We start from the raw sequence: 71,566 nt of genomic DNA, 5'->3' as shown, positions 1-71,566 counted from the left end.
GACGTCAGCACGCTGTCTGAGTACAGTCTCCTCCAGCCGTCAGCGCTCTGTCCCAGTACAGTCTCCTTCTGACATCAGCACGCTGTCCCAGTACCGTCTCATTCTGACATCAGCCCGCTGTCTGAGTACAGTCTCCTCCTGACATCTGCACGCTGTCTGAGTACAGTCTCCTCCTGACATCAGCACGCTGTCTGAGTACAGTCTCCTCCTGACATCAGCGCGCTGTCCCAGTACCGTCTCCTTCTGACATCAGCACGCTGTCTGAGTACAGTCTCCTCCTGACATCAGCGCGCTGTCCCAGTACCGCCTCCTCCTGACATCAGCACGCTGTCTGGGTACAGTCTCCTCCTGACATCAGCACGCTGTCTGAGAGCAGTCTCCACCTGACATCAGCACGCTGTCCCAGTACCGTCTCCTCCTGCCGTCAGCGCGCTGTCTGAGTAGAGTCTCATCCTGATGCCAGCGCCCTGTCCCAGTACCGTCTCCTCCTGACGTCAGCGCGCTGTCCCAGTACCGTCACCTCCTGCATCGCTGTCTGAGTCCAGTCTCCTCCTGACATCAGCGCTCTGTCCCAGTACAGTCTCCTCCTGACATCAGCGCTCTGTCCCAGTACAGTCTCCTCCTGACATCAGCACGCTGTCCCAGTACCGTCTCCTCCTGCATCGCTGTCTGAGTACAGTCTCCTCGTGACGTCAGCGCTCTGTCCAAGTACAGTCTCCTCCTGACATCAGCACGCTGTCCCAGTGCCGTCTCCTCCTGACGTCAGCACGCTGTCCCAGTGCCGTCTCCTTCTGACATCAGCACGCTGTCCCAGTACCGTCTCCTCCTGACGTCAGCATGCTGTCCCAGTACCGTCTTCCCCTGACATCAGCACGCTGTCTGAGTGCAGTCTCCTCCTGACATCGGCGCGCTGTCCCAGTACCGTCTCCTCCTGACATCGGCGCGCTGTCCCAGTACCATCTCCTCCTGCCGTCAGCACGCTGTCTGAGTACCATCTCCTCCTGCCGTCAGCATGCTGTCTGAGTACCGTCTCCTCCTGACACCAGCACGCTGTCCCAGTACCGTCTCCTCCTGCCGTCAGTGCACTGTCTGAGTACCGTCTCCTCCTGCTGTCAGTGCACTGTCTGAGTACCGTCTCCTCCTGACATCAGCGCGCTGTCTGAGTACAGTCTCCTCCTGACATCAGCACGCTGTCCCAGTACAGTCTCCTCCTGACATCAGCACGCTGTCTGAGTACCGTCTCCTCCTGACACCAGCACGCTGTCTGAGTACAGTCTCCTCCTGACATCAGCACGCTGTCTGAGTACAGTCTCCTCCTGACATCAGCACGCTGTCTGAGTACAGTCTCCTCCTGACATCAGCACGCTGTCCCAGTACCGTCTCATTCTGACATCAGCCCGCTGTCTGAGTACAGTCTCCTCCTGACATCAGCACGCTGTCCCAGTACCGTCTCCTCTTGCCGTCAGCACGCTGTCCCAGTACCGTCTCCTCCTGACATCAGCACGCTGTCCCAGTACCGTCTCCTCCTGCCGTCAGCGCGCTGTCTGAGTACAGTCTCCTCCTGACATCAGCACGCTGCCCCAGTACCGTCTCCTCATGCCGTCAGTGCACTGTCTGAGTACCGTCTCCTCCTGCCGTCAGTGCACTGTCTGAGTACCGTCTCCTCCTGACATCAGCGCGCTGTCTGAGTACAGTCTCCTCCTGACATCAGCACGCTGTCCCAGTACATGCTCCTCCTGACATCAGCACGCTGTCTGAGTACCGTCTCCTCCTGACACCAGCACGCTGTCCCAGTACCGTCTCCTCTTGCCGTCAGCGCGCTGTCCCAGTACCGTCTCCTCCTGACATCAGCACGCTGTCCCAGTACCAACTCCTCCTGACATCAGCACGCTGTCCCAGTACCGTCTCCTCCTGCCGTCAGCGCGCTGTCCCAGCACCGTCTCCTCCTGACATCAGCACGCTGTCCCAGTACCGTCTCCTCCTGACATCAGCGCGCTGTCCCAGTACAGTCTCCTCCTGACATCAGCACGCTGTCTGAGTACAGTCTCCTCCTGACGTCAGCATGCTGTCTGAGTACCGTCTCCTCCTGACATCAGCATGCTGTCCCAGTACCGTCTCCTCCTGACATCAGCGCGCTGTCCCAGTACAGTCTCCACCTGACATCAGCACGCTGTCTGAGTACAGTCTCCTCCTGACATCAGCACGCTGTCTCAGTACAGTCTCCTCCTGACGTCAGCGCGCTGTCCCAGTACCGTCTCCTCCTGCCGTCAGTGCGCTGTCCCAGGACCGTCTCCTCCTGACATCAGCACGCTGTCCCAGTACCGTCTCCTCCTGACGTCAGCGCTCTGTCCCAGTACCGTCTCCTCCGGCCGTCAGTGCGCTGTCCCAGGACCGTCTCCTCCTGACATCAGCACGCTGTCCCAGTACAGTCTCCTCCTGACGTCAGCACGCTGTCCCAGTACAGTCTCCTCCTGACATCAGCATGCTGTCCCAGTACCGTCTCCTCCTGACATCAGCGCGCTGTCCCAGTACCGTCTCCTCCTGACGTCAGTGCACTGTCCCTGTACCATCACGTCCTGATGTCAGCGCCCTGTCCCAGTACAGTCTCCTCCTGACGTCAGCGCCCTGTCCCAGTACAGTCTCCTCCTGCCGTCAGCGCGCTGTCCCAGTACCGTCTCCTCCTGACGTCAGCGCGCTGTCCCAGTACCGTCTCCTCCTGACGTCAGCGCGCTATCCCAGTACCGTCTCCTCCTGACGTCAGCGCTCTGTCCCAGGACCGTCTCCTCCTGCCGTCAGTGCGCTGTCCCAGGACCGTCTCCTCCTGACGTCAGGGCGCTGTCCCAGTACCGCCTCCTCCTGACGTCAGCATGCTGTCTGAGTACAGTCTCCTCCTGCCGTCAGCGCTCTGTCCCAGTACAGTCTCCTCCTGACATCAGCACGCTGTCTGAGTACAGTCTCCTTCTGACATCAGCACGCTGTCCCAGTACCGTCTCATTCTGACATCAGCACGCTGTCCGAGTACAGTCTCCTCCCTACATCAGCGCGCTGTCCCAGTACCGTCTCCTCCTGACATCAGCACGCTGTCTGGGTACAGTCTCCTCCTGACATCAGCACGCTGTCTGAGAGCAGTCTCCACCTGACATCAGCACGCTGTCCCAGTACCGTCTCCTCCTGCCGTCAGCGCGCTGTCTGAGTAGAGTCTCCTCCTGACATCAGCGCTCTGTCCCAGTACAGTCTCCTCCTGACATCAGCGCTCTGTCCCAGTACAGTCTCCTCCTGACATCAGCACGCTGTCCCAGTACCGTCTCCTCCTGCATCGCTGTCTGAGTACAGTCTCCTCCTGACGTCAGCGCTCTGTCCCAGTACCGTCTCCTCCTGACATCAGCATGCTGTCCCAGTACCGTCTCCTCCTGACGTCAGCGCGCTGTCCCAGTACCGTCTCCTCCTGACGTCAGCGCGCTGTCCCAGTACCGTCTCCTCCTGACGTCAGCACGCTGTCTGAGTGCAGTCTCCTCCTGACATCGGCGCGCTGTCCCAGTACCGTCTTCCAGTGACATCAGCACGCTGTCCCAGTACCGTCTCCTCCTGACATCAGCGCGCTGTCCCAGTACCATCTCCTCCTGCCGTCAGCACGCTGTCTGAGTACTGTCTCCTCCTGACATCAGCTCGCTGTCTGAGTACAGTCTCCTCCTGACATCAGCTCGCTGTCTGAGTACAGTCTCCTCCTGACATCAGCACGCTGTCTGAGTACAGTCTCCTCCTGACATCAGCACGCTGTCTGAGTACAGTCTCCTCCTGACATCAGCATGCTGTCTGAGTACAGTCTCCTCCTGACATCAGCACGCTGTCCCAGTACCGTCTCCTCCTGACATCAGCACGCTGTCCCAGTACCGTCTCCTCTTGCCGTCAGCGCGCTGTCCCAGTACCGTCTCCTCCTGACATCAGCACGCTGTCCCAGTACCGTCTCCTCCTGACATCAGCACGCTGTCCCAGTACCGTCTCCTCCTGCCGTCAGCGCGCTGTCTGAGTACCGTCTCCTCCTGACATCAGCACGCTGCCCCAGTACCGTCTCCTCCTGCCGTCAGTGCACTGTCTGAGTACCGTCTCCTCCTGCCGTCAGTGCACTGTCTGAGTACCGTCTCCTCCTGACATCAGCGCGCTGTCTGAGTACAGTCTCCTCCTGACATCAGCACGCTGTCCCAGTACAGTCTCCTCCTGACATCAGCACGCTGTCTGAGTACCGTCTCCTCCTGACACCAGCACGCTGTCTGAGTACAGTCTCCTCCTGACATCAGCACGCTGTCTGAGTACAGTCTCCTCCTGACATCAGCACGCTGTCCCAGTACCGTCTCCTCTTGCCGTCAGCGCGCTGTCCCAGTACCGTCTCCTCCTGACATCAGCATGCTGTCTGAGTACAGTCTCCTCCTGACACAGCACGCTGTCTGAGTACAGTCTCCTCCTGACATCAGCACGCTGTCCCAGTACAGTCTCCTCCTGACATCAGCACGCTGTCCCAGTACAGTCTCCTCCTGACATCAGCACGCTGTCTGAGTACAGTCTCCTCCTGACATCAGCACGCTGTCTGAGTACAGTCTCCTCCTGACATCAGCATGCTGTCTGAGTACAGTCTCCTCCTGACATCAGCACGCTGTCCCAGTACCGTCTCCTCCTGACATCAGCACGCTGTCCCAGTACCGTCTCCTCTTGCCGTCAGCGCGCTGTCCCAGTACCGTCTCCTCCTGCCGTCAGCGCGCTGTCTGAGTACCGTCTCCTCCTGACATCAGCACGCTGCCCCAGTACCGTCTCCTCCTGCCGTCAGTGCACTGTCTGAGTACCGTCTCCTCCTGCCGTCAGTGCACTGTCTGAGTACCGTCTCCTCCTGACATCAGCGCGCTGTCTGAGTACAGTCTCCTCCTGACATCAGCACGCTGTCCCAGTACAGTCTCCTCCTGACATCAGCACGCTGTCTGAGTACCGTCTCCTCCTGACACCAGCACGCTGTCTGAGTACAGTCTCCTCCTGACATCAGCACGCTGTCTGAGTACAGTCTCCTCCTGACATCAGCACGCTGTCCCAGTACCGTCTCCTCTTGCCGTCAGCGCGCTGTCCCAGTACCGTCTCCTCCTGACATCAGCACGCTGTCCCAGTACCGTCTCCTCCTGACATCAGCACGCTGTCCCAGTACCAACTCCTCCTGACATCAGCACGCTGTCCCAGTACCGTCTCCTCCTGCCGTCAGCGCGCTGTCCCAGCACCGTCTCCTCCTGACATCAGCACGCTGTCTGAGTACCGTCTCCTCCTGACACCAGCACGCTGTCTGAGTACAGTTTCCTCCTGACACCAGCACGCTGTCTGAGTACAGTCTCCTCCTGACATCAGCACGCTCTCTGAGTACAGTCTCCTCCTGACACCAGCACGCTGTCCCAGTACCGTCTCCTCCTGACGTCAGTGCCCTGTCCCAGTACCGTCTCCTCCTGACAACAGCACGCTGTCCCAGTACAGTCTCCTCCTGACGTCAGCACGCTGTCTGAGTACAGTCTCCTCATGACATCAGCACGCTGTCTGAGTACAGTCTCCTCCTGACGTCAGCATGCTGTCTGAGTACCGTCTCCTCCTGACATCAGCATGCTGTGTCAGTACCGTCTCCTCCTGACATCAGCGCGCTGTCCCAGTACAGTCTCCTCCTGACATCAGCACGCTGTCTGAGTACAGTCTCCTCCTGACATCAGCATGCTGTCCCAGTACCGTCTCCTCCTGACGTCAGCGCGCTGTCCCAGTACCGTCTCCTCCTGACGTCAGTGCGCTGTCCCTGTACCATCACGTCCTGATGTCAGCGCGATGTCCCAGTACAGTCTCCTCCTGACGTCAGCGCCCTGTCCCAGTACAGTCTCCTCCTGCCGTCAGCGCGCTGTCCCAGTACCGTCTCCTCCTGACGTCAGCGCGCTGTCCCAGTACCGTCTCCTCCTGACGTCAGCGCGCTGTCCCAGTACCGTCTCCTCCTGACGTCAGCGCTCTGTCCCAGGACCGTCTCCTCCTGCCGTCAGTGCGCTGTCCCAGGACCGTCTCCTCCTGACGTCAGGGCGCTGTCCCAGTACAGTCTCCTCCTGCCGTCAGCGCTCTGTCCCAGTACAGTCTCCTCCTGACATCAGCACGCTGTCCGAGTACAATCTCCTTCTGACATCAGCACGCTGTCCCAGTACCGTCTCATTCTGACATCAGCCCGCTGTCTGAGTACAGTCTCCTCCTGACATCTGCACGCTGTCTGAGTACAGTCTCCTCCTGACATCAGCACGCTGTCTGAGTACAGTCTCCTCCTGACATCTGCACGCTGTCTGAGTACAGTCTCCTCCTGACATCAGCGCGCTGTCCCAGTACCGTCTCCTTCTGACATCAGCACGCTGTCTGAGTACAGTCTCCTCCTGACATCAGCGCGCTGTCCCAGTACCGTCTCCACCTGACATCAGCACGCTGTCCCAGTACCGTCTCCTCCTGCCGTCAGCGCGCTGTCTGAGTAGAGTCTCATCCTGATGCCAGCACGCTGTCTGAGTACAGTCTCTTCCTGATGTCAGCGCCCTGTCCCAGTACCGTCTCCTCCTGACGTCAGCGCGCTGTCCCAGTACCGTCTCCTCCTGCATCGCTGTCTGAGTCCAGTCTCCTCCTGACATCAGCGCTCTGTCCCAGTACAGTCTCCTCCTGACATCAGCGCTCTGTCCCAGTACAGTCTCCTCCTGACATCAGCACGCTGTCCCAGTACCGTCTCCTCCTGCATCGCTGTCTGAGTACAGTCTCCTCCTGACGTCAGCGCTCTGTCCCAGTACAGTCTCCTCCTGACATCAGCATGCTGTCCCAGTACCGTCTCCTCCTGACGTCAGCACGCTGTCCCAGTGCCGTCTCCTTCTGACATCAGCACGCTGTCCCAGTACCGTCTCCTCCTGACGTCAGCATGCTGTCCCAGTACCGTCTTCCCCTGACATCAGCACGCTGTCTGAGTGCAGTCTCCTCCTGACATCGGCGCGCTGTCCCAGTACCGTCTTCCCCTGACATCAGCACGCTGTCCCAGTACCGTCTCCTCCTGACATCGGCGCGCTGTCCCAGTACCATCTCCTCCTGCCGTCAGCACGCTGTCTGAGTACCATCTCCTCCTGCCGTCAGCATGCTGTCTGAGTACCGTCTCCTCCTGACACCAGCACGCTGTCTGAGTACAGTCTCCTCCTGACATCAGCACGCTGTCTGAGTACAGTCTCCTCCTGACATCAGCACGCTGTCCCAGTACCGTCTCCTCTTGCCGTTAGCGCGCTGTCCCAGTACCGTCTCCTCCTGACATCAGCACGCTGTCCCAGTACCGTCTCCTCCTGCCGTCAGCGCTGTCCCAGTACAGTCTCCTCCTGACATCAGCACGCTGCCCCAGTACCGTCTCCTCCTGCCGTCAGTGCACTGTCTGAGTACCGTCTCCTCCTGCCGTCAGTGCACTGTCTGAGTGCAGTCTCCTCCTGACATCGGCGCGCTGTCCCAGTACCGTCTTCCCCTGACATCAGCACGCTGTCCCAGTACCGTCTCCTCCTGACATCGGCGCGCTGTCCCAGTACCATCTCCTCCTGCCGTCAGCACGCTGTCTGAGTACCATCTCCTCCTGCCGTCAGCATGCTGTCTGAGTACCGTCTCCTCCTGACACCAGCACGCTGTCTGAGTACAGTCTCCTCCTGACACCAGCACGCTGTCTGAGTACAGTCTCCTCCTGACACCAGCACGCTGTCTGAGTACCGTCTCCTCCTGACACCAGCACGCTGTCTGAGTACAGTCTCCTCCTGACATCAGCACGCTGTCTGAGTACAGTCTCCTCCTGACATCAGCACGCTGTCCCAGTGCCGTCTCATTCTGACATCAGCCCGCTGTCTGAGTACAGTCTCCTCCTGACATCAGCGCGCTGTCCCAGTACCGTCTCCTCCTGACATCAGCATGCTGTCTGAGTACAGTCTCCTCCTGACATCAGCACGCTGTCCCAGTACCGTCTCCTCCTGCCGTCAGCGCGCTGTCTGAGTAGAGTCTCCTCCTGACATCAGCGCTCTGTCCCAGTACAGTCTCCTCCTGACATCAGCGCTCTGTCCCAGTACAGTCTCCTCCTGACATCAGCACGCTGTCCCAGTACCGTCTCCTCCTGCATCGCTGTCTGAGTACAGTCTCCTCCTGACGTCAGCGCTCTGTCCCAGTACCGTCTCCTCCTGACATCAGCATGCTGTCCCAGTACCGTCTCCTCCTGACGTCAGCGCGCTGTCCCAGTACCGTCTCCTCCTGACGTCAGCGCGCTGTCCCAGTACCGTCTCCTCCTGACGTCAGCACGCTGTCTGAGTGCAGTCTCCTCCTGACATCGGCGCGCTGTCCCAGTACCGTCTTCCAGTGACATCAGCACGCTGTCCCAGTACCGTCTCCTCCTGACATCAGCGCGCTGTCCCAGTACCATCTCCTCCTGCCGTCAGCACGCTGTCTGAGTACTGTCTCCTCCTGACATCAGCTCGCTGTCTGAGTACAGTCTCCTCCTGACATCAGCTCGCTGTCTGAGTACAGTCTCCTCCTGACATCAGCACGCTGTCTGAGTACAGTCTCCTCCTGACATCAGCACGCTGTCTGAGTACAGTCTCCTCCTGACATCAGCATGCTGTCTGAGTACAGTCTCCTCCTGACATCAGCACGCTGTCCCAGTACCGTCTCCTCCTGACATCAGCACGCTGTCCCAGTACCGTCTCCTCTTGCCGTCAGCGCGCTGTCCCAGTACCGTCTCCTCCTGACATCAGCACGCTGTCCCAGTACCGTCTCCTCCTGACATCAGCACGCTGTCCCAGTACCGTCTCCTCCTGCCGTCAGCGCGCTGTCTGAGTACCGTCTCCTCCTGACATCAGCACGCTGCCCCAGTACCGTCTCCTCCTGCCGTCAGTGCACTGTCTGAGTACCGTCTCCTCCTGCCGTCAGTGCACTGTCTGAGTACCGTCTCCTCCTGACATCAGCGCGCTGTCTGAGTACAGTCTCCTCCTGACATCAGCACGCTGTCCCAGTACAGTCTCCTCCTGACATCAGCACGCTGTCTGAGTACCGTCTCCTCCTGACACCAGCACGCTGTCTGAGTACAGTCTCCTCCTGACATCAGCACGCTGTCTGAGTACAGTCTCCTCCTGACATCAGCACGCTGTCCCAGTACCGTCTCCTCTTGCCGTCAGCGCGCTGTCCCAGTACCGTCTCCTCCTGACATCAGCATGCTGTCTGAGTACAGTCTCCTCCTGACACAGCACGCTGTCTGAGTACAGTCTCCTCCTGACATCAGCACGCTGTCCCAGTACAGTCTCCTCCTGACATCAGCACGCTGTCCCAGTACAGTCTCCTCCTGACATCAGCACGCTGTCTGAGTACAGTCTCCTCCTGACATCAGCACGCTGTCTGAGTACAGTCTCCTCCTGACATCAGCATGCTGTCTGAGTACAGTCTCCTCCTGACATCAGCACGCTGTCCCAGTACCGTCTCCTCCTGACATCAGCACGCTGTCCCAGTACCGTCTCCTCTTGCCGTCAGCGCGCTGTCCCAGTACCGTCTCCTCCTGCCGTCAGCGCGCTGTCTGAGTACCGTCTCCTCCTGACATCAGCACGCTGCCCCAGTACCGTCTCCTCCTGCCGTCAGTGCACTGTCTGAGTACCGTCTCCTCCTGCCGTCAGTGCACTGTCTGAGTACCGTCTCCTCCTGACATCAGCGCGCTGTCTGAGTACAGTCTCCTCCTGACATCAGCACGCTGTCCCAGTACAGTCTCCTCCTGACATCAGCACGCTGTCTGAGTACCGTCTCCTCCTGACACCAGCACGCTGTCTGAGTACAGTCTCCTCCTGACATCAGCACGCTGTCTGAGTACAGTCTCCTCCTGACATCAGCACGCTGTCCCAGTACCGTCTCCTCTTGCCGTCAGCGCGCTGTCCCAGTACCGTCTCCTCCTGACATCAGCACGCTGTCCCAGTACCGTCTCCTCCTGACATCAGCACGCTGTCCCAGTACCAACTCCTCCTGACATCAGCACGCTGTCCCAGTACCGTCTCCTCCTGCCGTCAGCGCGCTGTCCCAGCACCGTCTCCTCCTGACATCAGCACGCTGTCTGAGTACCGTCTCCTCCTGACACCAGCACGCTGTCTGAGTACAGTTTCCTCCTGACACCAGCACGCTGTCTGAGTACAGTCTCCTCCTGACATCAGCACGCTCTCTGAGTACAGTCTCCTCCTGACACCAGCACGCTGTCCCAGTACCGTCTCCTCCTGACGTCAGTGCCCTGTCCCAGTACCGTCTCCTCCTGACAACAGCACGCTGTCCCAGTACAGTCTCCTCCTGACGTCAGCACGCTGTCTGAGTACAGTCTCCTCATGACATCAGCACGCTGTCTGAGTACAGTCTCCTCCTGACGTCAGCATGCTGTCTGAGTACCGTCTCCTCCTGACATCAGCATGCTGTGTCAGTACCGTCTCCTCCTGACATCAGCGCGCTGTCCCAGTACAGTCTCCTCCTGACATCAGCACGCTGTCTGAGTACAGTCTCCTCCTGACATCAGCATGCTGTCCCAGTACCGTCTCCTCCTGACGTCAGCGCGCTGTCCCAGTACCGTCTCCTCCTGACGTCAGTGCGCTGTCCCTGTACCATCACGTCCTGATGTCAGCGCGATGTCCCAGTACAGTCTCCTCCTGACGTCAGCGCCCTGTCCCAGTACAGTCTCCTCCTGCCGTCAGCGCGCTGTCCCAGTACCGTCTCCTCCTGACGTCAGCGCGCTGTCCCAGTACCGTCTCCTCCTGACGTCAGCGCGCTGTCCCAGTACCGTCTCCTCCTGACGTCAGCGCTCTGTCCCAGGACCGTCTCCTCCTGCCGTCAGTGCGCTGTCCCAGGACCGTCTCCTCCTGACGTCAGGGCGCTGTCCCAGTACAGTCTCCTCCTGCCGTCAGCGCTCTGTCCCAGTACAGTCTCCTCCTGACATCAGCACGCTGTCCGAGTACAATCTCCTTCTGACATCAGCACGCTGTCCCAGTACCGTCTCATTCTGACATCAGCCCGCTGTCTGAGTACAGTCTCCTCCTGACATCTGCACGCTGTCTGAGTACAGTCTCCTCCTGACATCAGCACGCTGTCTGAGTACAGTCTCCTCCTGACATCTGCACGCTGTCTGAGTACAGTCTCCTCCTGACATCAGCGCGCTGTCCCAGTACCGTCTCCTTCTGACATCAGCACGCTGTCTGAGTACAGTCTCCTCCTGACATCAGCGCGCTGTCCCAGTACCGTCTCCACCTGACATCAGCACGCTGTCCCAGTACCGTCTCCTCCTGCCGTCAGCGCGCTGTCTGAGTAGAGTCTCATCCTGATGCCAGCACGCTGTCTGAGTACAGTCTCTTCCTGATGTCAGCGCCCTGTCCCAGTACCGTCTCCTCCTGACGTCAGCGCGCTGTCCCAGTACCGTCTCCTCCTGCATCGCTGTCTGAGTCCAGTCTCCTCCTGACATCAGCGCTCTGTCCCAGTACAGTCTCCTCCTGACATCAGCGCTCTGTCCCAGTACAGTCTCCTCCTGACATCAGCACGCTGTCCCAGTACCGTCTCCTCCTGCATCGCTGTCTGAGTACAGTCTCCTCCTGACGTCAGCGCTCTGTCCCAGTACAGTCTCCTCCTGACATCAGCATGCTGTCCCAGTACCGTCTCCTCCTGACGTCAGCACGCTGTCCCAGTGCCGTCTCCTTCTGACATCAGCACGCTGTCCCAGTACCGTCTCCTCCTGACGTCAGCATGCTGTCCCAGTACCGTCTTCCCCTGACATCAGCACGCTGTCTGAGTGCAGTCTCCTCCTGACATCGGCGCGCTGTCCCAGTACCGTCTTCCCCTGACATCAGCACGCTGTCCCAGTACCGTCTCCTCCTGACATCGGCGCGCTGTCCCAGTACCATCTCCTCCTGCCGTCAGCACGCTGTCTGAGTACCATCTCCTCCTGCCGTCAGCATGCTGTCTGAGTACCGTCTCCTCCTGACACCAGCACGCTGTCTGAGTACAGTCTCCTCCTGACATCAGCACGCTGTCTGAGTACAGTCTCCTCCTGACATCAGCACGCTGTCCCAGTACCGTCTCCTCTTGCCGTTAGCGCGCTGTCCCAGTACCGTCTCCTCCTGACATCAGCACGCTGTCCCAGTACCGTCTCCTCCTGCCGTCAGCGCTGTCCCAGTACAGTCTCCTCCTGACATCAGCACGCTGCCCCAGTACCGTCTCCTCCTGCCGTCAGTGCACTGTCTGAGTACCGTCTCCTCCTGCCGTCAGTGCACTGTCTGAGTGCAGTCTCCTCCTGACATCGGCGCGCTGTCCCAGTACCGTCTTCCCCTGACATCAGCACGCTGTCCCAGTACCGTCTCCTCCTGACATCGGCGCGCTGTCCCAGTACCATCTCCTCCTGCCGTCAGCACGCTGTCTGAGTACCATCTCCTCCTGCCGTCAGCATGCTGTCTGAGTACCGTCTCCTCCTGACACCAGCACGCTGTCTGAGTACAGTCTCCTCCTGACACCAGCACGCTGTCTGAGTACAGTCTCCTCCTGACACCAGCACGCTGTCTGAGTACCGTCTCCTCCTGACACCAGCACGCTGTCTGAGTACAGTCTCCTCCTGACATCAGCACGCTGTCTGAGTACAGTCTCCTCCTGACATCAGCACGCTGTCCCAGTACCGTCTCATTCTGACATCAGCCCGCTGTCTGAGTACAGTCTCCTCCTGACATCAGCGCGCTGTCCCAGTACCGTCTCCTCCTGACATCAGCATGCTGTCTGAGTACAGTCTCCTCCTGACATCAGCACGCTGTCTGAGTACAGTCTCCTCCTGACATCAGCACGCTGTCCCAGTACCGTCTCCTCTTGCCGTCAGCGCGCTGTCCCAGTACCGTCTCCTCCTGACATCAGCACGCTGTCCAAGTACCGTCTCCTCCTGCCGTCAGCGCTGTCCCAGTACAGTCTCCTCCTGACATCAGCACGCTGCCCCAGTACCGTCTCCTCCTGCCGTCAGTGCACTGTCTGAGTACCGTCTCCTCCTGACATCAGCGCGCTGTCTGAGTACAGTCTCCTCCTGACACCAGCACGCTGTCTGAGTACAGTCTCCTCCTGACATCAGCACGCTGTCTGAGTACAGTCTCCTCCTGACATCAGCACGCTGTCCCAGTACCGTCTCCTCTTGCCGTCAGCGCGCTGTCCCAGTACCGTCTCCTCCTGACATCAGCACGCTGTCCCAGTACCGTCTCCTCCTGACATCAGCACGCTGTCCCAGCACCGTCTCCTCCTGACATCAGCACGCTGTCCCAGTACCGTCTCCTCCTGACATCAGCACGCTGTCTGAGTACCGTCTCCTCCTGACACCAGCACGCTGTCTGAGTACAGTCTCCTCCTGACACCAGCACGCTGTCTGAGTACAGTCTCCTCCTGACACCAGCACGCTGTCTGAGTACCGTCTCCTCCTGACACCAGCACGCTGTCTGAGTACAGTCTCCTCCTGACATCAGCACGCTGTCTGAGTACAGTCTCCTCCTGACATCAGCACGCTGTCCCAGTACCGTCTCATTCTGACATCAGCCCGCTGTCTGAGTACAGTCTCCTCCTGACATCAGCGCGCTGTCCCAGTACCGTCTCCTCCTGACATCAGCATGCTGTCTGAGTACAGTCTCCTCCTGACATCAGCACGCTGTCCCAGTACCGTCTCCTCTTGCCGTCAGCACGCTGTCCCAGTACCGTCTCCTCCTGACATCAGCACGCTGTCCCAGTACCGTCTCCTCTTGCCGTCAGCGCGCTGTCCCAGTACCGTCTCCTCCTGACATCAGCACGCTGTCCCAGTACCGTCTCCTCCTGACATCAGCACGCTGTCCCAGTACCGTCTCCTCCTGCCGTCAGCGCGCTGTCTGAGTACCGTCTCCTCCTGACATCAGCACGCTGCCCCAGTACCGTCTCCTCCTGCCGTCAGTGCACTGTCTGAGTACCGTCTCCTCCTGCCGTCAGTGCACTGTCTGAGTACCGTCTCCTCCTGACATCAGCGCGCTGTCTGAGTACAGTCTCCTCCTGACATCAGCACGCTGTCCCAGTACAGTCTCCTCCTGACATCAGCACGCTGTCTGAGTACCGTCTCCTCCTGACACCAGCACGCTGTCTGAGTACAGTCTCCTCCTGACATCAGCACGCTGTCTGAGTACAGTCTCCTCCTGACATCAGCACGCTGTCCCAGTACCGTCTCCTCTTGCCGTCAGCGCGCTGTCCCAGTACCGTCTCCTCCTGACATCAGCATGCTGTCTGAGTACAGTCTCCTCCTGACACAGCACGCTGTCTGAGTACAGTCTCCTCCTGACATCAGCACGCTGTCCCAGTACAGTCTCCTCCTGACATCAGCACGCTGTCCCAGTACAGTCTCCTCCTGACATCAGCACGCTGTCTGAGTACAGTCTCCTCCTGACATCAGCACGCTGTCTGAGTACAGTCTCCTCCTGACATCAGCATGCTGTCTGAGTACAGTCTCCTCCTGACATCAGCACGCTGTCCCAGTACCGTCTCCTCCTGACATCAGCACGCTGTCCCAGTACCGTCTCCTCTTGCCGTCAGCGCGCTGTCCCAGTACCGTCTCCTCCTGCCGTCAGCGCGCTGTCTGAGTACCGTCTCCTCCTGACATCAGCACGCTGCCCCAGTACCGTCTCCTCCTGCCGTCAGTGCACTGTCTGAGTACCGTCTCCTCCTGCCGTCAGTGCACTGTCTGAGTACCGTCTCCTCCTGACATCAGCGCGCTGTCTGAGTACAGTCTCCTCCTGACATCAGCACGCTGTCCCAGTACAGTCTCCTCCTGACATCAGCACGCTGTCTGAGTACCGTCTCCTCCTGACACCAGCACGCTGTCTGAGTACAGTCTCCTCCTGACATCAGCACGCTGTCTGAGTACAGTCTCCTCCTGACATCAGCACGCTGTCCCAGTACCGTCTCCTCTTGCCGTCAGCGCGCTGTCCCAGTACCGTCTCCTCCTGACATCAGCACGCTGTCCCAGTACCGTCTCCTCCTGACATCAGCACGCTGTCCCAGTACCAACTCCTCCTGACATCAGCACGCTGTCCCAGTACCGTCTCCTCCTGCCGTCAGCGCGCTGTCCCAGCACCGTCTCCTCCTGACATCAGCACGCTGTCTGAGTACCGTCTCCTCCTGACACCAGCACGCTGTCTGAGTACAGTTTCCTCCTGACACCAGCACGCTGTCTGAGTACAGTCTCCTCCTGACATCAGCACGCTCTCTGAGTACAGTCTCCTCCTGACACCAGCACGCTGTCCCAGTACCGTCTCCTCCTGACGTCAGTGCCCTGTCCCAGTACCGTCTCCTCCTGACAACAGCACGCTGTCCCAGTACAGTCTCCTCCTGACGTCAGCACGCTGTCTGAGTACAGTCTCCTCATGACATCAGCACGCTGTCTGAGTACAGTCTCCTCCTGACGTCAGCATGCTGTCTGAGTACCGTCTCCTCCTGACATCAGCATGCTGTGTCAGTACCGTCTCCTCCTGACATCAGCGCGCTGTCCCAGTACAGTCTCCTCCTGACATCAGCACGCTGTCTGAGTACAGTCTCCTCCTGACATCAGCATGCTGTCCCAGTACCGTCTCCTCCTGACGTCAGCGCGCTGTCCCAGTACCGTCTCCTCCTGACGTCAGTGCGCTGTCCCTGTACCATCACGTCCTGATGTCAGCGCGATGTCCCAGTACAGTCTCCTCCTGACGTCAGCGCCCTGTCCCAGTACAGTCTCCTCCTGCCGTCAGCGCGCTGTCCCAGTACCGTCTCCTCCTGACGTCAGCGCGCTGTCCCAGTACCGTCTCCTCCTGACGTCAGCGCGCTGTCCCAGTACCGTCTCCTCCTGACGTCAGCGCTCTGTCCCAGGACCGTCTCCTCCTGCCGTCAGTGCGCTGTCCCAGGACCGTCTCCTCCTGACGTCAGGGCGCTGTCCCAGTACAGTCTCCTCCTGCCGTCAGCGCTCTGTCCCAGTACAGTCTCCTCCTGACATCAGCACGCTGTCCGAGTACAATCTCCTTCTGACATCAGCACGCTGTCCCAGTACCGTCTCATTCTGACATCAGCCCGCTGTCTGAGTACAGTCTCCTCCTGACATCTGCACGCTGTCTGAGTACAGTCTCCTCCTGACATCAGCACGCTGTCTGAGTACAGTCTCCTCCTGACATCTGCACGCTGTCTGAGTACAGTCTCCTCCTGACATCAGCGCGCTGTCCCAGTACCGTCTCCTTCTGACATCAGCACGCTGTCTGAGTACAGTCTCCTCCTGACATCAGCGCGCTGTCCCAGTACCGTCTCCACCTGACATCAGCACGCTGTCCCAGTACCGTCTCCTCCTGCCGTCAGCGCGCTGTCTGAGTAGAGTCTCATCCTGATGCCAGCACGCTGTCTGAGTACAGTCTCTTCCTGATGTCAGCGCCCTGTCCCAGTACCGTCTCCTCCTGACGTCAGCGCGCTGTCCCAGTACCGTCTCCTCCTGCATCGCTGTCTGAGTCCAGTCTCCTCCTGACATCAGCGCTCTGTCCCAGTACAGTCTCCTCCTGACATCAGCGCTCTGTCCCAGTACAGTCTCCTCCTGACATCAGCACGCTGTCCCAGTACCGTCTCCTCCTGCATCGCTGTCTGAGTACAGTCTCCTCCTGACGTCAGCGCTCTGTCCCAGTACAGTCTCCTCCTGACATCAGCATGCTGTCCCAGTACCGTCTCCTCCTGACGTCAGCACGCTGTCCCAGTGCCGTCTCCTTCTGACATCAGCACGCTGTCCCAGTACCGTCTCCTCCTGACGTCAGCATGCTGTCCCAGTACCGTCTTCCCCTGACATCAGCACGCTGTCTGAGTGCAGTCTCCTCCTGACATCGGCGCGCTGTCCCAGTACCGTCTTCCCCTGACATCAGCACGCTGTCCCAGTACCGTCTCCTCCTGACATCGGCGCGCTGTCCCAGTACCATCTCCTCCTGCCGTCAGCACGCTGTCTGAGTACCATCTCCTCCTGCCGTCAGCATGCTGTCTGAGTACCGTCTCCTCCTGACACCAGCACGCTGTCTGAGTACAGTCTCCTCCTGACATCAGCACGCTGTCTGAGTACAGTCTCCTCCTGACATCAGCACGCTGTCCCAGTACCGTCTCCTCTTGCCGTTAGCGCGCTGTCCCAGTACCGTCTCCTCCTGACATCAGCACGCTGTCCCAGTACCGTCTCCTCCTGCCGTCAGCGCTGTCCCAGTACAGTCTCCTCCTGACATCAGCACGCTGCCCCAGTACCGTCTCCTCCTGCCGTCAGTGCACTGTCTGAGTACCGTCTCCTCCTGCCGTCAGTGCACTGTCTGAGTGCAGTCTCCTCCTGACATCGGCGCGCTGTCCCAGTACCGTCTTCCCCTGACATCAGCACGCTGTCCCAGTACCGTCTCCTCCTGACATCGGCGCGCTGTCCCAGTACCATCTCCTCCTGCCGTCAGCACGCTGTCTGAGTACCATCTCCTCCTGCCGTCAGCATGCTGTCTGAGTACCGTCTCCTCCTGACACCAGCACGCTGTCTGAGTACAGTCTCCTCCTGACACCAGCACGCTGTCTGAGTACAGTCTCCTCCTGACACCAGCACGCTGTCTGAGTACCGTCTCCTCCTGACACCAGCACGCTGTCTGAGTACAGTCTCCTCCTGACATCAGCACGCTGTCTGAGTACAGTCTCCTCCTGACATCAGCACGCTGTCCCAGTACCGTCTCATTCTGACATCAGCCCGCTGTCTGAGTACAGTCTCCTCCTGACATCAGCGCGCTGTCCCAGTACCGTCTCCTCCTGACATCAGCATGCTGTCTGAGTACAGTCTCCTCCTGACATCAGCACGCTGTCTGAGTACAGTCTCCTCCTGACATCAGCACGCTGTCCCAGTACCGTCTCCTCTTGCCGTCAGCGCGCTGTCCCAGTACCGTCTCCTCCTGACATCAGCACGCTGTCCAAGTACCGTCTCCTCCTGCCGTCAGCGCTGTCCCAGTACAGTCTCCTCCTGACATCAGCACGCTGCCCCAGTACCGTCTCCTCCTGCCGTCAGTGCACTGTCTGAGTACCGTCTCCTCCTGACATCAGCGCGCTGTCTGAGTACAGTCTCCTCCTGACACCAGCACGCTGTCTGAGTACAGTCTCCTCCTGACATCAGCACGCTGTCTGAGTACAGTCTCCTCCTGACATCAGCACGCTGTCCCAGTACCGTCTCCTCTTGCCGTCAGCGCGCTGTCCCAGTACCGTCTCCTCCTGACATCAGCACGCTGTCCCAGTACCGTCTCCTCCTGACATCAGCACGCTGTCCCAGCACCGTCTCCTCCTGACATCAGCACGCTGTCCCAGTACCGTCTCCTCCTGACATCAGCACGCTGTCTGAGTACCGTCTCCTCCTGACACCAGCACGCTGTCTGAGTACAGTCTCCTCCTGACACCAGCACGCTGTCTGAGTACAGTCTCCTCCTGACACCAGCACGCTGTCTGAGTACCGTCTCCTCCTGACACCAGCACGCTGTCTGAGTACAGTCTCCTCCTGACATCAGCACGCTGTCTGAGTACAGTCTCCTCCTGACATCAGCACGCTGTCCCAGTACCGTCTCATTCTGACATCAGCCCGCTGTCTGAGTACAGTCTCCTCCTGACATCAGCGCGCTGTCCCAGTACCGTCTCCTCCTGACATCAGCATGCTGTCTGAGTACAGTCTCCTCCTGACATCAGCACGCTGTCCCAGTACCGTCTCCTCTTGCCGTCAGCACGCTGTCCCAGTACCGTCTCCTCCTGACATCAGCACGCTGTCCCAGTACCGTCTCCTCCTGCCGTCAGCGCGCTGTCTGAGTACAGTCTCCTCCTGACATCAGCACGCTGCCCCAGTACCGTCTCCTCCTGCCGTCAGTGCACTGTCTGAGTACCGTCTCCTCCTGCCGTCAGTGCACTGTCTGAGTACCGTCTCCTCCTGACATCAGCGCGCTGTCTGAGTACAGTCTCCTCCTGACATCAGCACGCTGTCCCAGTACAGTCTCCTCCTGACATCAGCACGCTGTCCCAGTACAGTCTCCTCCTGTCATCAGCACGCTGTCTGAGTACCGTCTCCTCCTGACACCAGCACGCTGTCCCAGTACCGTCTCCTCTTGCCGTCAGCGCGCTGTCCCAGTACCGTCTCCTCCTGACATCAGCACGCTGTCCCAGTACCAACTCCTCCTGACATCAGCACGCTGTCCCAGTACCGTCTCCTCCTGCCGTCAGCGCGCTGTCCCAGCACCGTCTCCTCCTGACATCAGCACGCTGTCCCAGTACCGTCTCCTCCTGACATCAGCGCGCTGTCCCAGTACAGTCTCCTCCTGACATCAGCACGCTGTCTGAGTACAGTCTCCTCCTGACATCAGCACGCTGTCTCAGTACCGTCTCCTCCTGACATCAGCACGCTGTCTGAGTACAGTCTCCTCCTGACATCAGCACGCTGTCTGAGTACCGTCTCCTCCTGACACCAGCACGCTGTCTGAGTACAGTCTCCTCCTGACACCAGCACGCTGTCTGAGTACAGTCTCCTCCTGACACCAGCACGCTGTCTGAGTACAGTCTCCTCCTGACATCAGCACGCTGTCTGAGTACAGTCTCCTCCTGACATCAGCACGCTGTCCCAGTACAGTCTCCTCCTGACACCAGCACGCTGTCTGAGTACAGTCTCCTCCTGACATCAGCACGCTGTCCCAGTACCGTCTCCTTCTGACATCAGCACGCTGTCCCAGTACCGTCTCCTCCTGCCGTCAGCGCGCTGTCCCAGCACCGTCTCCTCCTGACATCAGCACGCTGTCCCAGTACCGTCTCCTCCTGACATCAGCGCGCTGTCCCAGTACAGTCTCCTCCTGACATCAGCACGCTGTCTGAGTACCGTCTCCTCCTGACACCAGCACGCTGTCTGAGTACAGTCTCCTCCTGACATCAGCACGCTGTCTGAGTACAGTCTCCTTCTGACATCAGCACGCTGTCCCAGTACCGTCTCCTCCTGACATCAGCACGCTGTCCCAGGACCGTCTCCTCCTGACATCAGCACGCTGTCCCAGTACCGTCTCCTCCTGACGCCAGCACGCTGTCTGAGTACAGTCTCTTCCTGATGTCAGCGCGCGTCTGCCTGCCTGGTTGAGGGTGGCGGCCAGAGCGACGTCTGATGCATCGCTCTCTACTTGAAAGAGGAGGATCTCGACGACCGCGTGCATTGCGGCCTTGGCGATGCCGGCCTTGATACAGTTGAAGGCCTGGTGAGCCTCGGCCGTCTGGGGGAAAACTGTGGAGTGAATGAGTGGGCAGGCCTTGTCCACATAGTTAGGGACCCACTGGGCATAGTATGAGAAGAACCCCAGCCATCGTTTGAGGGCCTTGGGGCAGTGGGGGAGGTGGAGTTCCATGAGGGGGCGCATGCGGTCGGGGTCGGGCCCTAGAACTCCATTTTGCACCACATAACCAAGGATGACTAAGCGGTTGGCGCTGAACACGCACTTCTCCTTGTTATACGTAAGGTTCAGGAGTTTGGCGGTGTGGAGAAATTTGGAAAGGTTAGCATCGTGGTCCTGCTGGTCGTGGCCGCAGATGGTGACGTTATCCAGGTACGGGAAGGTGGCCCGCAGTCCGTACCAGTCAACCATTTGGTCCATGTCCCGTTGGAAGACCGAGACCCCATTGTGACGTCGAGGGGAACTCTAAGGAAGTGGTAAAGGCGGCCGTCTCCTTCTAACGCAGTGTATTGGCGGTCTGCCTTGCGGATGGGGTGCTGTGGTAGGCAGATTTCAGGTCCACTGTAGAGAAGGCCCGGTACTGTGCAATCTGATTGACCATATCAGATATGCGTGGGAGGGGTACGCGTCGAGCTGCGTGTACTGATTGATGATCTGACTGTAGTCAATGACCATCCTGTGTTTCTCCCCAGTCTTTACAACTACCACTTGGGCTCTCCAGGGGCTGTTGCTGGCCTCAATGATGCCTTCCCGCAGCAGCCGCTGGACCTCCGACCTGATGAAGGTCCTGTCCCGGGCACTGTACCATCTGCTCCTGGTGGCGGCGGGTTTGCAAACAGTGGTGAGGTTTGCAAACGAGGAAGGTGGGTCGACCTTAAGGGTCGTGAGACCGCATAGAGTAAGGGGTGGTAGGGGCCCGCCGAATTTCAGAGTTAGACTTTGGAGGTTGCACTGTAAGTCCAGGCCGAGTAGCAAGGCAGCGCAGGTTGCGGAGGACGTAGAGCTGGAAGTTGCTGAACTCTACGCCCTGGACGGTGAGGGTGGCGGCGCAGAACCCCTGGATCTCCATGGAGTGGGATCCGGAGGCCACGGAGATTCGTTGGGTAATGGGGTGTACCGCGAGGGAGCAGCGCCTTACCGTATCGGGGTGGATGAAGCTCTCCGGGCTCCCGGAGTCGAGAAAGCAAGGTGTCCTGTGGCCATCGACTTTCACCGTCGTTGTCGCGGTTGCGAGGTTGTGTGGCCGGGACTGGTCGAGCGTGATGGAGGTGAGCTGCGGTTGGTGGTGATGGGCCCCGGGCTGGTCGGCGGTGGTTGCGGGCGATGAGTGGCCCGATGAGGTGCTCGACGAGCAGGGGTCCTGAGGCGCCATCCAAAATGGCGCCGAAGATGGCAGCATTAAAGATGGCGGCGCCCACGGGCCGCACGAGGTCTGATGGGGGGAAAGATGGCGGCGCCCACGGGCCGCACATGTTCTGATGCGAGGAGGATGGTGGCGCCCACGGGTCACCACGGGTTGCGGGGACGGAAATAGCGGCGCCCACGGGTCGCAGGTGAGGGGTGCAGGAACAATGGGCCTGGTTACAGCGGCGATCGACCAGGCCTGGCACACCGCAGCGAAATGACCCTTCTTCCCACAGGCCTTGCGGATTGTGCTCCGCGCCGGGCAGGGCTGCCGGGGGTGCTTTGTCTGCCCGCAGAAATAGCACTTGGGCCCCCTGGGGTTGGCTGGCTGCCACGCGGTGCAGGCTTGGGATTGGCTGGGGGTGGTCACTGGTGGGGTCCACGATGTCCAGGAGGGGGGCGCCGTGCGGTCGGGGCTTACGCTTGTACATTACGGGAGGCGACGGTTAGTGAGGTCGCGAGTTTCTTGATCGCCGCGAGGTCGAGCGTACCCCCTTCTAAGAGGCGCTGGCGGATGTACGCCGACCCTATGCCCGTAACAAAAGCGTCCCTGATTAGGAGTTCGGAATGTTCAACGGCCGAAACTGCCTGGCAATCGCGGTTCTTCGCCAGGGCATGCAGGGCACGGCAGAAATCTTCCAATGACTCACCAGGGAGTTGTTGCCGCGTGGACAGGAGGTGCCTGGCGTAGAGTTTGTTGATCGGCCGGGTGGAGTTCTCTTTCAGAAGCACCATGGCCTCACTGTAGTTGGGCGCGTCCCGGATAAGTGGAAAAATATCAGAGCTCAACCGTGTGTACAGGATCTGGAGTTTCTGTGCTTCTGAGGGTTGTTCTGTCGCTGATCCGATGAAGGCTTCAAAGCAAGCTCGCCAGTGGTCGAAGGCCGACGTGGCGTTGTCTGCTTGAGGGTGTAGCTGCAGGTGATCTGGCTTTTTTCTTACTCCATTAGATTGGTGCGGTTCTTTTTCGGGTGTTTTCAATGTGGATCGATGGATACATCGATCCATCGCTGTAAAATCGCTGCTTAATAAATTGATGCACTATCAATTGCGATGAGACGAGAGTAATCGAGGCTTTATTAAGCAGAGATGTGTAGCCTCCTGCAGCTGCTGCCGAAATGGCTGCAGCTCGGTGAGCACACACATTTATACTCCGCCTACTGGGCAGAGCCAGCAGGCAGGGATCTACCCCCGTACCTGTAGTACAGGAGCCTTACCGTATTACTTCTCATATACGTAATATATACAAACAGTGGTGACTACCACAAAACTAACAAGAGCTTCATTGGGAAGGTGTTTTCTCACAGGCTGCTGGAATAGACTGACTGTTAGCTCACCCAAACTGCCAATGATGCCATCAGTACATCATGTGATTGAACTCATAAAGTGACCTTGTTACAGCGAGGAACATAACACTTTCCTCCCACGTTAGGATCGAGGTTCTTGCAATGAAAGACAATATAATATTAACAATCAAAATTTGCAGTACGAACAATTGGCAAATGCAATAGTGCAGACGTTTTGGATGACATTGATTCCTGTGTGGTTGTTGGTGAGCCTCATGCGTCTGCTTTATCATGTTGACTGCAACCGCGGGTGTGTTTGGTTGGGTTTGACATCATCCACTATTGTAGCAATTGGAGCCGTCATGAAATTTGCAGATTGCTCGGTGCCAAAATGTCCTCAACTGAGGTATTGTCTTCCACTGTTGTTTCTGGTATTCTCAAGTTCTCAGGTATGTACAGGTCTTAACTTGGCACAGTTTGTTGCAGGCTCTCGGCTAACTCTGTTTCTGGCAACCTTGTTCCAACAGCTAAAAGTTGGTCACCATATCTTCTCCACACATTGTCCTGAGTTTGAACGACAACAAAACTGGCACCAGCCGCGGAGAAATTCATGATCCGTTAATGGGCTAGTATCGGTGCCACATGGAACCTGAGAGATTCCAATGAAAAGCGGTGCCCGATTCGACAGAGTCGGGACTGCCAATCGAGAGGCTGACAAGTTGCAGCCACGTATTAGCACCCTAATCCCCACACCCACTTACCCCAGCCAACAAGATGGCAGCATGAAGAGCGACACCCTGGTTCGTGGACGCAGAGCTTCAGACCCTGCTGTACGCTGTGGAGGAGAGGTGGGGAACTCTGAACCCCGGGGTTACAGGGAGGCTGCCACCCGCTGCCGTACACGTGGCCTGGGTGCAGGTGGCAGAGGCCGCACTGCCAGGACTGGACAACAGCCACTTTTTCTTACTCCATTAGATTGGTGCGGTTCTTTTTCGGGTGTTTTCAATGTGGATCAAGCACCTTGTCGCCAGTTGCTTTGTGGTATTTTTAAAAGACAGGCTTGCAGACCATGAAGGCACAAACAACAAGAGCTTTATTGGAAAGGTGTTTTCTCACAAGCTGTAAAAGAAATAGACTGACTGTTAGCTCACCCAAACGGCCAATGATGTCATCAGTATGTCACGTGATCAAACTCTTAGAGTGACCTTGTTCCAACTAGGAACAAACATGAATCTACAACAGAGGTGTTCTCCACAGTGTGACCTTATGTCTAACCTGGTACAATGACGCACCAAGATATATGTGCTGGTAGAGGGTGCAGCTGATCGCTGCTCTGCTTTGGTGGCTTCCTCCTCATGATGATCTGGGGGCTGTGCTTTATGTTGGTCCTCCTCATGTTCCTAGATCTGTTGGTACCAATGAAAGAGAGAAAATGGTTTTAGTTCATGAGCAGACGTAACACAAGATTGCATGCCACTCACTGTGAGTGTCAGGATGTCAGAACTCTTGGTATCACCTGTGCTCGGTTACTGGGATAAGCCAATCATCCTTCCCCACAGGAGTGGTCCCCGATCTTCCCAGCCAGCCCAATGGCATCTTCCTTGGATTTGATGAAAAATGTGATGTTGGCCATCCCTCCTCCAGTTTGGGATCTTCTCCTTCTGTTGTGGGCCAGTTTGGACTAGATGAAGACAACAAAAATGAATGTGATGAGAAGGGATGGAGCGGAGGTTGGGAAATATGTTGAGCCCTCCAAGAAGGGCCAGGGATGGAGGGTACACAGCTTGCTAAATGAGATGGTGGTGATGTGACAGTATCCATGAGACAATAAGTGGTGACATGTGACCGCCGCCAATGTGTGTGAAGAGAGAAGACCCCTGAGTGCATGATGTCATGATGAGATTTTGATATTGGAGGGAATTGGAGGTCGCCACACCATGGAAGGATGTGACTCCATTAGAGAGGGTGCAGAAGGGATTCAGCAGGATGCTGCCTGGGCTGGAGTGTATCAGCTCTGGAGAGAGGCTGGTCAGGCTGGGGTTGTTTTCCTTAGTGCAGAGAAGGCCAAGGGGGGAGCCTGATCGGGGTGTACAAAATTATGAGGGTCATAGATAGGAACAAACTTTTCCCATTAGTAGAGGGATCAGAAAGTAGGGCATAAATTTAAAGTAAGGAGCAGAAGACTTAAGGGGATTTGATGAAGAATGTTTTCATCCAGATGGTGGTAAGAAACTGGAACTCGCGGCCTGAAAGGGTGGTAGAGCTAGGAGCCCCCACAACTTTTAAGAAGCATTTAGATGAGCATTTGCAATGTCATAGTATACAACGCTACGGACCGAGTGCTGGGAAATGGGATTAGAATAGAAAGGTGCTTGATGGCTGGCACAGCCATGATGGGCTGAAGGGCCTAGCCTGTGTGCTGTATAACCCTATGGGCGTGATTCTCTGGCCTTGTTTCACTCGAGCTAGAGCACAACGAGGCCGGTGAATCGGAGGAGCGGCCTAAACCGAGAACCGTGGCGGGCGCCAAATCGTTCGCGATGCAACCGGCCAGCTCCAGTAGGCGAAATCGGGATCCCGCCATAGCGTGACGAGAAACAAATTATCACCACCTAAGCCCTGTTTCCTTACAATTAACGGGAGCCACCCCACACAGCCATCGGTCTCCCATGATCCAGTGGCCTCCCCAGCAAGTGGTCACGTTGGTAGTACCCCTGTTGAAAAAGATGAACATGGCGGATGGACTGCTGCAGGGAGCCGAGGAGGTGAGCAGCTATCTTCACTCACAGGCAGTGAGCCCAGGGGCACTGGGTTGGTGGGGGTGCAACCACAGTTGGGGGTGGCCCACTATTGGGGACAGGAGGTCTCAGGACTGGGGCAGGGGAGAGGGGTTCCACTGCGGGGGGTGGGGTCGATCGTGAGTGGGTCGTCCATGCCAATCCCTGGACCATGTGTTCCCGTTCGAGGGGCAAACCTGGTCCCTGCCTGTTTGCCCAATGATCAGCCATAACTCCCAATGCCCACAGAGGTCTCTGGCCGTGCGGCTGAATGCTAATAGGGAATTGGCAATCATGGTTAAGTGTGCTCTTCACATATCCCAAGTGGATCCCCTTGGGTGGGCGGGCCATGTAGCATTTGGGAGTCATTGATTTGCATCCTAATCACACCTTGATGCATGGACACTTTGCTTGAACACTGCGGGAGGCAGCACCTTAGACGTAGCGGGCAAACTTCGATCACCTAGGGGATGGGCCCTGGGCATATTTCTGTGCCCGGGTGTGCATGGGCAGGGCATGTCGGGCAGAATGTGGAGTGGGGGGGCAAGTCTGGGGGATGTGGAATTGGTGGTCGGCCCGCATCATGGAAGAAAGAGCCAGAGGCGTCATACTGATTATGGTGAGGGTATTTTAATGTTCCTTGTACAAGTGCACACCACTGCCCCACCCTTCCAATGGTGCCTCCCCACTGTCCCCACCTTCCCATACCTCTGCCCCCTCCCCCAAATATACATTCCACACCTTATCTCCCACCTGCCCCCACCCCCAAGTGCCCTCTCAGTGATCCTCTGCAGGCTTGGCCTTCCTTGCTCTATTGCTACATGCAGGTGTATCCCCAGGATGCACATCTGAGGTGGCGGCAGCCAGCTGCTTACCACGTGCCATGGCCTTCGCTATCCCTGGTGGACATCCTCTGGGGACTCTGGGTTCAGTGGGCTCCGGCACACTTGACGGTGGCATATACACAGTTGTGTCGCTCTTTTCCGGATGCTGGCTGCGAGAAGTGGCCTCATCAGAGGGGGAGCTGGTGATCAACGTCGCAACTCCATGGGACGGGACCGGGTTGCCGCCCTGCGCCCCCTCCTCCCACTCAGTGCCCATAGGGCCCTGGGGTTCACCTCGGAACGGCAGGGCAGGTGGATTGAGCTCCAACTGACCCTGCATCGTCTGGACTGCCAGATCTGGCGCTTCCCCAATGTCTGCACCATGGTGACGACGCCCTTGCCGATTCTCCGCAGCTCCTCCGCCATTCCCATCTGATACCAGGACATGTCCCTCAGTGCCTCAGCAAGGTCAGCCTGGTACTGGGTCACGTCCCAGCGAGTCGAATATTCTGCCGAGGCCCTCAGCCATGGCCGTCGCCGACTACGCCACGCCTTGGAGACTTCCACTAATGCTGCTGACATCTTGCACCAGGCTCTCCATTGTAGTTGCCATTCCTAACAGTTGGCCTCAGTGCCACATTGCTGGTGACATTTCCTGTACCCATAGCCTTTGGAACTCCTCCAATTGGCTACGAACATGCTGGAGTGTCACTGACATCTCCCTCTGAATGCCCCGGCTGCTCCCTAACGTCTCCATCAGCTCTGGAATAGTATGCTCAGCATCTGGCTGGGACCCAACTGGGTCCTGGGATCCAGCAGACCTCCCACAGCTGTCTCACCTGGCTGTTCATGCCTCCACCTGATGTGCATTAACGAGTGTGTGGTGCTCACCAGATTGTGCCCCAGAAGCCTGTTCACTAACGTTGCTCACCAAGGGGCGTGTCTCTGTGCTGGTGGAGGGTGGGAATGACAGCTGTGACGCTTTAATTGTGGCATCCTCAGAGCTCTCCTCCGAGGTGGTCACATAGGAGGTAGGAGAGGGGGGCCACTCCGGGATGGGCCGGCGCTGGCGGCTGGAGGACCTGCAGGAGAATGAACACGTGGTCAGTGGGAGGGATGGGGCAGTCTGTACGACAATAACAATTCACGCTGGACAGGTCCTCCGGGTGGGGCCCGGTGGATCCTCACCTCTGCAGCGTGCACCGACCTCCTCACTGGTGACTGCTCTGTCCTCGGCCACCCCTGTAACCTCCAGGGCACGTTCCTCAAAGGTCGTGGGGATTCTTATATCCGGCACCCCTCCGCCAGTCTGGGGCCCCCTCCTGGCGATTGTGGGAAAGCTTCTCCTGCGGAGACAGAGTTAGCCACATGTGCAGTTCACCATGGTGTGGGGGGTGGTGGTGTGAAGGAAGGTATGTGGGGTGGGTGCAGGGAGGGGTGGGGTGAAGGGAGGGTTGAGGCGAAGGGAGAATTGGGGGGGGTGAAGGGAAAGGGGGGATGAAGGGAGGGGGTAGGTGAAGGGGTGTGAAGGGAGGGGGGAAGGGTGGGTTGGGAGCAAATGGAGGATTGGGGTGGCTGGTCACGTGGGGTTGTTGTATTACTGTTTGTAATATGTTGTTACTCTTTGCTTTACTTCCAGAATGATCTGATGGTTAGATTTCACAGAAATTACCAATCTTCAATTCAAAGCAAAATAGGTTTAATGAATAACGAGTTAAATACTAATGAATTTGTTCAGTCTTCAGAACTATCACTAATAATAAAGTAAATCAGAATAAGGATTAACTGTATTTAACTATAAGAATTAACTAAGCTATATATCTCTCTAACTGCTGTCTAGTCACTCCTGGTTCGAAGAGGGGGAGGATCTTCCAGGTTGACATATTTATATCTGAAACTCGTGCTGCCATCTAGTGGTTGTCTTACTCTATGATGCAGTTGTTAACCCTTCATATACTAGCCTATATACATATCACTACAGGGGTGGGAAGGTTTGGGGTGGGGGGGGGTGGGGGGCGGTGTCAACTCACGCATGTGACCCAATGTAGGTCGTTCACCTTCATCACGCTTCCTGAGCTGATGGCCACTGCCACTTCATCCCAGGCAGCATTGGCTTCCCTGTGGCTCACCCTCCAGGACCCTTGGGGGAACAGGACATCCCTCCTGGCTTCCACTGTGTCTAGGAACCTCCCCAGGTCCGTGTCTCCAAATCGTGGGGCCAGTCGTCTTGGCACCATGGCTGCAAGCTGAGTGGGGTTAACTGAGTTGTTTACGTGCTTCTCGACCCTTGTTAGCGGGGGACTGGTAAACGTGGCCCTGGCGAGTCGGCTGGCGAGCCTTCATTTGTGGCGTGAAGCCTGTGGGGCCTCGTTAAGTGGACCAATTAACATTGTATTTTATTGCCGGCCTCACCGGGAAGCTCACTACCACACTTAGAAATCTTTCCGGAGAATCGCGCCCTATGACTTACCCTGGCGGAGTGGCTGAGATAATTCATCTTCTCCCTGCACTGGATCGCATTCTGGGGGCAGGTGCAAGCCTCGCTGGCCTGCTCTGCAATGGCCTCCCATGCCGGAGGGGTGGGGCTGGTTTGGGTTTTCAAGCTTTTCCTGAGGTAAAGAGTGCTGCCATCTAGTGGTTGTCTTACTCTATGATATTCCCTTACCAGCCTCCCCAAACAGGCGCCGGAATGTGGCGACTAGGGGCTTTTCACAGTAACTTCATTTGAAGCCTACTTGTGACAATAAGTGATTTTCAGAGCTCCCTATTCTCTTCTTAACAATGATGTGGTAACTTTGGGTAAGTTCTCCAAGGCGGCCTTCAGGACCCACGACAACGCAGAATCGCCGAGCAGAAACTTATAGTCAAGTTCCGCACACATGAGCACGGCCTCAACCGGGACCTTGGATTCATGTCGCATTACATTCACCCCCCACCATCTGGCCTGGGCTTGCAAAATCCTACCAACTGTCCTGGCTTGAGACAATTCTCACCTCTTTAACCTGGGGGTACCCCTCTCTCTGGATCTGTAAAGACTTAATTAGCTGCAAATGCTCGCATTCAAAGCATCGTCTTGCATCTTTGACTTTGTCTGTATATATGTTTCTGGAACCTACCTCTTCATTCACCTGAGGAAGAAGCAGTGCTCCGAAAGCTAGTGATTTGAAACAAACCTGTTGGACTTTAACCTGGTGTTGTAAGACTTCTTTCATCTTAACAAGAAGCAGGATACAGCCTTCTACTGCTGCAAGGCAGCCATCCCTGTGGATCTCCTGGAGACAGCTGGGCTGGAGAGAGTGAAATGTTTGTGCTCGGACAGCAGTTAAATATGATGCCCTGACCTTTAACCCTGTTAGGTAATGGTAGGGAAGACAAATCACTTCCCGATCCGCCATCTGATTCAGAGACATACTCACCTGTACATAATTGAAGAGCTTCCGAACCCGGAATCGGGCACAATTTCCTGTCATTCCAACCAATGGAAAATGAGCTACAGAACCTCCTCCATCACCACTTAGCTTCAAAAACTGAAAATTCCACCCAATATCCTTCATAAAATCTATTGGAAAACATCGCAATAAAAGTTAGGAAATGACCAATTAATTCTTACATTTTATCAATATTGCAAATATACAAGCGCCTGCTGATTATCAATAAAACTTTAAATGGGATTTTCTTCAAAATGTTAGCAAATAAGCCACCCTATGCAGTTGTTTTAATTGTCAGGGAATGCATCAAAGAATAGTTAAACAATGAGGTGATTGAGCAATTGTTCCCCTTTATATGCACTTTGGGAAGGAAGTAAAGGCATTCGAGAGGGTGCCAAATAGATTCATGAGAATGGTTCCAGGGTTGAGGAACTTCATTCACGTGGGGAGATTGGCGAAGTGGGGTCTTCCTTGGGGAAGAGAAATTTAAGAGGAGATTTGACAGGAGTGTGCAAAATCATGAGAACATAAGAACATAAGAACTAGGAGCAGGAGTAGGCCATCTGGCCCCTCGAGCCTGCTCCACCATTCAATGAGATCATGGCTGATCTTTTGTGGACTCAGCTCCACTTTCCGGCCCGAACACCATAACCCTTAATCCCTTTATTCTTCAAAAAACTATCTATCTTTATCTTAAAAACATTTAATGAAGGAGCCTCTACTGCTTCACTGGGCAAGGAATTCCACAGATTCATAACCCTTTGGGTGAAGAAGTTCCTCCTAAACTCAGTCCTAAATCTACTTCCCCTTATTTTGAGGCTATGCTCCCTAGTTCTGCTTTCACCCGCCAGTGGAAACAACCTGCCCGCATCTATCCTATCTATTCCCTTCATAATCTTATATGTTTCTATAAGATCCCCCCTCATCCTTCTAAATTCCAACGAGTACAGTCCCAGTCTACTCAACCTCTCCTCGTAATCCAACCCCTTCAGCTCTGGGATTAACCTAGTGAATGTCCTCTGCACACCCTCCAGTGCCAGTACGTCCTTTCTCAAGTAAGGAGACCAAAACTGAACACAATATTCCAGGTGTGGCCCCACTAACACCTTATACAATTGCAGCAGAACCTCCCTAGTCTTAAACTCCATCCCTCTAGCAATGAAGGACAAAATTCCATTTGCCTTCTTAATCACCTGTTGCACCTGTAAACCAACTTTTTGCGACTCATGCACTAGCACACCCAGGTCTCTCCGCACAGCAGCATGTTTTAATATTTTATCATTTAAGTAATAATCCCTTTTGCTGTTATTCCTACCAAAATGGATAACCTCACATTTGTCAACATTGTATTCCATCTGCCAGACCCTAGCCCATTCACTTAGCCTATCCAAATCCCTCTCCCAGAGAGACCCAGACAGAGTAGACAGGGAGAAACTGTTCCAAGCTCTTCAATTCTGTACAGGTGAGTATGTCTCTGAATCGCATGGCGGATCAGGAAGTGATTCGTCTTCCCTACCATTACCTAACAGGGTTAAAGGTCAGGGCATCATATCATGATCTAATGTACAGCCTGAGAGAGTGGTGGAGGCAGATTCCAGCATGGGTCTCAAAAGAGAATTGGATAATTACCTAAAATTAAAATTAAATTCATAGCTACAGGGAATCGTTGGGGAGTGGGACTGGCCAAGTTGCCCTTGCAAGGAACCACCATGAACACAACAGGCTGAATGGTCTCCCTCTGTATTCTAATTCTGGAGTGTGATGGAATATTCTCCACTTGATTCAGCTCCAACAGCACTCAAGAAGCACAACCATTCAGGATCCCACAGCCTGTTTGATCGACATTCCACCTACCTCCTTAAACTACATTCACCTAGGCAAGTGGAGAATATTCACTCACACACTTGAATTGTGCTTTGTAGATCATTGGCAGACTTTGGGGAATCAATGAGGTGAGTTACTTGCTGCAGAATTACAAGCCTCTGAAGTTTCTAGGCAATGGTAATCAAGGTGTTTATGGTGGGGTATTCAGTCATGGTAATGCCATTGAGTATAATAATAATAGCTTATTGTCACAAGTAGGCTTCAAAGGAGTTACTGTGAAAAGCCCCTAGTTGCCACATTCCAGCACCTGTTTGGGGAGGCCGGTACAGGAATTGAACCCGCGCTACAGACCGTGTTCTGCATTCAAGCCAGCTGTTTGGCCCACTGTGCTAAACCAGCCCCTTTATCAAGGGAATATCAAGGGAGATGCTTAGATTCTCTCTTGGAGATGGTCATTACTTGGCACTTGTGTGGCATGAATGTTACTTTTCGAATAATAGCCCAAACGTGAATGCTGTCCAGGACTCACTGCAAAAAGACATGGGGCGGGATTCTCCGACTCACCGCCGGGCCGGAGAATCGCTGGGAGGCGGCGTGAATCCCGCCCCGACGCTGGCTGCCAGATTCTCAGGGCCGGTTTTTCAGTGGGGGCGGGAATCGCGTTGTGCCGGTCGGGGGCCATTGGCAGTGGCTCCCCCAGCGATCCTCCACTCCGCGATGGGCCGAGTGGCCGCCGTTTTCGGCCAGTCCCGCCGCCGTAAATCAAACAAGGTCCTTACCGGCGGGACCTGGCTCTGCGGGCGGCCTGCGGGTTGTGGTCCACGGTGGCTTGGCCCGCGATCGGGGTCCACCGATCAGCGGGCAGGCCTGTGCCGTGGGGGCACACCTTCCCTCCGCACCAGCTGCTGTAACGGTTCGCCATGCCGGCGCAGAGAAGAACCCCCCTGCGCTTGCGCTAGGATCACGCCAGAACACGCTGGCGCTCCTGCGCTTGCGCCGGCTGGCGGAAGCCCTTCGGCGCCGGTTGGCACAGCGCCAACCCCACTGGCGCTGGCCTAGCCCCTGAAGGTGCGGAGGATTCCGCACCTTCCGGGCGGCCCAACGCCTGAGTGGTTCACTCCACTCCTCGGCGCCGGTCCAGCCCGCCCCGCTTGATAGCGGAGAATCCTGGCCTTGGAGTGCTTTGGTATCTGCAAAGTTGTTAATGGCGCTGCACAATGTGCAATCATCAGCAACCATCCCCACTTCTAACCTCATAATAAAGCAATTGAAAATGGTTGAGCCCAGGACAAGACTCTGTGTAATTCCTGCAGTGAGGTCAGGGACTGAGAAGATTGACCTGCTGCAATCAAGCCATCTTCTTTTGTGCCAAGTATGACTCCAATCAGTGGAGAATTTTTCACCAGCTTACCAGTGACTTTAATTTTGTCAGGGCGCCTTGATGTTACACTCAGTCAAATGCTGCCTTGATGTCAAGGACAGTCGCTCACACCTCACCTCCTGAGTTCAGCTCTATTGTCCATATTTGACCCAAGGCTGCAATGAGGTCAGTGGTTGAGTGGCCCTGGCAGAACCCAGACTAAGCGTCAGTGAGCAGGTTGTTGCTGCATTAGTGCCGCTTGATAGCACTGTTGATGACCCCTTCCATCACTTTAATGATGTTGAAGAGTAGTCTGATGGGGCGGACATTGGCCGCGTTGAATTTGTCTTGTCTTTTTTTGACAAGACATACCTGGGCTAGTTTCCACATTATCGGATAGATGCAAATGTTGTAGCTGTACTGGAACAACTTGGATAGGGGCATAGCAAGTTTTGGAGCAAAAGTCCCCAGTGCTGTACCATTGCCAGAATGTTGTCAGGTATTTTGCTGTATCCTGTGTCTTTTACCATTTCTTGACATTACATTGTGTGAATCAAACTGGCTAAAGATTGGCATCTGTGCTGGGGACCTCAGGAGGAGGTAGATATGGATCATCTGTTTGACACTCCTGGTTAAATATGGTTGCAAATGCTTCAGTCTTTTGTACAGATGATAGACTCCCCAATCATGAGAATATTTGTGGAGCCTCTTCCTCCTGTTAGCTGCGTAACTGTCTACCGTTATTCACAACTGGACATGATAGGACTGCGCAGCTTGGTTGTGATTCATTGGTCGGGGGTTGGTTAATTCCACCTATTTTTCATGGCTGAACCAGGGGTGGGATTGTCCGATCCCGCTGCAGTGAATGGGAGATTTGGCTGAACGCCAAATTCTCCGTCCTTGCTGGCAGTGATAGTGAACCAGTCTCACAACAGTGAATTCCAGCCGTGCCAGACCCTCACCGCCGCTGCCTGTCCTCCATAATCCGGTGCGATTCCGCTATCTAACCGCTCGCGCGGATTTGAGCCCAGCGCGATGTTGCCGTTCGATCGCACCCGAAGAAATAGAAATGAAAAATGTTAATAAACAATGAGCCAAACCCAGCAAGATTTTGACGAAACTAAATGGGGATCTCAGTCGGTTGTGTAACCTTCTCTTACTATTCAGAAACTAATAATGACTTCAATTCAGTGCAGTTAGTTGATAAAGCTCCGTTTTAATGTCCTAATCACGTGGCCCACTTAAGAATGTTGAATGTGAAGATAATTAAAACCTTGCAATATGTTCTGCATTCCGAACTAACCCACGTGAATATTTATTCCAGAGGCTATTAAGGAAATGAATAATCCTCGTGAGATACAAATGAAAAAATATTTGAAAATGGGCGGACATGTAGGACAACCTTCATATGATGAATATCTGCCTGGAGCAAGGCACATATTTATAGTTAGCAAACAGCAGACGGAGGCACACACAGATATCTCCACGTGGTCATGATCCTTGTTTCTCGCGGCTCCAACAGACCCCTGGCAAAGTTATGACAGGCGGACACAAAATAGTTTTATGGGGTACAATCCTGAATGATTTTCCTCTCAAAACACACCACCCTAGCACACACTGAAGAAGCGAACACAATCATAATGCTTGAAATAAAGAGCCTTTTCCCAGGAGTAAGAATATTAGCAGCTCCTATTGGTAAGTAGTGCTTGCCTCATGCCAAAATGGGGGGGAAATTGACTATTTAATGTCCTTGGCATCAATGTTCGAGATCTGGGGCTCCAACAACAATAAGTATTTTTTAGCGCCTTTAGAATAATGAATTCCTCAGGCACTTCACAGAAATACTGTAGAGCAAACCAGGGCTCCGAACCACATACGGGAATTTTAGGCAAGCTGGGCAAAAGCTTGATCAAACAGGTATAAGCGGGGAAGAGAGGTAAAGAGGGGAAGTGGTTTACAGAGGGGGATTCCAGATTTTAGGGCTCAGGGACCACCTCCAATGATGGAGCAACTCAGCAAATGCTCACTTATTCAGACATAAATGAGTTGTATGGAAGTGTTTTTAAATTAACGACATGCAAATGTGGCAAGAATGTGAAGCATTCACCACTACCTGCCGACAAAGTAAACAAGACAATTTGAATGCCTTCAACTATATCCGGGACCCAACTTCCTCAGGATCGCAAAATAAGTAGGTGGCACGGTGGCACAGTGGTTAGCATTGCTGCCTCACAGCGCCAGGAACCCGGGTTCAATTCCACCCTTGGGTCACTGTCTGTGTGGAGTTTGTACTTTCTTCCCGTATCTGCGTGGGTTTCCTCCAGGTGCTCCGGTTTCCTCCCACAGTCAGGTTAGGTGGATTGGCCCTGCTAAATTGCTCCTTAGTGTCCAAAAGGTTAAGTGGCGTTACGAAGATAGGGTGGAGGTGTGGGCCGAAGTAAAGTGCTCTTTGTGAGGGTCGGTGCAGACTCGATGGGCCGAATGGCCTCCTACTGCACTGTAGTGATTCTATGAAGTCTCTGAATCGCCACCTACAGCTTTCCTATTGGTGCTTCAAGAGGCCGAAAATCGATCTCAGGGCACCACTATGAAATTGTGAGCAATTTTGCTTACAGCTTTCATCCTTGGCAAATTCACCAAAACGTAATCTTAGTACAGAGTTGAATATTGATCTGGGTGCAGTTGCCATCACAATCCATTGGTTGATGGATAAGGCTGACATTTCATTCCATCCCTTTTTCTCTGCATAATCAATTGTGTAGCTTTTATAGATGTTACAGTTCCAATTATTTGTCAAATGAGGAAGTAATGGGATTTTTCGGTAGTAATTGTCGAATTTAAAATTGTCATCGAAAATTTGAAAATCGCTGACGTCCGAGCATCTTATTCCTTTAGTATTAACGATATTGGTCTTGAGTTTTCAGGACGAGCTCTACAGTGGTCTTAGAGGTGGGCAGTGTCGTAGGGAGCCTTCCACAACTGGCAGGTACCACTGTATATACTGGATACAAGAATAATATTCTGAATTAATATACAGGAAGTACTCGTTTTATGTTGCTCTGATTTAAGTTGATTTCTATAAAAGTGGTGTTTGTTTTAAGACTTGCTCCCCCAGAGTTAAATTCCGATTTCTACCCTCGCATTTCTCGCATCATCGCGTTCCGCGTGTCATCGTGCAGCGCGCCTCGGCTCCCTTCAGCCAACGTCAGGCCCTGTCAGGTCAGCGCCATTGTTTAGCAGTGTGGCATTCGAGGCAACATCGATTTTTAAAAAGAACAACAGAGGCATTCGAAGCCAGAGTTTATTGAGTTTTGCAGTTTTGCCATGGGCAAGACTTTTAAATCACTTTTACATATGAGCGAGTAACACCGGGAGGCTTTTGAGGCTATGTCCGGAAGATGTGTCTGGTTTTACGATGGAAAAGCTGGTGCCGTCCCCGCACCGATGCTCCGGCCGATGAGGGATAGCAGACGCACCACATAAAACCCCCAGCCTCCACAAAATAAACGGCCGGAGAATTGCCGGGTCCGTGGCTATGCATGCGCACAGCGACAACCTGCAGCTGTCATGCCGTTCAACATGACGTCAACTATATCCGGATCTGGCCTGCTAGATAGTGTCCCCCTGGATACCCTCTCGTCACCCCCTGACTGCCCCCCGTCAGTCCCCCCAGCTCTCGATGAAGCCCTCCCGGCCAGCAGCACGGCTGCCGCTAGCAGGGCTTCCACAAAACTGAGAGCATGCATCCTCTGCGCCGTTGGGAACTCGGCCCATCGGGAGTGGAGTATCGGGGGAGGACCATCAGAAAATGTCCTGAGGCCGCCCCAACGGCGTGCGGCGTATTCCTCGATGACACGGTTTTGGAGGGGGCAGAGTATCCAATTCGGTCGTAACCAGGGATTCTCCGCCCCATCGCCAATTACGATATCAGCGTGGGGCAATGGAGAGTCCCGCCCACCATAGTTGGTGGTGGTAGTCCTGCTGCTGTAAGGAAAAGCCGTTAGCCTAGCGAAGAAATTGGATGTTTTAAAACATCTTGGGGCTGGAGAACGACCAGTCGATAGTGCTAGAGTGCTTGGGCTACCCGTTAAGGTGCAACAGCCAGGTCTTACCCAAGCAGACAGGTCTAGCACCCAGGCTCCAAGTCATTTGAAGCCACCTCCGCCGAAACACTTTAGAGATTTCCCAACTCACTGAGCCAGAGTAGAAGCGAGTCATCCCGGAATCAGGGACTGTCACTCCTGTCATTCTTGTTTAATTTATTGATATTTTTGTTCTATTTAATAAAGAGTAAAATTGGGGGAGGAGGCATGTCTATTCAATTGCTTCTGATTGATGACATGACCATTCTATTTTCCACCTTAAAAAATTAATTCTACTCACAGTTAGCCTCAAGAGGGAGCTGCACGTGGGTTTTCTGGGTCAGCTAGCTTATTTCCTCATTGTGAATCCATTGTGTAAGACCTGCGCAAAAGCAATGTTTTGTAAAGGGCAATGAAGAGTCCACACTGAGTTGTTAGAGTAAAACGAAACTTACTTTGTTTAACCCTTAACTATTATGTACAGCTCCAGGAGTTCCCTACTGCGTCTTCTCTCGTCAGTGCCTTACTGGCCGACTCTATTTATACAAGATCAAGTGAACATTGTTCAGGCGCCCCCCGCCCCCTTATCGGGGGAGCTCAAATTCTGCAACTCCACAGGGTAGACCTGCAAAAGACCTGTGTGGGTTGTGTAGTGATCTTTACATGGGTATGTACAGAAGGGGCTGATGGGAAATGGAAAGACCATTAGGGGGCAGCACTGGCGAGTATAAAGGGGGAAGCAAGCAGCCCTCAAGGCTCTTTGGCTGATTAGTCTGTGAGGAGAACAAAGGCAGAGATTTAGCTCAGTGCTGCTAGTGTGGTCAGGCCTAGTTTATAGTCTATAGAAAAGTTGGAACCTTTCTACCAGTACAGTTCTTAAAGTAAGAGCTCACGCAGTTATTTAAGTAATGTTACTCAATAAACTTTATGTAAAACTTCTGGATGACTTCGAGCCTTGAGTAGCACGTGTCACCTGCCATACAGGTAACAAAACAGGTTGTAACATAGTGTGAGCTGTTAAGTTGCCCGGAAACCTTTTTTGCAACTTTTAGAAACTGTGGGTCTGTCTCCGGCAGCAGATTGACAAATATCTCAGCTCTTGGTCACAGGCTTCCCAGGAACTCAGCATTCATAGGCCCAAACCTGCAGCTGAACAACAATAAGGTATATTTCTAAATGATCTGAAGCAGCCTTTAACATAATACAGCCTGCGGCACTTCACAGGAGTTTCATTCCACAAAATATGACATTGAGCCACAAAACTAGATATCTCAGGTGACCAAAGTTTTAATCAGGAAAATCAGTTCCAGGGAGTGTCTAAAAGGAGGAAAGTAATTAAGAGACAGACTGGTGCAAGGAGGGAATTCCAGAGCTTGTGATCTATGCAATTGAAGGTGTAGTCATCAAAGGTGGAGCAATTAAGACTGGGGATGTTCAAGAGACAGGAATTAGAGAACCGCAGAGAGCTCAAAAGGGTTGTGGGGCTGGAGGAGATCAACAGAGATAGGGAAGGACTTGAAAACAAGGATGAAAATCTTAAAATTAAGGGATTGCTTGGCTGGGAGCTACTGTCAGTCAGCGAGCACCAGGGTAATAGATGAACAGGGATGGCGTGTGTTAAGCAAGGATGACCTCAAATTTATGGAAGCTAGTGAGAGACCAGGCAGAAGTGCTTTGAAACAGTCAAGTCCAGAGATAACAAAGGCATGAATGAAGATTTCAACAGCAGATGAGCTGAGGCAGGGATGACGTCGTGGGATGAGACAGAGATGGAAATCTTAGCGGTGCGAATATGTGGTTGGAAGGTCATCTCTAAGATGAACAGATTTGGACTATTGCCAGAGTGACGGATGGAATCAATAGTTAAGATACCTCACAAAATTGTATTTCTGATATAAATCTCATTGCACCTTAATTCTATAGTTCACATTAATGCAATAAAATGTTGTCCCTTGTCTGCATAGACCATCATGTTTATTGGTGCAGGGGTCAGCTATGTGATCAGTAAAGTGACAGTGGCGCAAAGCTTACTAGGATCGGAACATTTACGCTATTATCCACTGCTTGAAACTAATTTCAATTTTCCTCTTGCAAAAGACAAAGAGCAATAAACTTTAGGACCTGGATTTTCCCCCAGTATCCTGCCTAACCTTGGGAACAGTAGGAAATGTTGGCAATGAGGCATTAGCCTCCCCACCTCAACCTTAATCTTCCTCCTCTGTCCCTAGCAGATTGACTGCTGCTTCCCCACTCTTACATGTATATGGCAGGGAGGTGGACTATCGCAATCTGTCCCCACATTCCAATTCCACTGGTGCCCCAAAAGGACCTGGCAATAGTTACTATGGCGGCAGCATAAGACACCGTACTGTCATTTTGGAGGACACTTCTCTTTCTCGATCGTCCTTAAGCCTCTAACATTATGTTTGACCTCTATTCTTCGGTCCTAACTCACCCCTTTAGCCTGGGTTTCACCTCTATTTTGTGTGAGAGCCGTGACCCCATTGCAACAGCATCTGAATCCTCCCGGTTGGTCGTGGGAACCCCCTCCCTCCCACCCCATTACTCGCTGACAGGAATTTTATCAGCAATCTTGTGGGTATTAACAATCCTAACTTGGGAAAATTAGCTGGAGACGAGGCAGCAAGTGAAAGTCTTGGGCCAACCTCGCTGGGGGAGGGGGAAAGAAAATCCACTTCTGGGCAAGGGTGGGTAGAAGAAAGTTCTTATTAAAGTTTAGAATCTGAACAGATGTTTCCCTGAATTGCACAACTTCACCACAGAACGAAAGCCAGAGACAGATAGAACATAGAACATAGAACAATACAGCGCAGTACAGGCCCTTCGGCCCACGATGTTGCACCGAAACAAAAGCCATCCAACCTACACTATGCCATTATCATCCATATGTTTATCCAATAAACTTTTAAATGCCCTCAATGTTGGCGAGTTCACCACTGTAGCAGGTAGGGCATTCCACGGCCTCACTACTCTTTGCGTAAAGAACCTACCTCTGACCTCTGTCCTATATCTATTACCCCTCAGTTTAAAGTTATGTCCCCTCGTGCCAGCCATATCCATCCGCGGGAGAAGGCTCTCACTGTCCACCCTATCCAACCCCCTGATCATTTTGTATGCCTCTATTAAGTCTCCTCTTAACCTTCTTCTCTCCAACGAAAACAACCTCAAGTCCATCAGCCTTTCCTCATAAGATTTTCCCTCCATACCAGGCAACATCCTGGTAAATCTCCTCTGCACCCGCTCCAAAGCCTCCACGTCCTTCCTATAATGCGGTGACCAGAACTGTACGCAATACTCCAAATGCGGCCGTACCAGAGTTCTGTACAGCTGCAACATGACCGCCCGACTCCGGAACTCAATCCCTCTACCAATAAAGGCCAACACTCCATAGGCCTTCTTCACAACCCTATCAACCTGGGTGGCAACTTTCAGGGATCTATGTACATGGACACCTAGATCCCTCTGCTCATCCACACCTTCAAGAACTTTACCATTAGCCAAATATTCCGCATTCCTGTTATTCCTTCCAAAGTGAATCACCTCACACTTCTCTACATTAAACTCCATTTGCCACCTCTCGGCCCAGCTCTGCAGCTTATCTATATACCTCTGTAATCTGCTACATCCTTCCACACTATCGACAACACCACCGATTTTAGTATCGTCTGCAAATTTACTCACCCACCCTTCTGCGCCTTCCTCTAGGTCATTGATAAAAATGACAAACAGCAACGGCCCCAGAACAGATCCTTGTGGTACTCCACTTGTGACTGTACTCCATTCTGAACATTTCCCATCAACCACCACCCTCTGTCTTCTTTCAGCTAGCCAATTTCTGATCCACATCTCTAAATCACCCTCAATCCCCAGCCTCCGTATTTTTTGCAATAGCCTACCGTGGGGAACCTTATCAAACGCTTTGCTGAAATCCATATACACCACATCAACTGCTCTACCCTCGTCTACCTGTTCAGTCACCTTCTCAAAGAACTCAATAAGGTTTGTGAGGCATGACCTACCCTTCACAAAGCCATGCTGACTATCCCTGATCATATTATTCCTATCTAGATGATTATAAATCTTGTCTCTTATAATCCCCTCCAAGACTTTACCCACTTCAGACGTGAGGCTCACCGGCCTATAGTTGCCGGGGTTGTCTCTGCTCCCCTTTTTGAACAAAGGGACCACATTTGCTGTCCTCCAGTCCTCTGGCACTATTCCTGTAGCCAATGATGACATAAAAATCAAAGCCAAAGGTCCAGCAATCTCTTCCCTGGCCTCCCATAGAATCCTAGGATAAATCCCATCAGGTCCCGGGGACTTATCTATTTTCAGCCTGTCCAGAATTGCCAACACCTCTTCCCTACGTACCTCAATGCCATCTATTCTATTAGCCTGGGGCTCAGCATTCTCCTCCACAACATTATCTTTTTCCTGAGTGAATACTGACGAAAAATATTCATTTAGTATCTCGCCTATCTCTTCAGACTCCACACACAATTTCCCATCCCTGTCCTTGACTGGTCCTACTCTTTCCCTAGTCATTCGCTTATTCCTGACATACCTATAGAAAGCTTTTGGGTTTTCCTTGATCCTTCCTGCCAAATACTTCTCATGTCCCCTCCTTGCTCGTCTTAGCTCTCTCTTTAGATCCTTCCTCGCTACCTTGTAACTATCCATCGCCCCAACCGAAACTTCACACTTCATCTTCACATAGGCCTCCTTCTTCCTCTTAACAAGAGATTCCACTTCCTTGGTAAACCACGGTTCCCTCGCTCGACGCCTTCCTCCCTGTCTGACCGGTACATACTTATCAAGAACACGCAGTAGCTGATCCTTGAACAAGCCCCACTTATCCAGTGTGCCCAACACTTGCAGCCTACTTCTCCACCTTATCCCCCCCAAGTCACGTCTAATGGCATCATAATTGCCCTTCCCCCAGCTATAACATGAAATGAAATGAAAATCGCTTATTGTCACAAGTAGGCTGCAAATGAAGTCACTGTGAAAAGCCCCTAGTCGCCACATTCCGGCACCTGTTTGGGGAGGCTGGTACGGGAATTGAACCGTGCTGCTGGCCTACCTGGGTCTGCTTTCAAAGCCAACGATTTAGCCCTGTGCTAAAGCAGCCACCATTCTTCTGGAAACACATTTTTTCCATGCACAATTTTTAAAATGATGTATTTTTTCCCCCCAAAATAGAAAGGCTGCTTTAGTTGTTTATTGCAGAGCTTTCTTTACTGGGCGACATTACGTTTGTGTGCTTTTGCTATTGGATTCACTTCATAAAACAGACTAATCTGATTGAAAGTATTTTTAAAAGGTTGTAGTGGCACGCAAGCTGGCAGTCTGTGCTCACAGAGAGTGGGGAATTCCAGAATTCTTCACAGGCCACAGGAATACTTGCCAAGAATACAAACTGAGATATCACTCATTCACTTAAAAACAAGTATTCAAAAAATATTTTTAGTCACGAGCTAGAAATTGCACCAGTTTGCTTTTGGCATTGGAGGTGTCAGTTAATTCTAGCTTCACCTAAGTATGTAATGACAGCTCAATTCTTTCTTGTTTACAGACTTAGGACAAACTGTTCCACCACACAGTGTGGTATTACACTGAGATCATCTGGAACTACGCACTACTCTGGGGTAGATATATTTTGCGATGTAGCTAAAGACCTTTGAGGACGTTAGGCTCATGGGAGAAGATTTTCTCGGTATACATGGTAAACCTAAAGGAAAAATAACAGTGAGGTGTCCAGAGCTACATTGCACAACACCCTGCTAAACATTAGGAACAGGAAGTTGTAGAAATTTGACTGGGATCATTTTTGGGCCCAGACGCAAATGGTGTGCATTCCCAGACTAAGAATCTCATGGCCAGACATTAAATTAGACCTTTTCACTAACCTCTAATACACCTCTAATACACAAGCTGCCATTACTCCCACAACCAGCTAGTGCGGTATGGATCACTAATGACAAGCCATTTACCTCACTGGCAGCAGCCCAAATGTAAATTCTGGGATGAAATTTGGAGGAGGTTTTAAAGTAAAAAGCAAATTGCTGCAGATGCTGGAATCTGAAACAGAAACAAAGATTGCTGGACAACCTCAGCAGGTCTGACAGCATCTCCGGAGAGAGAATGGAGCTAACACTTCGAGTCTGGATGGCTTTGACAAAAAGTCATCCAGTCATGAAATGTTAGCTCCGATCTCTGCCAACAGATGCTGTCAGACCTGCTGAGATTGTCCAGCATTTTCTGCTTTTGGAGCAGGTTCTGGTGGGTTTGACAGTCGGGACAAAGGTACAGTCGGAGAGAACTCTTGTGCTTTCCTACAAATCCCCAGTAAGGTTTTATCTATGATTAAAAATGTATTTCTTTAGTTAGTGACGGAAGCAAGTATTGAAGAATGCCGAGTAGGCCAAGCCCAATATCTGGCCAACTCATCGCAAACAAATTTTGCAGTGAGATCATTCAACAGGCCATTAGGGACCTAATAAACATATGTAAGGAATTTAGCAGTTGTTTTAGACAGCTGCCTGGGGCACGTAGAAGTTGGGCCTAAAGAAGTTAGCAGCGGGCCAAACATCATCATAAGTTGACATAGGTCACACCATTGCTAAATCAGCCAGTGTTGTACCGCTAACATAAAAAATGAGTGCAGCATATTTCGCTATCCACCCCAAAGTCAAGAAATGGATTTTGTTTACACTGGGGCAAGAATAATTTAGGAAAATTGTGCCGATTTTCTCATTCTGAATAATACCGAATAAAGGCCTTTTCTTTGGTATGTTACTTAAAAATTTGATATTATAACAATTTTGCTGAGAAAAGCGAGGCATTGGAACTTGATATTTTAGCTACTTAGGAGGCTCATGACTCATTCTGATGTTCGTGTACAGCATTAAGAAAAGACTCATGCCAATGTACCAGACACATGTCCGCCCACCATTAGCAGCGTGTTCACAGTCAGAAACATGTCCAGCTTCAAATGAGAGCTATCTAATTCCAGTTGATTATCATAAACTTCTCATTCTCTCTGACAGAAAGGAAAACAGAATTAAAGATAATGGGAGCATTCCCTGGTCGTGGGCCCAACATGAATTGGTTCAATCATGCAGTTCCTTATACAATTGACATCGCATACAGCTTGTGAATTCTGGATGACTTGGCACGTGCCCATGAAAATGGTGTTAAATTAACAATATGCTAACCATTGAGTTATAAAAATGCTCATAATGCTTTGAAGGTTACGGTGCTGCTGCTATTTGTTTTTGATTTGCTGAATCTGAGTCTTTATGGTTGTTAACTTCCAATGTGACTCACCCTCATGAATTTCTATTCCTCCTTCCCATTTATCAAAACACCAGAGAAAAGCTCATTTTTATTTTAAGCCACAGGCATTGGGATTCAGTTTATTGCATGGTTAATATGATCGGCGTGATTCATTTCTTTCAGATTGATGGATGGGAGTTGAAGTCAGAGTTTCAGTCATTACAGGAGCTGACACTCTTGCCTCTGATGCAACACATAAAGAATCTACAAATCTTAATATTGCCACCAAAGTTGGAAGGTTTGTCAGTGCTAAACTTTTCACTAATTTTCACTGTATGCCTGGTGGATATAATAATCTTTATTATTGTCACAAGTAGGCTTACACTCCAATGAAGTTACTGTGAAAATCATGCATGTCTCTTGCAATGATTTGGAAAAGTCCTGTCACATAGAAGCAGAAGCAGGGATCAAGGATTACCTCAGGGGGTTCTCCTGATCAACTAATGTGACTTTGGTGGAAGATTAGCAGAAACCCCCATTTGTCTCTCTCTCTCTCTATCCGGAGTTTCCACAGATCCCCTACTAATTCCAGAGCTGCTGATTGGGAGACCATGCAAGGAAATCCCAGGGACGAATTGTGGAATGATGACAACTGCTAAAGGCGGACCTGTTTGTACCCTTTGTTGTCAAGAGGGGGTGGGGGGGGGGGGGGGGGGGGAGCAGGGGGAGGAAGGATAAAAGGGAAAGCCTGTTATGAGTAGAGGGTGGGAGAAATGAAATGACAGAGTGGGATAGAAAGCAAGGGGATTGATAATGATTGGAGTAAATAATGAACAGTTCTGTCAGAAAGCTAAAACATGAATAACAAGTTTCAAACTGCCACACACAAAAAAACAAAATGGAGGACAGAGTTCATGGTTTGAAATTGTTGAACTCGATGTGGAGCCCAGAAGGCTGTAAAATGCCTATTGGGAAGATGAGGTGTTCTTCCTCGAGCTTGGGTTGTGCTTCATTGGAAGGAGTGTTTGGGGCCTTGGATGATGAAGAGAGAGGACGTGAAACGGCAGGTGTTACATCTCCTGCAATTGCATGGAAAGGTTCCGTGGGAACGCCATTACTTTCCCCTCCTCTCCCCTACTCTGTCAGCATTCTGAAGGGAATGTTCGCTCCACAACACCCTGGTCCACTCCCCAATCAACCCAACCCTTCATATCTATCCCAATACGAGCTCAGAATGCAGCCTCCTCTACACTGGGGAGATCAAATGCACGCGGGCAACTGCTCTGTGGAACACTTCCGCCAAGTTTCTGTTCTCCCAATAGCATCATAGGATCTGATTGCACCACTATAAAGAGTCTCAGTATAAACATCCTCAGACAGAACATTTCTGCAGAGGGAGAACCAGCATTGGATTGGATTGGATTTGTTTATTGTCACGTGTACTGAGGTACAGTGAAAAGTATTTTTCTGCGAGCAGCTCAACAGATCATTAAGTACAGGAAAAGAAAAGGGAATAAAAGAAAATACATAATAGGGCAACACAAGGTACACAATGTAACAATAAACACCGGCATCGGATGAAGCATACAGGGTGTAGTGTTAATGAGGTAGGTCCATAAGAGGGTCATTTAGGAGTCTAGTAACAACGGGAAAGAAGCTGATTTTGAGTCTGTTCATGCGTGTTCTCAGACTACTCTATCTCCTGCCCGATGGAAGAAGTTGGAAGAGTGAGTAAGCCGGGTGGGAGGGACCTTTGATTATGCTGCCCGTTTTCCCCAGGTAGCAGGAGGTGTAGATGGAGTCAATGGATGGGGGGCAGGTTCGTGTGATGGACTGGGCGGTGTTCACGACTCTCTGAAGTTTCTTGCAGTCTTGGGCTGAGCAGTTGCCTCATCAGGCTGTGATGCAGCCAGATAGATTGCTTTCTATGGTGCGTCTGTAAAAGTTGGTAAGAATTAATGTTGACATGCCGAATTTTCTTAGTTTCCTGACGAAGTATAGGCGCTGTTGTGCTTTCTTAGTGGTAGCGTCGACGTGGGTGGACTAGGACAGATTTTTGGAGATGTGCACCCCTAGGAATTTGAAACTGCTAACCATCTCCACCTCGGCCCCGTTGATGCTGACAGGGGTGTGTACAGTATGCTTCCTGAAGTCAATGACCAGCTCTTTAGTTTTGCTGGCATTGAGAGAGAGATTGTTGACACTGCACCTCTCCACTAGGTTCTCTATCTCCCTCCTGTATTCCCACTCGTCGTTATTCGAGATCCGGCCCACTATGGTCGTATCGTCAGCAAACCTGTTCATGGAGTTGGAACCAAGTTTTGCCACGCAGTCGTGTGTGTACAGGGAGTGTAGTCCGCAGGCATAACCCAGGCTTCCAGTTGTTTGCCATGTTAATTCACCACCTTGCTCTCATGCGCACGTGTTCGAGTGAAGCTCAACACAAGCTTCAGGGACAGCACCCTTATCTTCTGATGATGCATTTCACAGCCTTCTAGTCTCAACATTGAGTTCACCAACTTCAGGTCATGAAGTCAGTCTCCTCTTTGATTCTTGTTTATTTGCCTGGAGCGGTTTGAGAATCTTGCTTGTGTTTTTGTACAGAGTTATTTACAGCTGGCATTTACACTCACGCTGGACCGATGCTTTGTTTCTTTGCTACACCCATTACCACTCCCTTCTCCGTTTGTTCCATGGCAGCTTTGTCATTTAATCTCTCCCGCCCTCTACCCTATCCCAGACCTTGCCTTGTTGTTCTTCCTTCACTCTGCTCCCCCCACCCCTCTCCCACTCTCGGCTGCGTAAAACCCATCACATTTCCACCTTCAGATAAAAGCAAATTACTGCAGGTGCTGGAATCTGAAACAAAAACAGAAAGCACTGGACAACCTCAGCAGGTCTGACAGTATCTGTGCAGAGAGAATGGCGCTAATGTTTCACATCTGGATGACTCTTTGTTGTCCGCAAAATCTGTCATAACCCATTTAGCGCACAAAGACTCCGTGAGACGAATAGAGTGAAGTCGCTGAGGCTTTATTAAGCGTGTCTGTTCCCCCGCAGCTCGATAGTAAACTGGCCTGCGGGGGAAGACTCCGGCTTCTTATACTCCGCCTTCAGGGCGGAGCTAGAGGTCAATGGCCAACCAGGACCCGGGATCTGTCAGCCAATGACATTAGGGCTTCCAGTCCCACATGACCCCCAATACATACTACCACATTCACCCCTTGTCAAAAATGAACCCGGCGGGGTGACGCTTCGTATGGTGGTAAGAGTTTACAGGGCTGGTCCTGGGAGGAAAAAAAAACATTCACAAGGCAATACAGTATTGTACAATTTTGTCCTGTTGCAACTATTTACAGAGGGTATGGGAAGAAAAGCAAAATGTTCTTGTGAAAAGTCCATATTTAGTTTTAGATCGACGCCACGAGTCGGTCGGGTGGTCTGGTCGTCCGTGTCGATCGCCTTGGCCCCGGTGGTGGTGGTGCTTGTACCGGTGTTGTCGCCTCCAGGAGCCTTACGGTTTCAGCTTGGGCTTTATTCTTGGTCGGTGCTGAGGGGAGGGGAACCGATCCTCCTGGGAAGGGGGCGGTCGCGGGGTGCGGTGGTGGCAGGAAGGGGGGGGGTTGGGTTGATGGTGTCGGGGGGGGTGCGTGTTGCCGGCGGGCGCCAGATCCCGCAGGGAGACCGTGTCCTGTCGGCCGTCGGGGTACTCCACGTAGGCGTACTGGGGGTTCGCGTGGAGGAGGTGAACCCTTTCGACCAACGGGTCCGCCTTATGTGCCCGCACATGCTTTCGGAGCAGGATGGGTCCTGGGGCCGCCAGCCAGGTCGGCAGCGACGTTCCAGAGGAGGACCTCCTAGGGAAAACAAGGAGACGCTCATGAGGCGTTTGATTAGTGCTCGTACATAATAACGACCGGATGGAGTGAGAGCGTCCGGGAGGACCTCCTGCCACCGTGAAACTGGGAGGTCCCTGGACCGTAGGGCCAGTAGGACGGCCTTCCAGACCGTGCCGTTCTCCCTCTCTACTTGCCCGTTCCCCCGGGGGTTGTAGCTGGTCGTCCTGCTTGAGGCTATGCCCTTGCTGAGCAGGAACTGGCGCAGCTCGTCACTCATGAAAGAGGACCCCCTGTCGCTGTGGACGTAAGCGGGGTAACCGAACAGTGTGAAGATGCTGTTCAGGGCTTTAATGACTGTGGCCGCGGTCATGTCAGAACAGGGAATGGCAAAAGGGAAGAGGGTGTATTCGTCCACCACATTAAGAAAATATGCGTTGCGGTCGGTGGAGGGGAGGGGCCCTTTGAAATCGAGACTGAGGCGTTCAAAGGGGCGGGAAGCCTTAATTAGGTGCGCTCCATCTGGCCTGAAAAAATCCGGCTTGCATTCCGCGCAGCTGTGGCAGTCCCTTGTGACTGTACGGACCTCTTCTCAAGAGTATGGGAGATTGCGGGACTTGATGAAGTGGTAAAACCGAGTGACCCCCGGGTGGCAGAGGTCCTCGTGGAGGGTTTGGAGGCGGTCAATTTGTGCGTTGGCACATGTGCCGCGGGATAGGGCATCGGACGGCTCGTTCAGCTTTCCGGGACGATACAAAATCTCATAGTTGAAGGTGGAGAGCTCGATCCTCCACCTTAAGATCTTGTTGTTTTTGATTTTGCCCCGCTGTGCATTATCGAACATGAAGGCTACCGACCATTGGTCCGTGAGGAGAGTGAATCTCCTGCCGGCCAGGTAATGCCTCCAATGTCGCACAGCTTCCACTATGGCTTGGGCTTCCATTTCTACTGAAGAGTGGCGGATTTCTGAGGCGTGGAGGGTCCGGGAGAAAAAGGCCACGGGTCTGCCCGCTTGGTTAAGGGTGGCCGCTAGAGCTACGTCGGAGGCGTCGCTCTCGACCTGGAAGGGGAGGGACTCGTCGATGGCGCGCATCGTGGCCTTTGCGATATCCGCTTTGATGCGGCTGAAGGCCTGGCAAGCCTCTGTCGACAGAGGGAAGGTCGTGGTCTGTATTAGGGGGCGGGCCTTGTCTGCGTACTGGGGGACCCACTGGGCGTAGTATGAAAAGAACCCCAAGCAGTGTTTCAGGGCTTTTAGGCAGTGCGGGAGGGGAAATTCCATGAGTGCGCGCATACGTTCGGGGTCGGGGCCTATTATCCCATTGCGCACTACATAGCCCAGAATGGCTAGCTGATCGGTGCTAAAAACGCACTTGTCCTCGTTGTACGTGAGGTTCAAGGCTTTGGCGGTCTGGAGGAATTTTTGGAGGTTGGCGTCGTGGTCCTGCTGATCGTGGCAGCAGATGGTTACATTGTCGAGATACGGGAACGTGGCCCGCAACCCATGTTGATCAACCATTCGGTCCATCTCCCGTTGGAAGACCGAGACCCCGTTTGTGACGCCAAAAGGGACCCGTAGGAAATGGTATAATTGCCCGTCTGCCTCGAAGGCTGTGTACTTGCGGTCACTTGGGTGGATGGGGAGCTGATGGTAGGCGGACTTGAGGTCCACAGTGGAGAAGACTTGATATTGGGCAATCCGGTTGACCATGTCGGATATGCGGGGGAGAGGGTACGTGTCTAGTTGTATGTTCCTGTTGATGGTCTGGCTATAGTCTATGACCATCCTTTGTTTCTCCCCTGTCTTCACTACTACCACCTGCGCTCTCCAGGGACTATTGCTGGCCTGGATTATGCCCTCCTTTAGTAGCCGCTGGACTTCGGACCGAATGAAGGTCCGGTCCTGAGCGCTGTACCGTCTGCTCCTAGTGGCGACGGGTTTGCAATCCGGGGTGAGGTTCGCAAACAAGGACGGGGGTTGCACCTTGAGGGTTGCGAGGCCGCAGATAGTGAGTGGGGGTATTGGGCCGCTGAATTTGAACGTAAGGCTCTGTAGATTGCATTGGAAATCTAATCCCAGCAAGGTGGGGGCACAGAGTTGGGGAAGGACGTTTAGTTTGTAGTTTTTGAACTCCCTCCCCTGCACCGTTAGGGTAACTATGCAGAATCCCTGGATCTGTACGGAGTGGGATCCTGCAGCTAGGGAAATCTTTTGTGCGCTGGGATAGGTGGTCAAGGAACAGCGTCTTACCGTGTCGGGGTGTATAAAGCTCTAGGCATGGCGTCTCGTGGCCGTTTATTAGCACCGTTGTCGTCGTCGTCTGGAGTGTCCGGGGCCGAGCTTGATCGAGCGTAATTGAAGCGAGACGTGGTTGTAGTAGTGGAGTGGGGTCTGTTGTTGCCGTCCAAGATGGCGTCGGGGATGGACAAAATGGCCGCCCCCATACATCGCACGTGGCTGGGGGGTCACAAGATGACGGCGGGGGTGGACAAAATGGCCGCCCCAACGCGTCGTACAGGTCTGGGGCGGTCCAAGATGGCGGCGCCCCTCCTCCCCTCGTGGTGGCCGGGACCCAAAATGGCGGCGTCTGCGGGTCGCACATCGGCGCCCCTCCTCCCCTCGTGGTGGCCGGGACCCAAAATGGCGGCGTCTGCGGGTCGCACATGGTGTGCTGGGGAGCGCTAGGACCGCGAGCGCTAGGACCGCGAGCGCTAGAACCGCGAGCGCTCGGACCGCGCGGAGCTCCCTCACCGGGGACAGCGGTGGTCGGGGCCCAAGTAGGTGGCGCCGGCGGGTCAGGCGTGGGGCGCGGGGTGGGGGTTAGGGTGGCGTTAGGGACGCGCAAAACTCCCTCCTCTCCGTGGAGAGTGTTGGCCGGGACCCAAAGCGGTAGCGCCGGCGGCGGGTCATACATGGGCTGCGGGGAGGGGGGTTGGGGAGCGTAAGCGGCGTGCAGAGCTCCCAGTTCTCCCGGGACCGCGGTGGTCGGGACCCAGAGCGGCTGCGCCTGCGGGTCGTACATGGCGTGCTGGGGGGGTTGGGGTGCGTAAACTGCTTGCAGGGCTCCCTGTGCTCCCGGCACAGCGGCGACCTCGCGGGACCGGCACACAACCGCATAATGGCCCTTTTTCCCGCAGCTTTTGCAGATAGCTGCGCGGGCCGGGCAGCGCTGTCGGGGGTGTTTCGCCTGGCCGCAGAAATAACAGCGGGCGGTGCGACTCGGCGTTTGGACCGCGCAAGCCTGTGGGGTGTCCGGGGGGAAGGGTAGGGGGTTTGCCGCGACGGGTACGTACGGGGCCCAATGGGTTGCCGCGTGGTCGGGGCCGTAGGCGCGGGTATTACGCGCGGCCACGTCTAGGGAGGCTGCTAGGGCCCGTGCCTCTGAGAGTCCTAGCGACTCTTTTTCTAGAAGTCTTTGGCGGATTTGGGAGGATTGCATACCTGCCACAAAAGCATCGCGCATTAACATGTCCGTGTGTTCGTTTGCGTTCACCGACGGGCAGCTGCAGGCTCGTCCCAAAATCAGCAGCGCGGCGTAGAATTCGTCCATCGATTCTCCGGGAGCTTGCCGTCTCGTCGCGAGCTGGTAGCGAGCGTAGATTTGGTTAACTGGGCGGACATAGAGACTTTTCAGTGCTGCGAACGCCGTCTGGAAATCCTCCGAGTCTTCGATGAGGGAGAAAATCTCCGTGCTCACCCTTGAGTGCAGGACCTGCAGTTTTTGGTCTTCTGTGACCCGGCCGGTGGTCGTTCTGAGGTAGGCCTCGAAGCAAGTCTGCCAGTGCTTGAAGGCTGCTGCCGCGTTCACTGCGTGGGGGCTGATCCTCAGGCATTCCGGAATGATCCTGAGCTCCATAGCCCTTTTTAGGCACGCTTAATAAATTGTAGCGCACAAAGACTCCGTGAGACGAATAGAGTGAAGTCGATGAGGCTTTATTAAGCGTGTCTGTTCCCCCGCAGCTCGATAGTAAACTGGCCTGCGGGGGAAGACTCCGGCTTCTTATACTCCGCCTTCAGGGCGGAGCTAGAGGTCAACGGCCAACCAGGACCCGGGATCTGTCAGCCAATGACATTAGGGCTTCCAGTCCCACATGACCCCCAATACATACTACCACAAGCTACTTAGATTTCTCCGGATAACTGCCAGTTAAAATTTAAATGCACTGTATGGCTCAAAAGATTATGAAACAAACATTCCGGGAACTTTCAAAAAGGACTCTGGAAAAGTAGATTTAAAAATTAAACTAACTGCCCTCTCCCTCATTACACTAGCTATAAGGACGGACACTAATGAGCAACCCTTGTCCACTGATTGCAACTGAATCCGGTTTTTGTACGTGTCATCCAATCTTGGGCAGATTACCCAAAAGTTTGAAACTTGTCATGGAGCCTAATACTGTACATTAGAGAGACCCACATAAGCTGGCCTGCAAAGTCTCAGAACTCACCACCAAATCAAGCTTTACAAATCAGCTATGTTAGGTCATGTGGCGCAACCAATTACTCACGAGTCGAGAAGTGATGAAGTCAATCGAGGCTTTATTAAGCAAGACTTGTTCCCCAGCAGCTCAGTTACAGAATGCGGCTGCTGGGAGAACCCGGGCTCTTATACTCCGCCTTACTGGGTGGAGCCAGCAGGCGGCAGATCCAATCAGGACGCAGTGTCTGTCTACCAATAGCCTCTCGGCATCACAGGTACCGTACTACCCCTAATACATACCACCACATTCACCCCTTGTTAAAAAAGAACCCGGCGGGGTGGTGGGTCGCATGGTGGTAGGGGTTTACAAAGCTGGTCCTGGAATTACCTTCATACAGTGGCTATGCATTGATCTCAACAGTTAACTATTTACAGATTTTGGCTGAATTATTTACAGATTTTTGTTTTGTCACACGGATTCCACGAGTCGAGTGGGTGCCCTGGTCGTCCTCGTCGATCGTCTCAGCCCCGGTGGTGGTGCAGGTGCACTGTCATCTCTGGGAGCTGTTTGTTCCTGTTTCCTTACTCCTGGGCGGGCACGGGAGGAGGACCGATCCACCCGGGAAGGGAGTGGCCATGGGGTGCGCCGGTGGGAGGGAGGGGGTGACTGATGTTGGGGTGGGTGGGTGTGGTTCCGGCGGGTGCCAGGTCCCGCAGGGAGACCGTGTCCTGTCGGCCGTCGGGGTACGCCACGTAGGCGTACTGAGGGTTTGCATGGAGAAGGTGAACCCTCTCGACCAACGGGTCCGATTTGTGCGCCCGCACATGCTTTCGGAGCAAGATGGGTCCTGGGGCTGCCAGCCAGGTCGGCAGCGACGTTCCGGAGGAGGACTTCCTAGGGAAGACAAGGAGGCGCTCGTGAGGCATTTGATTACTGGTGGTACACAGCAGCGAGCGGATGGAGTGGAGGGCATCCGGGAGGACTTCCTGCCAACGGGAAACTGGGAGACTTCTGGACCGTAGGGCCTGTAGGACAGTCTTCCAGACCGTACCATTCTCCCTCTCTACCTGACCGTTCCCCCGGGGGTTGTAACTGGTCATCCTGCTCGAGGCAATGCCCTTGCTGAGCAGGAACTGACGCAGTTCGTTGCTCATGAAGGAGGACCCCCTATCGCTATGGATGTATACGGGGAAACCGAACAGTGTAAAGATGGTGCAGAGGGCTTTAATGATTGTGACTGCGGTCATGTCGGGGCAGGAGATGTCGAAGGGGAAATGGGAGTATTCGTCCACCACGTTTAGGAAGTATGCGTTGCGGTCGGTGGAGGGGAGGGGGCCTTTGAAATCCAGACTGAGGCGCTCAAAGGGACGGGAAGCCTTTATCAGGTGCGCTTTGATAAAGTGCAGTTTGCACTCTGCGCAGATTTGCCAGTTCCTGGTGGCTGTTCGGACCTCCTCAACCGAGTAGGGGAGGTTGCGGGTCTTCACAAAGTGGTAGAATCGAGTGAACCCCGGGTGGCAGAGGTCCTCGTGGAGGGTTTGGAGACGGTCTACTTGTGCGTTGGCACATGTGCCGCGGGATAGGGCATCGGACGGCTCGTTCAGCTTTCCGGGACGATACAAGGTCTCATAGTTATAGGTGGAGAGCTCGATCCTCCACCTCAAGATCTTGTCGTTCTTGATTTATGCTGTGCATTATCGAACATAAAGGCTACCGACCGTTGGTCAGTGAGGAGAGTGAATCTCCTGCCGGCCAGGTAATGCCTCCAATGTCGCACAGCTTCCACTATGGCTTGGGCTTCCTTTTCCACTGAGGAGTGGCGGATTTCTGAGGCGTGGAGGGTCCGGGAGAAAAGGTCCACGGGTCTGCCCGCTTGGTTGAGAGTGGCCACCAGAGCTACATCGGATGCGTCGCTCTCGACTTGGAAGGGGAGGGACTCGTCGATTGCGTGCATTGTGGCCTTTGCGATGTCCGCTTTGATGCGGCTGAGGGCCTGGTGGGCCTCTGTCGACAGGGGGAAGGTAGTGGACTGAATTAACGGGCGGGCCTTGTCTGCATATTGGGGAACCCACTGGGCGTAATACAAGAAGAAGCCCAGGCAGCGTTTCAGGGCTTTGGAGCAGTGGGGGAGGGAGAATTCCATAAGGGGGCGCATTCGTTCAGGGTCGGGGCCTATCACTCCATTACGCGCTACGTTGAGTCTGCTGTCTCCGTTCTCTCCCGGAGATTGCGGCGACCCCCCAGGACTGGCACACCGCTGAGTAGTGCCCCTCTTTGCCGCAGCTTTTACAGATGGCCGAGTGGGCCGGGCAGCGCTGCCGGGGGTGTTTCGACTGCCTGCAAAAATAGCAGCGGGGCCCACCCGGGTGGTCAGGTGCTCTGGCCGCGCAGGCTTGCCGGGGGGGTGGGGGGTGCCTGGGAGTTGGTCGCAATGGGGGTCCACGGAGCCCAAGGGGCTGCCGCGCGGTCGGGGCCGTAGGCGTGGGCATTTTGTGAGGCCATGTCGAGGGAGGCCGCAAGGGCCCGTGCCTCTGTGAGTCCTAATGAGTCTCTCTCTAGCAGCCGTGCTGGCGAATTTGAGAAGAAGTCATACCTGCCACAAAAGCATCCCTGATTAGGAGCTCCGTATGTTCGTTTGCGCTCACCGATGGGCAGTTGCAGTTCCTTCCCAATATCAGCAGCGCGCTGTAGAGCTCGTCCAGTGATTCTCCGGGGATTTGCTGTCTCATCGCGAGTTGGTGGCGTGCATAGACTTGGTTTACGGGCCGAATGCAGACCCCGTTCAGCGTGGTGAGCGCCGTCGGGAAATCCTCTGCGTCTTCGATGAGTGTGTAGATCTCCGGGCTCACCCTGGAATGCAGGACCTGCATTTTCTGGTCTTCTGTGGTCCGGCCAGGGGCCGTTCGTAGGTATCCTTCGAAGCACGCTAGCCAGTGTTTAAATACGGCTGCTGAGTTTGCTGCATGGGGCAGACACTCCGGGGCGATCCGGAGCTCCACAGTCTTTTTAAGTCTGCTTAATAAATTGTGGCGCAACCAATTACTCACGAGTCGAGAAGTGATGAAGTCAATCGAGGCTTTATTAAGCAAGACTTGTTCCCCAGCAGCTCAGTTACAGAATGCGGCTGCTGGGAGAACCCGGGCTCTTATACTCCGCCTTACTGGGTGGAGCCAGCAGGCGGCAGATCCAATCAGGACGCAGTGTCTGTCTACCAATAGCCTCTCGGCATCACAGGTACTGTACTACCCCTAATACATACCACCACAGGTCACCCATCCAATTTAATGACACATACCTGTTGAATGTGAGTGGAATGGGATCTCACAAAATTTGGTCTGGTGACCGTAGGCCCAATTGCAATAATATCTGTGTTTAAAAATGTTTGAGATTGTTCAATATTTTCGTAACTTTCTGGATCTTTAGTTCTCATTACAACAATCCTCCTTCAAGTCCAATGAAGCAGTCTTTCTAAATACAAAAGTAATTCCTCCCGGCACCGCGGACCCGGCTTTGATCCCGGCCCCGGGTCACTGTCCGTGTAGAGTTTGCACATTCTCCCATTTCTGCGAGGTTCTCACCCCCACAACCCAAAGATGTGCAGGTTAGGTGTACCGGCCATGCTAAATTGCCCCTTAATCAGAAAAAAATAATTAGATACTCTTAAATTTATTAAAAAATAAATATATAAATTGTCTCTTTCATTGGATTCTGCACTTCCCACACTTAGTGATGCACTAAAGCAGACTTTTGTCTATTTCCACAGCTGGTAAATCCTCAAACAGGTTGCTAGTCTGGCCCCAGAGGTTTATAGCTTGAGGGGCACCACACCACATCAAGCGTGGCTGACCAGCAGCCTCCCTCACTCTCACCACTAGCCATCAGCGTTTTGGAAGGATTTGCAGATTGACACTCAACGTGTTTGGACGTGTGATGAACAAACTTTCCTTGGCCATCAAGTCCTGGCTGGACTCAAATCTGGAGCTTCTGGCCACCAGCCATTGTGCCACAATAAGCACAGGGTAACAGAACCTGCTACATTAGCTTGTCCCCTAGTTCATATTCACTTTGTTCAGAACACTGTATTCCGAATCTGCAATCGGATTTGGATTTGATTTATTGTCCTGTGTACCGAGGTACAATGAAAAGTATTGTTCTGCGTACAGTCCAGACAGATCATTCCATACATAAAAAAACATAGGACATACATAAATACACAATATAAATAAATAGATACAGATATCGGGTGAAGCATACGGAGTGTAGTACTGCTCAGTAGAGAAGATGTGTGAAGAGATCAGTTCAGTCCATAAACAGTCATTCAGGAGTTTGGTAACAGTGGGGAAGTTGTGTTTGTACTTGTTAGTGCGTGTTCTCTGACTTTTGTCTCTCCTGTCCGATGGAAGAAGTTAGAAGAGAGAATAACTGGGGGAGGAGGGGTATTTGATAACGCTTTCCCAAGGCAGCGGGAGGTGTAGACAGAGTCAATGGATGGGAGGCGGTTTTGCGTGATGGACTGGGCGGTGTTCACAACTCTGTAGTTTCTTATGGTCCTGGGCCGAGCAGTTGCCATACCAGGCTGTGATGCAGCTCGATAGGATGCTTTCTATGGTGCACCTGTAAAAATTGGTAATCGCACAGTAATTCTAAAAGGAATGGCTATGCACATTATTTAATGTTAGGCAATGTTTAGTTTGCTGAGGATTTTGTTTTTTATTTCAATAATTGTAGTGGCTGATTCCATTAAATTAAGATACTGGCAGACACAAGTGCGACACCCAGTTCTAATCGCCAATATAAAAAGAGAGACAATAAAGCGTTAAAGATATGATGTGGAGATGCCGGACTGGGGTGAGCACAGTGACAAGTCTTACAACACCAGGTTAAAGTCCAACAGGTTTGTTTCGATGTCACTAGCAGCGCTCCGAAAGCTAGTGACATCGAAACAAACCTGTTGGACTTTAACCTGGTGTTGTAAGACTTCTTACTGTGCTTTAAAGATAGTAAGGAGAAGGGCCAGAAGGTTTATTTTGAATATCAAAGGTGTGTCAGTTATGAAGAAAGCTTAAGGGAGACATGCATTTTCAGCTCCCAAAAAGAAGAGGTGATTATATTGAGATATGTGTGAGTGGAATGAAAGTCCAATCTGGACCATGACTTTAATTTAAAAAGAACTTTGGGATTTTTCCACACGCATGAACTAATGTTGACTAAATTGCCGCCTTCGTCCCAAATTATTATGTGATTTTGCGAGATGCTGTGAATCTTTGATAGATATTTCCAACTATTTCAATTTTTTGCAATGAACCTAGAAGTCCATTGAAGGTTCATTGCAGCAATTTTCATGTGCACAGTGTCTTTACTATAGCATGTTTCTATATATTTATTAATGTAATGCCATTAACTTTGTGTTAACTATGATTCAATTGGTGGCACTCTCACCTCTGAGTCCCTGGGTCCAGAGGCTTGAGCGCACTGCTGAAGGACTGCTGCACTGCCAGAGGTGCTGTTCTGGATGAGATGTTAGCTGATGCCCCATGTATCCTCTCAAGTGGGCAGAAAATTGTACTTTGCTGCTAATTCAAATATCTGCAAGTCGAGATTTCAGGATGAACACGCAGTGATAGATGACTGAAGAAATTGCCAGCTGCGTCCCAAATAGTTTGTACAAGAGCCTCCGCTTGTGTATCGAGTTGCATTTTCATACCACAGGTCCTGCATTTCCAATGCTCTCCCCCCCACCCCAACTTCCCCCCACCCCCTCACCCCCACGCCAGTCCAAAAGGATTTTTCTGATCCATTCAGTTGAGCCACAGACTCGAGGAGTCCGAGGCGGAGTGGGCTGAATTAGTGACGGAGGGTAAAATGAGGGAGGGGCTCACAGGCCAGAGGTCTTAAGGTTTGGACATATTGATTTGCAACTCCCGGGGGCAAGAGTTACAGGCACGTTTTGAGGGCTGTTACTCAGGTGGACATAAAAGATGTCATGACACTGTTTCAAAGAGAAGCAGGCCTGACCAATATTTATCCTTCAATCATAAAAACAGTCATTATCACATTGCTATACCTTCTCCAAACCCCCTCCACACAATTTAGTGCATCATATTTCTACCCTGCTTGGACTCTGAAGAGGCATACGGACTTGAAACGTTAACTCTGCTTCTCTTCCACAGACGCTGCCAGACATGCTGAGTCTATCCAGCATTGTCTGCTTGTATTTCAGATTTCCAGCATCTACAGTATTTTGCTTTTATTGTCACGTGGCTGTTTGTGGGAGCTTATTGTGCACACTGATGCACGATCAATTACACAAAGATGAGAGTAGGATGTAATCGAGGCTTTATTACACTGAGATGTGTGGCCTCTTACAGCTGCTGACAAAATGGCTGCTGTACTGGGAGCACACATATTTATACTCCACCTACTGGGCGGAGCCAGCAGGCAGGGATCCACCCCCGTACCTGTAGTACAGGGGCCTTACCGTAAAGCACCTATATCAACATCCTATATATACAATATATACATCAGTGGTGACTACCACATTCACCCCCTGTTAAAATAATGAGTCCGGTGGGGGTGGTGGAGAACTATATACAGAAAGTTGTGTTTAAAAGTACAGATAATATTACAAATTCAGGCGGTCCGGTGCCTTGATCTGTCGTTGAGAGCGCCGCTGTGCTGCTGGCAACTCCGGCGGCGGCTTGGTCTTCGGTGACTCCGGGAGCGTGTCGAAATCCTCTCCATCCCCGGGTGTGAGCCAGGGGAGGACAGATTGTCCCGGAGCAGGGGCTGCGGTGGGGTGCGCTGGGGGGGGGGGGGGGGGGGTGGCGTCGGGTCGGAGAGCAGGGGGGGGGTGGAACCAGCTGGTGCCAGGTCCCTGGGGGAGACTGTGTCTTGGCGGCCGTCTGGGTACGCCATGTAGGCATACTGCGGGTTAGCGTGAAGTAACTGTACCCTCTCAACCAACGGGTCCGCCTTATGGAGTCGAATGTGTCTACGGAGGAGAACGGGTCCTGGAGCTGCCAGCCATTTCGGGAGCGAAACCCCGGAGGTGGACTTCCTAGGGAAGGCAAAGAGACGTTCTTGGGGGGTTTCATTAGTCGCGGTGCACAGGAGCGACCGAATGGAGTGAAGTGCGTCGGGGAGGATCTCCTGCCAGTGGGAGGCCAGGAGATTTCTGGACCATAGGGCCGGCTGGACGGCCCTCCAGATCGTCCCATTCTCCCTCTCCACCTGCCCATTTCCCCTGGGGCTGTGGCTAGTCGTCCTGCTCGAGGCAATGCCCCTGTTGAGCAGGTACTGGCGCAGCTCGTCGCTCATGAATGAGGATCCCCGGTCACTGTGGCCGTAGGCGTGGAAGCCGAACAGAGCGAAGATGGTGTTGAGGGCTTTGATGACGGTGGCAGGCGTCATGTCGGGGCATGGGACGGCAAAGGGGAATCGGGAATGTTCATCGACCACACTGAGAAAGTACGCGTTGCGGTCGGTGGAGGGGAGGGGCCCTTTGAAGTCCACGCTGAGGCGTTCAAAGGGGTAGGAGGCCTTCACCAGGCGTGCACGGTCTGGACGGTAGAAGTGCGGTTTACACTCCGCGCAGACCTGGCAGTCTCTGGTGATCGCCCAGACTTCCTCGATGGAGTAGGGCAGATTGCGGGCCTTGATGAAATGGTAAAAACGTGTGAACCCCTGGGTGTCAGAGAGCGTCGTGCAGGGTCCGGAGTCGGTCCACTTGTGCGCTGGCACATGTACCTCGGGATAGGGCATTGGGGGGCTCGTTGAGTTTACCGGGGTGATACAAAATCTCGTAATTGTAGGTGGAGTACTCGATCCCCCACCTCAAGATTTTATCGTTCTTGATCTTGCCCCGCTGTGTGTTGTTAAATATGAAGGCAACCGACCATTGGTCAGTGAGGAGAGTGAATCTCCTGCCGGCCAGGTAATGCCTCCAATGCCGCACAGCTTAAACAATGGCATGGACCTCTTTTTCGACAGAGGAGTGCTGAATTTCGGAGGCATGGAGGGTGCGGGAAAAGAATGCCACGGGCCTGCCTGCCTGATTGAGGGTGGCGGCCAGAGCGACGTCTGGTGCATCGCTCTCGACTGGGAAGGGGAGCGTCTCGTCGACCGCGTGCATCGCGGCCTTGGCGATGTCGGCCTTGATACGGTTAAAGGCCTGGTGAGCCTCGGCCGTCAGAGGAAAAACAGTGGATTGAATGAGTGGGCGGGCCTTGTCCGCATAGTTTGGGACCCACTGGGCGTAATACGAAAGAACCCCAGGCAACGTTTGAGGGCCTTGGGGCAGTGGGGGAGGGGGAGTTCCATGAGGGGGCGCGTGCGATTGGGGTCGGGCCCCAGAATTCCATTCTGGACCACATAGCCGAGGCTGGCTAAGCGGTTCGTGCTGAACACGCACTTCTCCTTATTATACGTGAGGTTAAGGAGAGTGGCGGTGTGGAGAAATTTGGCAAGGTTGGCGTCATGATCCTGCTGGTCGTGGCCGCAGATGGTGACGTTATCCAGGTACGGGAAAGTGGCCCGCAGCCCGAACCGGTCAACCATTCGGTCCATCTCCCTTTGGAAGACCGAGACCCCGTTGGTGACACCGAAGGGAACCCCAAGAAAGTGGTACAGGCGGCCGTCTGCCTCGAACGCAGTGTATTGGCGGTCTGCCTTGCGGATGGGGAGCTGGTGGTAGGCAGAATTCAGGTCCACTGTCGAGAAGGCCCGGTACTGTGCAACCTGATTGACCATATCAGATATGCGTGGGAGGGGGTACGCGTCGAGCTGCGTGTACCGATTGATGGTCTGGCTGCAGTCCACGACCATCCTGTTTTTCTCCCCAGTTTTGACCACTACCACTTGGGCTCTCCAGGGGCTGTTGCTGGCCTCGATGATGCCTTCCCGAAGCAGCCGCTGGACTTCAGACCTGATGAAGCTCCTGTCCTGGGCGCTGTACCATCTGCTCCTGGTGGCGACGGGTTTGCAATCCGGGGTTAGGTTTGCAAAAAGGGAAGGTGGGTCGACCTTAAGGGTCGCGAGGCCGCACATAGTAAGGGGTGGTAGGGGCCCGCCGAATTTCAGGGTTAGGCTCTGGAGGTTGTACTGGATGTCCAGGCCGAGTAGCAAGGCAGCGCAGAGGTTGGGGAGGACATAGAGGTGGAAGCTGCTGAACTCCACGCCCTGGACGGTGAGGGTGGCGATGCAGTACCCCCGGATCGCCACGGAGTGGGACCCGGAGGCCAGGAAGATTCTCTGGTTATCGGGGTGTACCGCAAGGGAGCAGCGCCTTACCGTATTGGGGTGAATGAAGCTCTCAGTGCTCTCAGAGTCCAGCAGGCAGGAGACCTCGTGCCCGTTGACCTTCACTTTAGTTGAAGCAGTCGCGAGGTTGTGTGGTCGAGACAAAAGCGAGACGTGGCTGGTCGTTGGCGGTTGCAGGCGATGAGCGGCCGGATGAGGTGCCCGACGAGCAAGGGTCCTGAGTTGGGTAAGATGGCGGCGCCCGTTGGTCCTGGGAGGAACAAGATGGCTGCGCCCACGGGCCGCACGTGTTGCGAGTCGAGCAAGGTGGCGGCGTCCACTGGCTGCATGTGGTCCTAGGAGGGGAAGATGGCGGCGCCCACTGGCTGCACATGGGGGGTGCTGGGCAATAGCGGTGATTAAGTGGGCCTGGCACACTGCAGCAAAATGTCCCTTCTTGCCACAGGCCTTGCAGAGGGCGCTCCGCGCCGGGCAGCACTGTCGGGGGGTGTTTTGACTGCCCACAGAAGTAGCATTTGGGCCCCCCGGGGTTGGTTGGCTGCCGTGCGGCACAGGCGTGGGGTTGGCTGAGGTCGGCCGCTGACGGGGTCCACGATGGGGCGGCCGTCTGCGGAGTCCATGATGCACAGGGGGTGTGGGGCCGCGCGGTCCGGGGCAGAGGCCTGAATGTTGCGTGCTGCGACCGTAAGTGAAAGCGCTAGTTTTTTGGTCGCCGCGAGGTTGAGCGTGGCCCCCTCTAAGAGGTGCTGGTGGATGTAGCCAGACCCTATGCCCGTAACAAATGCGTCTCTCATTAGCAAATTGGAGTGTTCCGTGGCCGAAACGGCCTGACAGTCACAGTCTCTAACTAGGGGGAGAGGGCGCGCCAGAAATCTCCCACCGACTCACCGGGAAGTTGACGCCGCGTGGAGAGGAGGTGCCTGGCGTAGAGTGTGTTAGTCCGCTGAGCGTAGTTTTCCTTCAGTAGCGCCATGGCCTCTGCATAGGTCGGCGCCTCCTGGACAAGTGGAAAGACGTTGGAGCTCAGCCACGTGTAAAGGATCTGGAGCTTCTGTTCTTCTGGAATTTCGTCTGCCGCAGACCCGATGTACGCTTCAAAACAGGCTAGCCAATGTTCAAAGTCCTTTTCGGCGTTGTCTTCTTGCGGATGCAGCTGCAGGCGATCCGGCTTGATGCGGAGGTCCATCTTCTGAAAAACTCAGTGTAATAAATTGATGCACGATCAATTACACAAAGACACGAATAGGATGTAATCGAGGCTTTATTACACTGAGATGTGTGTCCTCCAACAGCAGCTGACAAAATGGCTGCTGTACAGGAAGCACAGATATTTATACTCCGCCTACTGGGCGGAGCCAGCAAGCAGGGATCTACCCCCGTACCTGTAGTACAGGGGCCTTACCGTAAAGCACCTATATCAACATCCTATATATACAATATATACATCAGTGGTGACTACCACACACACATTGGCAGCCATGTTTCCTGTATTACAAAGTGATCACACTTCGTTGGCAGCAATGCACTTTGAGATGTTCTATGGTCATAAAAGGTGTTAAATCAATGCAAGTCTTTCCTTTTTGAAAATCTTCACAGTGCTTTCAGAGCGGTGTCAAACAAAATGATCTTCGATCATTGGAATCCTTGAGAGATCCTGAGGAGTGTTTTGTTGATCCAGTCTTGACCTCGGCCTCCTCAAGCAACGTGGATGGTGTCTTTATCCTGCAGTTCTTCCATAATCCTGGACATTACTCCCTTGTGATTATGTTGTTGATTATTTATTTATTGTTGCTTTTTTCCTGCAAGGGCGTGCGACACATGAGCACGAGGGCGAGTGTTGTCTGTTATCCTGTTCTCGCAAAATCACATTTAGTCGATTATGTGAAATGTTGTCTGTGCACACTTTTACTCCATTTTGTTATTATGTCTTCTAATCCTTGTGGTTGTGGGAAGGGAGTGTTTTTTTCACACCCCTTGTCTCGTTTATAAAGAAGATGAGTGGAGCCAGGATGGGTGAAGGGGGGATGTTTGAGGTTGGTAGCGGTTAGTTCAGTCCTCACTGAGATTGAGGATAGCCCCCCAGTTCGAGCTAATCCATGCCCGGGTATTTGATGTTATTTGAATTTAAGGATCCGTGCCTTTCTCCTTGGATAACCTGGGCAGATTCTGTATCCTCGGGAGGACTGGGTTCTGTCTGACTCTTCCTTGAGGTGGAGTTTCTACTTTGGGTCTCTCTCTTTATTCATCCTTAGAGCTATTGAAATGAGTAGATTTGGTGCACGCTGGAGTGAGGTTGGTTAATCGGTGGTTGGTTTGAGGGACTGTTCTTGGTATCCTTTCTATGGTGGTGGATGGTATGGGGTGGTAGCGGATGGTCCCGGGTCAGTTCAGGCATTCTTCCCTTGTGGGGTTTTCCCTGTCTTTTTTCCTCACCCTGGTGAGCAGGATACTGTTTCTAATCCTGGTCCGGTGGTTTGGAGGAGATTCTGCCAGTCATATCGAGGAGGAGAGAAACTGCCCTCCCTCCCAGGGCACCAAATTGTTGGGTGTCTTAATGGTTCTTCTCCTCCTCGGGATGGGGTGTCCCAGGTTGGGCTCGCATAATTAGCATTTTCTTCTTAGAATAGCACAGGGGCATTACGCTGGATGTACATTACCCTGTAATGGAGAGGTATAGGTTTGGATGATTGTGCAGGTTTTGGAGTGTGCTTGAGGTCCTGGGCTAGGCCATGTCCAGTGCTGTGGCTAGTATCCTGTTCCCCCTGGGGTGTGGGATGTTCCTTCTCAAAGGCACTTACTTAGGCCATCCTGAGAGGATGGGCTTTGCTTCCTAGGTGTTCGGGGGCCTGTGGATGAGCTGAGTCATGTACTTTGGTGGATATCCTGTTGCGGTGGGGGGGGGTGCTTTCTTGTTTGAATGAGCTGCCTGTTCTCTTCACTAGTGGGTGCTGACGTGTGCCAGGGAAATATGGAACCTGGGTTGGACCCTGATCTCTTATCCTGTGGGTTAGTTCCAGTAGCTCGAGCTCTTTCTTTTTTTTCCTTGTAGGGTGGCCCTGAAGGTTTGATCATAACAATATGTTGTTGTTGTTGATGATGTTCCTGTCCTCTCTGCACAAACATATGGAACAACTTTGGTTCTGCGCTGGGCCTGAGATTGGGGTTAAGTTGTGTTGTGTAGTATATATGTAACTCCCCTTTAAACGAGGGCGTTCACGTATTTTCTTTGTTTTTTGGAAGGATGGGTTTGAAGAATCCATGCTTGGCTCCTGCATGGGTACAGATGGATCTGGGGTGGGATTCTCCGCAATCGGCGCGCTGTCCGCCGACCGGCGCCAAAACGGCGCGAATCAGTCCGGCATTGCGCCACCCCAAAGGTGCGGAATTCTCCGCATCTTGAGGGGCCGAGCCCTCACCTTGAGGGGCTAGGCCCGCACCGGACTGATTCCCGCCCCGCCAGCTGGCAGGAAAGGCCTTTGGTGCCCCGCCAGCTGGCGCGGAAATGACTTTGCCGTGTGGCGCATGCGCGGGAGCGGCAGCAGCCGCTCACGGCATCCCCGCGCATGCGCAGTGGAGGGGGTCTCTTCCGCCTCCGCCATAGTGGAGACCATGGCGAAGGCGGAAGGAAAAGAGTGCCCCCATGGCACAGGCCCGCCCGCGGATCACCATCATTTCTCCTGCATTTCTGCTTGGTAGCTCACATAAGCATGAAAGAACTAGGAGCAGGATTAGGCCGTCTGGTCACTCGAGCCTGCTCCGCCATTCAATAAGATCTTTTTGTGGACTCAGTTCCACTTACCCACTCACTCACCGTAACCTTTTATTCCTTTATTCCTCAAAAATCTATCTCCCTTTGCCTTAAAAACATTTAATGATGTAGCCTCAACTGTTTCACTGGGCAGAGGATTCCACAGATTTACAACCCTTTGGCTGAAGAAGTTCCTCCTCAACTCAGTCCTAAATCTGCCCCCCTTATTTTGAGGTTATACCCCCTAGTTCTAGTTTCACCTGCCAGTGGGAACAACCTCCCTGCTTCTACCTTATCAATTCCGTTCAGAATTTTGTATGTTTCTATAAGATCCCCCCTCATTCTTCTAAATTCCAATGTGTAGTCCCAGTCTACTTAGTCTCTCCTCATAAGATAATCCTCTCAATTCCGGAATCAACCTAGTGTATCACCTCTGCACCCCCTCCAGTGCCAGTACATCCTTTCTCAAGTAAGGAGACCAAAACTGTACACAGTACTCCAGGTGTGGCCTCACCAGCACCCTGTACAGCTGCAACATAACCTCCCTGTTTTTAAACGCCGTCCCGCGAGCAATAAAGGACAATATTCCATCTGCCTTCTTAATTACTTGCTGCAGCTGCCAGTCAACATTTTGCGATTCATGCACAAGGCTACCCAGGTCCCTCCGCACAGCAGCATGCTGCAATTTTTTACCATTTAAATAATAATCCATTTTTCTGTTACCCCTACCAAAATAGATGACCTCACATTTATCAACATTGAACTGCATCTGCTAGACCTTTGCTCGCTCATTTAAACTCTATATCCCTCTGCAGACTTTCAGTGTCCTCTGCACACTTGGCTCTACCACTTACCTTAGTGTCATCTGTAACTTTGACACATTACACTTGGTCCCCAACTCCAGATCATCTATGTAAATTGTAAACAATTGTGGTCCCAACACTGATCCCCGAAGCAAACCACTAGCCACTGATCGCCAAACAGAAAAACACCGATTTATCCCCACTCTTTGCTTTCTGTCAGTTAACCGATCCTCTATCCATGTTAATACATTTCCCGTAATGCCATGCGCCTTTACCTGATGCAGCAGCCTTTTGTGCGGCATCTTGTCGAATGCCTTCTGGAAATCCAGATACACCACATCCACCGGTTCCCCATTGTCCACCGCACTCGTAATGTCCTCAAAGATTTCCACTAAATTAGTCAAACATGACCTGCCTTTCATGAACCCATGCTGCATCTGCCCAATGGGACAAATTCTCTGCAGATGTCTCACTATTTCTTCTTTAACAACAGATTCAAACATTTTCCCCGTGACAGAAGTTAAGCTAACCGGCCTATAGTTACCCATTTTTTGTCTACCTTCTTTTTTAAACAATGGCGTCACACTTGCTGTTTTCCAATCTGCCGGAACAGCCGCAGAGTTCAGCGAATTTTGGTAAATTATCACGAGAGCATTTGCTATTTCCCCCGCAACCTCTTTTATTGCCCTGGGATGCATTCCATCATAGCCAGGAAACCTGTCTACCGCCTCACAGAAGGGATACACTCTCCTCTCTGCTGATCACATTAGTTGCAGTCCTTTGTCTCTGTAACAACCCCCCCCCACTTCTTTCTGTCTGAAATCTCAAATGCTAAATGTTTATCTGTCACCAGCACAGTTGTGCTTGCCTTTGTTTTCAGGTGTGAGCATTTTATACTTTAATCTCAGTAAATCTCACCCTGGGCCTGCCTTCCTGTGCTCAGAAACTAGCCTCCTAGGTATGTTGTCAGTCAGAACTCAGAACAGATCGCATAACCTTGTTCACTACTACATTTCATCTTATATTCAATAGACAGTTTGAAACATAACAATCTTATTCAATCAAATTCATAACAAGGAATGTGTTGAAATAATCAAATCAAGATGTAACATAAGAATATAAGAACTAGGAGCAGGAGTAGGCTATCTGGCCCCTCGAGCCTGCTCCACCATTCAATGAGATCATGGCTGATCTTTTGTGGACTCAGCTCCACTTTCCGGCCCGAACACCATAACCCTTAATCCCTTAATTCTTCAGAAAACTATCTATCTTTATCTTAAAATAATTTAATGAAGGAGCCTCTACTGCTTCACTGGGCAAGGAATTCCATAGATTCACAACCCTTTGGGTGAAGAAGTTCCTCCTAAACTCAGTCCTAAATCTACTTCCCCTTATTTTGAGGCTATGCCCCCTAGTTCTGCTTTCACCCGCCAGTGGAAACAACCTGCCCGCATCTATCCTATCTATTCCCTTCATAATCTTATATGTTTCTATAAGATCCCCCCTCATCCTTCTAAATTCCAACGAGTACAGTCCCAGTCTACTCAACCTCTCCTCGTAATCCAACCCCTTCAGCTCTGGGATTAACCTAGTGAATGTCCTCTGCACACCCTCCAGTGCCAGTACGTCCTTTCTCAAGTAAGGAGACCAAAACTGAACACAATACTCCAGGTGTGGCCTCACTAACACCTTATACAATTGCAGCAGAACCTCCCTAGTCTTAAACTCCATCCCTCTAGCAATGAAGGACAAAATTCCATTTGCCTTCTTAATCACCTGTTGCACCTGTAAACCAACTTTTTGCGACTCATGCACTAGCACACCCAGGTCTCCCTGCACAGCAGTATGTTTTAATATTTTATCATTTAAGTAATAATCCCTTTTGCTGTTATTCCTACAAAAATGGATATCCTCACATTTGTCAACATTGTATTCCATCTGCCAGACCCTAGCCCATTCACTTAGCCTATCCAAATCCCTCTGCAGTCTTCCAGTATCCTCTGCACTTTTTGCTTTACCACTCATCTTAGTGTCGTCTGCAAACTTGGACACATTGCCCTTGGTCCCCAACTCCAAATCATCTATGTAAATTGTGAACAATTGTGGGCCCAACACTGATCCCTGAGGGACACCACTAGCTACTGATTGCCAACCAGAGAAACACCCATTAATCCCCACTCTTTGCTTTCTATCAATTAACCAATCCTCTATCCATGCTACTACTTTCCCCTTAATGCCATGCATCTTTATCTTATGCAGCAACCTTTTGTGTGGCACCTTGTCAAAGGCTTTCTGGAAATCCAGATATACCACATCCATTGGCTCCCTGTTATCTACTGTACTGGTAATGTCCTCAAAGAATTCCACTAAATTAGTTAGGCACGACCTGCCCTTTATGAACCCATGCTGCGTCTGTCCAATGGGACAATTTCCATCCAGATGCCTCGCTATTTCTTCCTTGATGATAGATTCCAGCATCTTCCCTACTACCGAAGTTAAGCTCACTGGCCTATAATTACCCGCTTTCTGCCTACCTCCTTTTTTAAACAGTGGTGTCACGTTTGCTAATTTCCAATCTGCCAGGACCACCCCAGAGTCTAGTGAATTTTGGTAAATTACCACTAGTGCATTTGGAATTTCCCTAGCCATCTCCTTTAGCACTCTGGGATGCATTCCATCAGGGCCAGGTGACTTGTCTACCTTTAGCCCCATTAGCTTGCCCATCACTACCTCCTTAGTGATAACAATCCTCTCAAGGTCCTCACCTGTCATAGCCTCATTTCCATCAGTCCTGGCATGTTATTTGTATCTTCCACTGTGAAGACCGACCCAAAAAACCTGTTCCGTTCCTCAGCCATTTCCTCATCTCCCATTATTAAATCTCCCTTCTCAACCTCTAAAGGACCAATATTTACCTTAGCCACTCTTTTTTGTTTTATATATTTGTAGAAACTTTTTCTATCTGTTTTTATATTCTGAGCAAGTTTACTCTCATAATCTATCTTACTCTTCTTTATAGCTTTTTTAGTAGCTTTCTGTTGCCCCCTAAAGATTTCCCAGTCCTCTAGTCTCCCACTAATCTTTGCTACTTTGTATGCTTTTTCCTTCAATTTGATACTCTCCCTTATTTCCTTAGATATCCACGGTCGATTTTCCCCCCTTCTACCGTCCTTCCTTTTTGTTGGTATAAACCTTTGCTGAGCACTGTGAAAAATTGCTTGGAAGGTTCTCCACTGTTCCTCAACTGTTTCACCATAAAGTATTTGCTCCCAGTCTACCTTAGCTAGTTCTTCTCTCATCCCATTGTAATCTCCTTTGTTTAAGCACAAAACACTAGTGTTTGATTTTACCTTCTCACCCTCCATCTGTATTTTAAATTCCACCATATTGTGATCGCTCCTTCCGAGAGGATCCCTAACTATGAGATCCTGAATCAATCCTGCCTCATTACACAGGACCAAATCTAGGACCGCTTGTTCCCTCGTAGGTTCCATTACATACTGTTCTAGGAAACTATCGCGGATACATTCTAACAAAGGCATAGATGAGGGTTTCAGCAGCAGATGAGCGAAGGCAGAGGTAGAGTTGGGAGATTTTACTGAAGCAGTCTTAGGGATAACATGGATATGCAGTCAGAGCTTATTTCAGGGTCAACCATGACACCAAGGTGGCGAACAGTCTGGTTCAACCTCAAACAGTTGTCTGGAAGAGGATTGGTGTCAGTTGCTGTGAAACAGAGTATGTGGCGGGGACCAAAGCTAATGGCCGGGATTCTCTGACCCCCACGCCGGGTCGGAGAATCGCCGGGGGGGCACGAGAATCGTGCCTCGCCGCCCCGACGCTGGCTCGCCGATTCTCTGGCGCCCGCGGGATTGCCGCTGCGCTGGTCGGGGCCCCTGGCTATTCGATGGGTTGAGTGCCCGCTGTGTTCAGCCGAGTCCCGCCAGAGTGGGTTACATACGGTCCCACCCGGCGGGACCTCGGAGTTCTGTCTGCGGGGGCTGTCTTGGCGGAGGGATCCGACCCCGGGGGGGCCTCCACGATGGCCTGGCCCGTGATCGGGGTCAACCGATCGGCGGGCGGGCTGGTTCCGTGGGGGCCTGTGTTCCTCCGCACCGGGCTCCTGTAGGACTCCGCCATATTGCCCGGGGGCCGGCGCGGAGACGAGAACCCACGGGCATGCGCAAACTTGCGCCGGCCATGGCGCGCATGTGCGAACTCGCTCCAGCCGCGCCGCGTGTGCGCAAATTCGCACCGGCTGTGGCGCGCCGGCTTTTGGGCGCCGGAGCTGCGGACACCACTCCTGTGCTGTACTAGACCCCTAGGAAAGGGTGGATACCTGCCACTTGAGTCCCGTTGACGCCAGCGTGACTAGCGCCGCTTTTCACGCCGGCGTCAGAACCTGACCGTGGGATGGGAGAATCCCGGCCAATGGCTTCAGCCTCCCAGATACTTAATTGGAGGTCATTTCTGTGTATCCAATACTTGATGTTGGGCAACCAATGTGACAAATCTGAGATTTCGGAAGGGTGAGAGAGGTGGTGGTCAGGGTGGTCAGGTAAAGCTAGCTGTTGTCAATCTACATGTGGAAAGAGATATTGAGCTTTCAGGTGATGTGACTGATAGCAAATAGATGAGAAATTGAAATGGGACCACGAGTAGTTCCTGGGGGAACAGCAAAAGTAAGAGTGAGGGTGGCTGTGACTGGAGAGATTTTCTTTCTTTTTTTATCAATTTAATGTACCCAATTCATTTATTCCAAGTAAGGGGCACTTTAGTATGGCCAAAGCACCTACTCTGCACATCTTTGGGTTGTGGGGGCGAAAGCCACGCAGACACAGGGAGAATGTGCAAATTCCACACGGACAGTGACCCAGGGCCGGGATCGAACCTGGGTCCTCAGCGCCGTGAGGCAGCAGTGCTAACCACTGTGCCACCG

At 53.0% G+C, this 71,566-nt stretch overlaps 1 long non-coding RNA gene across 1 annotated transcript; it reads right to left on the bottom strand.

Annotated features, from left to right (window-relative positions):
• Positions 1 to 24,042: 24,042 nt before the first annotated feature.
• LOC140428736 (uncharacterized) lies at positions 24,043 to 37,868 on the bottom strand. Its single transcript, XR_011948844.1, has 4 exons — positions 37,717 to 37,868; positions 37,563 to 37,643; positions 24,483 to 24,647; positions 24,043 to 24,372 (listed from the first exon to the last, which is right to left on the bottom strand). It is a non-coding gene; the product is annotated as an uncharacterized lncRNA (long non-coding RNA).
• Between the last annotated feature and the right edge of the window lie 33,698 nt (positions 37,869 to 71,566).

This window comes from Scyliorhinus torazame, chromosome 8 (assembly GCF_047496885.1).
Source record: "Scyliorhinus torazame isolate Kashiwa2021f chromosome 8, sScyTor2.1, whole genome shotgun sequence".
NCBI classification, from domain to species: Eukaryota; Metazoa; Chordata; class Chondrichthyes; order Carcharhiniformes; family Scyliorhinidae; genus Scyliorhinus; species Scyliorhinus torazame.
The sequence above is the reverse complement of the archived record's forward strand: the minus strand, read 5'-3'. Positions and strand labels throughout refer to the sequence as shown.